Genomic DNA, 72,089 nt, shown 5'->3' with positions numbered 1-72,089 from the left:
GAGTAATTAATTCAGTGAAAGGGACTGTTACCTGCAGATTCTTTACCACTTCTAAGAACTTACCAAACTGTTTGTCTAGCTTGTTCTTTAGCAAACGGTGAGGGAAAGGAAGTTTGATAGGCGGAACTTGTATTTCAACTTTCTCCTCAACCCTTGTGCTAGCTTCCTTCTCCTTGAGCACCTTCCCACTTTCTTCTGTCACACCATCACTGATAGGTACTTCAACCTCTCCTTCAATAGTCATAGGCGACCCATCATACTCATATCCACTCCGCAAAGTGACAACATTTACAGACTCTCTGTGCACATGCTGTGAAGGGAGTTGACCTTGGGGTCTCTCAGCAAGAGTAGTAGCCATTTGTGCCAACTGTTTATCCATGATCTTGTTTTGAGCAGTGAGGGCAACGATTTTGGCATCCTTTTCGCTCAGAGACCTCTGCGATTCCAACATCATATTCCTCATCTCTACAAGCATGGGATCAGGCTGTGTGGGTTGAGGTTGTGGAGGAAACCCAGGCGGTCCACTAGGCTGCGGGTTGTAGTTACTCCGCGGTTGGTATGACTGTTGTGGTGGTGGTTGGTAATGTTGTTGTGGTGGTGGAGGATGTTGAATATGATGGGGGCTTTTGGACATTAGTACTCCTATATGATAGTAGGGGGTTGTTTTTATACCCCTCATTGTAAGAGTTGGAGTACGGATTGTTCTGCTTGTAGGGCTGGAATGCATTGCATTGTTCGATAGAGCTCCGGCATTCCTGTTCATAGTGGCCTTGCATCCCACAACTATTACAGACATTGGAAGATTTAGCACTCATTGCAGCGACACTAGCATGTTGGGTGGATTGGGAAGATGCGATCTGTATATTATCCAGCTTGTGATGTAGGGCGGTTAGCTGAGCAGTAAGTTGTTCAATAGAGTTCATCTCGTGCTTAACACCCCGGTCGGCAAAACCTCTAGGATTCCCATATTGGGTACTATGGATAGCCATCTCCTCAATCACCTCTAAAGCTCTAGGTACCTTCAGTTGCATAAATCTCCCACTAGCAGCAGAATCTAGAATGGTTCTAGACTCATTACCCAGACTATTATAGAACTGCTGAACCAGGAACCAATCATCCAAACCATGATGCGGGCACTCTCTTTGCAAGTCCTTGAATCTCTCCCAAACTTCGAACAAACTCTCATCTGCTTGTTGAGAGATACCTAATATCTGACCCCTCAGACGAGCTGTCTTCTCAGGTGGGAAATATTTAACACAGAACGCAAGGGCCAAGGAATTCCAATTGGTGATTTTCATAGCTGCGCGGTTGAGACTGTTAATCCATAGCTTTGCCTTCCCACTCAATGAAAATGGAAAGAGTATCTCCATAGCCTGCTCCGGTGTTAAATTCTTCTGCTTAATGGTGGCACAATATTGAATGAAAGACTGAATATGGAGATTAGGATCTTCACCCTTTTCCCCACCGAATTGGTGTCTCTCGATTATGTTTATCAGCTGGGGTTCGATCTTGAAATTCTCGACCGCAATAGAAGGCATGATTGCCTTAGGAAGCATAGACAGGCTTGGCTTAGAATAGTCTGTAAGCCTTGGCACAAGTGGGGGTGGCGGTGGTGGTGCTTGGTCACCCATCTCTGAATCTGTATGGAATAGATTGTTAATCAGATAGTCGGATTCAGAGTCAGAGTAGTCTCTCAACTGTTCAACGAATCTACGCCGTCTACGAAAGGTCCGTTCAGGTTCAGGATCGAACGAAGTCAGATCGCTGGTATGGACAGTCCTGGGCATAAACAAGCAAAAACTAGAAAACAGTCGTGAGATCCGATCTCAAGGAACGGGGGTTCCTTGAGAAGTAAAGTAACAAAGAATAATCTAGAAATAACAATAAATAACAGAAAATAAAACCGTTTCCCCGGCAACGACGCCAAAATTTGACAGGCTTAAGTCGTATCACCTAATCAAAAATAACCTAAACCCACTAACTAGGTAGCAAGGGAAGTCAGGATCGAATCCACAAGGAAACAAGCATTCTTTCTACTATCAATTAATTAATCTAGACTATTGGGAACAAGAGTTGGTTGATGATTTGTATACTAAGACTACGAACGAATATTAAACGAGTATGAATCAATATATTAAGGAATCTAGGGTATAGGTTCACCAACAAATAACAATCCAGGAAAATGAACAATCACGATAATCAGCAAGGTAATTAATTAGACTAGCATGCTCTCTCGAATCGATACTAATCATAGACTCAGAATTAACGGGCTCTCGCTACGTATTAACTCTAATTCCACCTATTGACACAAGCCTAAACATCATATGCATCTCTCGAATCTTAATTTGATATTGCATAACTACCACAATTAAACCTGCGCAAATCTAATTGTATAGTGAAATAAACCAATCAATAGGAATTAATTACAATGCCAACAATCACAATTATTCAATATCCCTTCATATTATTCAAGGATCCCCAAACCCTAGAAAATAGACTACTCAAGCATATTAACAACGGATTTTTCATGAAATACCCCCGAATTTTGGCGTAATTCACCAAATGCCCCTCGACTTTCAGAAATTCACCAAATGCCCCTCACAAATGACTTAATACCCAAAATACCCTTATTAATGATGCGCCGTTAGTCCTCCGTTAACCTAATTTTCAAATTCACCAAATACCCCTATTTTAATACTTATTTCACCAAATACCCTTATTCAGAAACTTAATTCACCAAATACCAATAACTTAAAATTACTCATTTTGATGCTCAACGGCTAGTTTTTGTGTTTGAAAATTAGCCGTTGCTTATTGTTTGCTTATAAATACTCTTTTTCTGACGGTTTATTGTAGTTTTCCTATTATTTTGTTAATTTCATATCATTTTTGTCATGAGTTTTCTTTCAAAATCATCATCCACACCCAATGAGTCCACATATGTAAGAGTCCCAAATAAATTTTGTTATCATGGGAGAAAATTTGACATCCGAATATCTGATACAACACTCAATCTGAAGCTCCGGTACAACACTAAAACAGAAAACACTCCTAAAAACACCTCAAAACGTCGCAACTCTTCAAGAAAATAGCTACTTCTTTTGTACCTTATTCTTTATGTGACCAATTAATTATATTTACCACGCAATCGGAAGGTATTCCTTTTTCAATATGGGAAATATCTTTAACATATGCAAACAGATTAAAAATAAAGCTCTTATTAATTTTATTCTAACGCATATGTTCCAGCTACCTCGGCTTCTATTGCTTCCATGCCACATATTTAACGTTAACTCCCTTTTGTCTCCTGTCTCTACTGCCTCCAAACATCTTTCTTCAATCTCCTAACTTTCTCTCAACCTTACAGTCGAGGCATAAAGGTTTTCCCACTTTTCTTTTGAGCTAGGTCCTATTGACATGGTCAGATTTATGGACAAATGTCTATTTTTGGATTTGAGGGAACAAGAAAAAAAAATGAAACTAAGGTATGTTCCAAAGCTCATGAACCAGTGAAAAAACATGAATCTTGGCACAAAGATTTGCCTCCAAACTCAAGATTTTCACATCATGAATCCAAGTTGAAATCGAGGTTGTGATAAAAATGTATGTGTTATTGAACTTGATTTCTTAGTTTCTTTACCATTCGGACAATAAGAAAATTAAGGTGTTAGCTTTAGATTGAATTACTTCAGCTTCACTTACATAAGATCCCTTTGAAAATGGGGTTTTTTGGCCTTTTGCTCAGCTAAAGTGCATTGTCTTTACTGGATGAGGCCTGAACTTATTGGATCATAATTGAAACTTACTGAGTGTTGTATCGGAGCCTCGGATGGAAATTTCCTCCCATAATATTAGAAATTTTTTGGGACTCTTACATATGTGGATTCATGGGTGTGGATGATGATTTTGAAAGAAAACTCATGACAAAAATGATATGAAATTAACAAAACAATAGAAAAACGACAATAAATAGTCAGAAAAGGGGTTTTTATAAGCAAACAATAAGCAACGGCTAATTTTCAAACATAAAAACTAGCCGCTGAGCATCAAAATGGGTAATTTTAAGTTATGTGTATTTGGTGAATTAAGTTTCAGAATAGGGGTATTTTATGAAATAAGTAATAAAATAGGGGTATTTGGTGAATTTAAAAATTAGGCTAACGGAGGACTAACGGCGCGTCATTAGTAAGGGTATTTTGGGTATTAAGTCATTTGTGAGGGGCATTTGGTGAATTTCTGAAAGTCGAGGGGCATTTGGTGAATTACGCCATAATTCGAGGGTATTTCATGAAAAATCCGTATTAACAATAAACAAAGGAATTGTAGACACCTACTTTTGTCCCCATTCCCGAACGGGAAGGTTCGATGATGAGAAAATAAATCTCCACTTGGCAACGCATCTCCTATAAAATAACGAATCTCGATTACCCTTTTCATTTCACCCGAACTTGCTATTTATAGAAACCTGCTAAAAATAGTAACTGCCATAATAGGTAGTTGTTAAAAGTGGCAAGTCATAAAAGATAGAAACCTGTCAGAATTAGGTGTTGCACTCCAACATAAATCCTAAAAGAGATAGAATTTGCAAGAGGAATCCTATTCCAAGTATGATTCAAAAATAAGAGTTACGTATTAATTAAAATCCTAACGAACCTAGAGTTTGTAACGGGCCCAGACACATTCCGTCATAAAGTTAATACGCACTGAAAGACTCGGATACGTCTCAAACACTCCGGATTCTAGGAGTCCAAATCTGACAAAGAACTCGGCCCAAACATCATTTTCAACGCCCAGCCTTGGGCGCTGAAATTGCCTGGATCCCATTTTCAACGCCCAGAGTTGGGTGCCGAAATCTTTAACGCCCAGCCCTAGGCGCTGAAAATACCTGGGACGTGTTCTCTCCTAATTCTTCTTGGATTAGAGTTCTACAATTCTATCTTTCCACGAACTCTTCCCTATAAATACAGCCCCAAATTCGACGTGAAACAACACACAATTCATATTCTGAGTATTGACTCCAACCCTTAAGCCTAAGCCTCACGCTGCGAAATTGATCCCGCGTTCTGTCGCAATCGATCCAAAAATCGAACAGAACGTATCCTGTCCAGTAACTTGAGATTCGTTAAATAAAAGGAGAAATAGCAAAGTCAAAGTGGTTAGTTTTCTGAGAACTGTGACGCACCTCTCAAGGGTGCGTCGTAATGTGTCCCTTTCCATGATTTAATTGCTTTCCTAGCCCTTTTATAAACTGTTAAACTAATTAAATCTGATTGTTCTATCACGCCTAATAAAGATAATATTTTGGGAAATTGGATTATCATGCTAGGTCCCTTAAAACAATCTAAATCAGATAATCGCGATCGATCTAGTATTATATGTTGCATATTGTTAAAATCGACTCAGATTAGTTTAATAGTTAACACACGTCCCTTCAATTATTTATGCTGAGCTAGTAAGGATATCCTGCCTCTGGAGTTATCGAGGAGCGAGTACTCCTCTCGGTAGTTACAGTCCCCCGAACCCTCAATCTCTACCTTGCGGGTGTATGTTGAGAGATCCCCACACCAGGGATCACAACGGAACCTATGGCCGTCGTGGTCAAACATAATTGCACTCCCTTTATGTCACGATAACCGGGTTTTGTCAGTTTTTCTCATTGTCGTTAAAAACTGAATGGCGACTCCTATATTACTAGTCAATTGCGTTTAAACTCACAGGAAACCCAATTACACTTGATTTGACAAAAAGAAACGTCACACCCACGAGGGACGAGGTCACGCATTAGCCTCGTGCTTTTTCGACCCCCTCACAGTGGCGACTCCACTGGGGATAGTGAAGGAAATACTCGTGCTTGTAGGAAATCAAAATAGCCGAAGTGTGAAACGATCCTACCCCGCGTTTATTTTCCCATCAAGTTGGGACGACCTGAAAATCAGCATATTAATGTGAACGGGCAGAACCGCATAACGAATCTTGGCTCCCTTGGGATGTTTCATCTCGGGAGTTGGGACTAAGGATACCCATCGCCAAGTGGGGGGTGCATACGCTTCGAATGTTGTCCACTCGGCACTTTTCTCTAGTAGTACACCCATCCCAAACCCAATCGCTCGCCCACTAGGTCCCTCTCATTGGTGCATGCCCCCTTGGCTTACATCGTGATTGGCCTCCTGGGCGAAATTCGTCTGTTGAAGGCACTACCTCGACCGGGGCATGTGTTGGATCTGCGATAGAAGCGGTACCAAGCCGGCGCCAATACTACCCATAGAAGCCTATCATAATCTACATGACATATTATTATTTCGCCCCATGATGTAATGTTAGTTATGTGTAGCGAATTACGTGATTGTGTGTTACAAATAATGCTAGAAAACCAACGACTTTAAAAATTGCCCAAACATTCATAAACCAATTGGCCAAAGAGTTATACCAAAATACGTGTTCCGCAAACCCGAACGATCGCCACAAAAATAAGAGACGCTCGGGATGGCCCGTAACGAATCCCACAAACGCTGCACAACGCGTAAAGGACGTTATTAGGCAAGCACGTAAAATCAAAGTCGCATAAACAAAAAATATACGTAAACAGAAAACGAGCACCAGCCAGGGACGCATTTTCAACGCCCCTGGCTGGGCGCCAAAATTTCTAACGCCCTTCGCTGAGCGCTGAAGTTGCTGTCTGGCCTTTTGGCCAGGCACAGCAGCCTCGGTGCCCGCGCATAAAAAATACGTAGCAGAAAAAAAAACTTTTCGTAAAAAAATTTGCTGCGAGGGCGTATGAAAAGGCACTCGATTCTAAAAACGACTTATAAAAAATAAATAACTCTTTGTGTCGTCGTTAGGCCTCCTATGACGACAATGCTCGGCACCAAAACCGAGCATGCTAATTTAAATTACTTTGAATGTCACATGGGCAAAGTATTCAAAAAATAATGTTCAAATAAAAAATAAATAAATCCGAGTCTAGACTAGGCTATGCCAAAGTACAATCCAAATCCTAAGTCTTAGTTGTCTTATCCATAGAATCGGTCCTAATACTTGGTGTCGTTCTGCAAGTTAAAAGGTTAAACCATATCGAGTCTCCCTTCCTAACATTTAAATCAATAAGCGCCCATATGTAATTGTCATGCCTTGCTAAGAATCTACGGCCTCAATACTCTCTCTCACCAACAAGAAGAATATATTATAGTATTTGCAAAGTGGAAACAGTCACATTCTGAAAATCATTCCTCCATAGTCGCACAACCCCCAAAGTGAACCTAAGGTGTCAATACCATTGGCAAAAAATTAATGGCCTCAAGGCTTATGATCACATTGGGTCACGACTATCATAGTCCTCTCGAGCCACTCGCCCCTTGAAGTATTCCTAAGTACGGACTAAAAGATTTTCCATGAATGCAACATGATAAACCATGAAAATACCCAAATCGGCATACCATAAGGCTACCATTGGGGTAAAGCAATACACGCTAAGAGGGAAGCCGCACTAATGATTCTAGTCTCGCAAAAATAAAAATTCGATCTCCCCAACTAACTACCTTGCCAACATTAAGCAAAATGGCGCATGACAAATGAACACCCAAGGGTTAAAATCTAACGTGTCAACCAACAAAAGGTATGGTCCAATTAGCCTAAGTCTGAGAGTCGCTTGGTCAAGTGTTATAGGCTTACGCCATGTCATTATTTTGAGTCTAGGCCACCTCCTTGTATTCATACACGGGTTATAATCAGAAAGATTAATGAAAGTTCGAGTCTAAATCACAACTTCCAATTAAATCCCAGAAACTGGAGTCTGAAAAGAAACAAAAAAATTATTTTCGATGTAATTCTTTCGTTAAATTTCAATAAAGTAAAAACAACAGTTTGAATCTACGCTATTTGCACATTTTAAGAAACGACTAAATACGCTTGCAAAGTAAGACAATTTAAAGGTCCACCCTAGGCCTACTAAAGCTAAAGGTCCACCCTAGGTCTACTAAAGTTAAAGGTCCCCTATAGGCCTACCAAACGAGGCTCACTTAGTCTCGCCTCATGACTCAAAGACCACAACCATAAAAAATTTGAAGGATTTATGTTGGGGAGAAATCTCAAGCAAAAAGAGAAAATAGAAAAAAAAAAAAAGAGAAAGAGAAAAGGGAGAGTGAAAAGAGCCATGAAATACTTAAAGAGAAAGAGAAAAGGGAGAGCGAAAAGAGCGAGCCATGAAATACTTAGCCCGTACCTCCCAAAGTGCGAAATTTACCCAAGTAGACGAAGGAAAAGAATTGAGTCAACCAATCCAAATCATGCCACAAAAACTACATAAAGTTCTACGATGTCTACCCCTTCCAATCCTTACGTTCTTAGACACCTTCGCTCTGGGGCCCCTGTTCAGCTCATTTAACCCATCCATGTTCTCATTGCCATAACCCAAGAAACCATTACCTCGACTCTTGTTCCTGAACTTGTTGTCAACTGCAAACCACGTACGATCATTGACACGTGCGTCATACCCATTATTTCCAAAGCCCAAACCTACTCTTGCACCACCATTAGCATAATGACCATATAACTTGTATGGATACATCCTGTTGATATACCCTTGAGCCGTCCCCATGCTACTCATTGGCCTTGGTTGATGTAAACTCTTGACACTAGCTTGAGGCTGCAAATTGTGAGTCCTAGCAGATGTAATCCTCATGCTTGACCAATACCTATACAAATTATCCTATCTCATTCAACCCATCCTTCAAACCGTCTTGAGTCACGAATAAAAAAAGAAGACAAATGAAAAGTACAAAAAAATAATAAATAATAAAAAAAGCAAACTTTGCAAAGCGCCTTTCAAAGTTCGTCTAAAAAGAAAAAGAAGCATTTAGCGCACCAAAAAAGATCCGCCCAGAAATCATTTTCAGCGCCCACAGCTGGGCGCCAAAATCTTTAACGCCCCAGCCTGGGCGCTGATTCTCTCTGCCTGCCAAATTTTGTCCAGAAGTGCTCGTCATTTTATTCGCACATGCACGGAAAAATAACGAACACTTGGAGGGGTACATCACGTATTCAGATATACGTACCACCAAAAAATATACATGTACTCAAAAAAATAAAACAAACAAAACAAAATTTTGGCTTACGGCAAAGCAGCAGATTAAAATAATAATCAACTTCACTTATCTCATCCTATTTCAAACATTACGATTCCACCTCAAAACGTACTTGTTTAAAATCAGCATTCTAAGAAATCATTTTCTGGCTAAGAACTACGCAAGACCTGATTCCAAATTAAATCTATTTAAGGCGAATACGTAGGCAATCCATGATTCGGTCCAACCAATTTGCAAAAATATTAAAGCCTATAGAATAACAAGAATAAAAAATAAAGTCCCTTATTGAAATTTAATTACTTGCAATCCAAGTCGAAAGAAAAATTTAAGTCAAAGGAAGAATCCAAGTCATCAAGATGCCAAAATGAGCACACATCGAAAGAATAATAAGGGCATGTACCCTTGCCAGAAGGAGCACTCACACTCCTAGGCACTTAGCCAAGACTCAAAAGATTGCCTTGCCTCAATTGAATGGGGGCTAGCGCAAGCGTCCATGACCTCTAAAGTACTCGACTTGACCCTCCCTAAAGTGAACTAACTCACTTAAAGACCTTCTTTCACCACTAGACATAGTCGTTCGCTTAAAGACCTTCTTTCACCACTAGACACATCATAATCTCCAACAAGTAGTAAAGGCAGTAAGCTTGCAATAAAGAGGATTGTTCTACGACGTCGCCTCATCGTTCCTTCGAACTTAGGGCACCCGTTCATGGTAATTCAAATGCTTGCGAATTCCCTTTGAAAAAAAATCAGACATTGTCAATAGGACTTGGCACTTAACCAAGGCTCACCCTACCCAGACATATGACACGGGCATCTAAAATCGAAATCTGAAAGCATCATTAATGAGAAGACATAATAACAATTGGGAGCTAAAAATTGAAATGAAAGAGCTAGGGAAAGAACTAAGTATACCTTGACCTTTTGTACAGACATACACCAAGTAAATCTAAGTCAATTCGAAAACGGTTTATATTCCCGCAATTCCGGAAAAGATGGCCCTAAAAAGCCCAAAGCACGTGCCGCACGGGCACAAGTAATATCTTGACGCCTACACCCTGGCTTCCAGCAAATCCTTAGACAGCATTCCAAAAATCGTAACAGTATTTCGATTCACTCATGTAATCCTGTACGAACTCTTCTATAAGTCAACCTACTTAGGACACCTCGGATTGTACACAGTAGGACTCGGACTTCAAATAATTTTCAAAGACTTTTTCGAACATAATAAAGTGTCGTTGGTTTAAGCTAAGTATATCTCGATGTTGCAAGTGAGTCAAAAGATTTCTAAATATGGTTATGGGTAAAGAAAGGCACCTACCTTTTGGCCAAAGTACACTTCAACATGTGACTACCTTGACCATGGCAATGTCGCACAATACGACATTTACAAGAGAAGTAGCAAATCACTACTCGAACTTACCTCGCACTAAACGAGTCTGGTTCAAACTATTCATGATCCATGTCACCATGAATGCATAAAAACGTATGCCAAGCATTATAGCACCAAGCCAATCCCGTAGCTACAATTGGGGGCTTGAGAAAAACGCTCTAAAAATGCTCGAAATGACGATTTTATCGCAAATTCTCGACGCTAATGCTACACACACGTCATAGGGGCAAAATCCTAAGCTTTAATCGTGTAAAACGAACCTTAGAATGGCTACAACCCCTCCCAAATTCTAAGCACTACTTAGAATATATAAAGTCACCCAACTATCAAGGGTAATTGAAAATCGCGAGTCACCAAAACTCCGGTCAAACTACTGCACATAACGCTCGCCCTATAAGCGCCCGTTACACAGTCTACGTCGTTCCAAAGCAAAAACGAAAGTCCTGCCTGGGGCGCACTTTCAACGCTCAGGACCAGGCGCCAGAGATTCCGACGCCCAGCTCTGGGCGCTGAAAATCAGCTCCAGGCAAAGGCTGTCGAGGATAAACAAAAAAGGAACATCTATGAATCCTCGCATCGAACGAAGTAATAAGCCGTGCACACCCACGCAGAAGGTGCTACACTTGTTCGAGGACCTGAACGAGGCGTGAGGGAATACTCCAATGCAAAAAAAAGAGAAAAAAGAAAATAATAATAATAATGATATCCCAACACCTGGAGGAATGTTCTAAGACACGCTGTTAGGCGACACAAGCCTACGTCGCACCATAAGTTCAACCATCCCACGGTACAAGTCTAAAAAAAAAGAGTAAGGCATATTGCACTAATGTAGGCACGACCAAGAGCACGTGTAAAAGAGGAAAAGACTACTTATCGCCCAAATTCAAAATGCAAGCCACACGACTTCTACATTAAGGATTATGTTAGGTTATGATACATATGACAATTCATAAATCATGCGGAAAAACCATAAAGCCAGGAAAGCATATTATTTACACATAATCATTTAGCATAGTTTAGATGCATACTCTTTGTTGCGTGCCTTCCCTAGCTGCGCTCGAACCGAACAAGAACAAGTCTTTAGGACTCCAAGTGTCGCCCCTCCGTAGATAGTCCACAGCACGTCCGGATCCGCCTTAAGCTTGACCAACTAGGATCGCCCTTAAGGTACTTAGAATTTTCGGCTAGTATAGGCAATTGTACGACTGAATTTTGCTCTCAAAAATCACTTTGAATACTTGAATACTCGTGTATAAATTTATGACCCTAGGCATATATTTATAGAACCTTGGAAAGGATTTCGAATCCTGTTAGAATACTAATTAATTAATTAGAATCCTATTAGAACTCTAAATAATTAATTTAATCTTTTAGGATTAGGATTTAATCTATGCACGAATTCTGATAGCTTTAGGATTCGTATAGCACGTACACACGCACCGCAAGAGCATCGCACGCCCATGCGCAAGCCTTGCGGCCCACGCTGTGCGCACGACGCACAGGCCCACTGCCCGCAGCCCATTTGTGCGCGCGCGCCAGCCTTGGCTGGGACTGGCCTTGCGTTGGGCCTGGTCGAGGCATTGGCGTGTTGTTGGATGCGTGTGGCTTGCTGGGCGATGGCCTGGCTTCGTGCTGGGCCCTCGTCCGGCAGGCCTCGTCCGATGCTTATTCGTACGATACGCTTCCGATTAAATTCCCGGTTCCGGAATTCATTTCCGATACGAACAATATTTAACATTTCCGATTCCGGAATCAATTTCCGTTTCGATTAAATATTTAATATTTCGTTTCCGGAATTATTTTCCAATTCCGATAATATTTCCGATTCTGACAATATTTCCGTTTCCGGCAATATTTCCATTTCCGATAATATTTTCCGATACGTACCATGTTTCCGTTTTCGGCAACATCTACGACTTGGATAATATTTATATTTCCGATACGATCCATATTTCCGATTCCGGCAATATCATCGTTTCCGGAGTATTCATTTCTTGCCTGTGACGATCTCAGCTCCCACTGAAACCAAGATCCGTCGATTCCGAATATCCATAGATGCAGTATTTAATGCCATTAAATACTTGATCCGTTTACGTACTATTTGTGTGACCCTAAGGGTTCAGTCAAGAGTAAGCTGTGGATTAATATCATTAATTCCACTTGAACTGAAGCGGCCTCTAGCTAGGCATTCAGCTCACTTGATCTCACTGAATTATTAACTTGTTAATTAATACTGAACCGCATTTATTAGACTTAACATAGAATGCATACTTGGACCAAGGGCATTATTTCCTTCAGTCTCCCACTTGTCCTTAGGGACAAGTGTGCATTTCCTAATTCCTTTGTCGCTCGATGCTTGCTCTTGAACATAAGGTAAGAGTTGTCATCCTTATGATGTCCAGAGGTGTTTCTCGGTTTCAGAGTTCAACTGATCAAATAAACAGATAATCATAGCCTATAATTCATCCGAGCACGGCCATGCATTTCACAGTTTCTAGCTCTCCGAGTGGCCTTGTATAACTTTTAAGCATCTCATCCCGATTTATGGGAGGACAATTCCAATCTTGCGATCTTGAGATTAGACTTCGTTTGATAGGTGATTACCTGAGCGTTGCCTTTATAGCCTCCTTTTACGGTGCGACGGTTGGTCAACGTCAAAGCAACCAGTTCTCAAACAAGTAATCTCAAATCACTCAGGTATTGAGGATTTAGTGCCTAATAATTTTAATGAAATTTACTTATGACAGATTTTCGTCTCTTACAGTAAAGTTTCATAGGTCTTGTCCGATACTTGTCTTCCCAAAGTAAGTATCTATGCAAATGATTATGACATTGCCATGTCCACATAGTTCAAGAAACAGAACTACTAGTCATCTTGCATTCTAATCGTCTAACGTTTTCTATGCGTCCAATTTTATAGAAAACTCCGACTAGGGACCATATTCAACTTTTGACATTCAAGTTCACTTGATAGACATTTCTTAGTCACAGGACTGGTCCTGACAGTCTATCTTGAATATATCGTCAAATTGAAGGGACTCATCATTTAATACTAAACCAAGATTAAATGGAATATGAAAATACATTTCATATATGATAAATGTTCAACCCCATTGTTTTACAACCATGGGCCTCAAACCCATCTTTAAAACATTTCATGGAATTCAAAGCTATGCTTGATTTCCAGTGCTACCATGTGAGTGTTGTTTCTCACTTGTTGCATAGGTTTAGTTATCATGCTTTGCGAATCTTAATATCCTTTTTATCGAATGTTCTTCGAGATATGATGATAAGATCTTTTGGGTGTGTTTAGTTTGTGATCTATTCTTTCTAGCTACAAGAGTGGTTCTACGCATTTTGCAATGAAGAACTATCAAGTCAGCAGACATGTGATCTACCCAAGTTCAATGAAGAACTCATTAACGTAAACAACCATGTTTTATTGCTTCTTAGGCAACAAGTACTTTTACTTCAACTATTTAGGTTTCTAGTGATGCTTTGTTTAGATTTACTTATCCAAGCAGTTCACAGATATGTGGAAGACTCTCCAACTATATCTTAGAACATAGAAATTATTATTTTAATTTCCCACGCAACAACTCATGGTCTTCAATCCATGTTGCCATTTCAAAACACGATGCTCTTTAGCTCGTCCTTGTCAATGGTTAACTCCAAAGGGTCTTGCTTGATCCTTTGCCAGTGTTTATGCGTGTAGCATCAATATTTAGCATATCTTTATTTCCTTGAATCAAGAACTATTCCTATGTACCTTTTCAAGTACCATAAGCATTCTTGATCTCAATCTAGTTGATCTTCACTTAGATTAATATAGATTGGTATATGTTCGTCATGCCTAAAGTCATACGATACGTTTTTGGCGATCCTAATATTATATCATACATGATAAATTCTTTTGCAGAATAATTCCCAATTGAATTCTATTCATGTAACTTTAGCTCATTCAGTTACAGTAGATACTGAATCCAACTAAATTCTTTGACATATAATATAGGTGAAGAATCTCATTAGATTCTTTGATGTTTAACTTAGTAAATGCTTATACATAGTTCAAACATTTATTATTAGATTTATTCATATGGATCGAATATCTCCAATGGAGTCTTTCGTGTTTGATTTAGTAAATGCCATTACTAAACAATATCATAAGATCTTTGTAAATAGATCTTAATACCCAGTATGTACTAAGTTTCGCCTTGGTCCATCATTGATGAATAATTTCAAACCTAAGTCATTAGCATTTGAATGTTATTTCACAATAGAGAGATATGTGTGATACACATAGGACCAAATAAGTTTTACATACTCCCACTAAACTTCTTATATATCTATAAGAATCATGTATATTTTGTGAAACTAAAATGCTTATTAGCTTCACTAAAATACAGTTCCAATTCCCAATTGCTTGCTTAAATCTGTACTTAGATTTCATAAGTTAGCATTCCTTTTCAAGCATTTATTTGGATCCACAAATCCTATGACATGCCATGTACATAGTTTTCTTCCAACATTTGATTGAGGAATACGTTTTGTCATCCAATTGTCATATGTTCCAATATGCAATCATTGCTTGAGTTATAGACTTGAGCATTACGATTATGCATGAGGTTTCAACACAATCCATGCCATGAATTTGCTTGTAACCTTTAGCAACTAATCTAGCTTTGTGTGTGAACACAATTCCATGTTTGATGGTTTTTATCCTTAAAACAAACTTGCAAGCAATAGGTGTGAAACTATTCTTGCAAATCAACAAAATTTCAATTTTGTCATCAAAACATTGGTTATGTTTTATGGCCTTTAACCATCTAAAACATTTGAGTCTATATATGGCCTCTAACCATTTTAGGGAATCTGGGTTTCGTCATAGCTTTCTTACAGGTCACAAACTCATTAATAGTTTGACTGCAAGTTGTAGGTTTCTTCACTATTAATAGAAGAATCTCATAGTTTCATTGACCTGAACTCTATGCCTACTTGGGTATCAAACAATAGAATATCAACAGGCACTTTGAGAGTCCTTTGAATATTCTGTTCTCCTTGAAGAACTTGTAAAGTCTTCTAAGAGATGTCTATTCTTTAAATCCACTTCTAAAGTCCTTAAAGAATACGTGTTCGGATTTTCTAAAGAACTTCGAAAATCCTCCGGAATGTCCGTCTATGTTTGTTGTTCGCCTCGAAGACTTTCGAGCTCTATTTTCTCCCACTTGTCATTTTGGAAACAAATCTCCAAAAGGACATCATTTCGAGCAAACAAACATTATGTTCTCAAAATTCGTGGTAGAAACAATACCCTTGTGTCTCATTTGAATAAATCACAATGAAACATATATCTATACTTGGGGCCTTAGTTTGTCGAATGACAAACACTAAGCTCCCACTGAGTTTTGCAACTCTCTAGATATATTTTATGAAAAGTTATTCTGAAATTATTTTTCAATAGCTTTGACGAATTTGGTTTAGTTTGGTGGTAGTTGAGCATTTTCTTTTAGAAATTATAGGAAAAGTCTTTATGATTCATCATTGATCGAATCAAGTACTAATTGACTTCGATTATTCCAACATAGATATGCCATATCTTATGGAGCTAGATTGTGAAATTACAACACACAATCATTGATGATCATATTTGGTCTCAAGTAATCATCAACATGATCTAACCTAGATCTTTATGATTTCTTGCCAAGTGGATTTTATACTTCTGAATCTTTGAACTAGCCAAACAGATTCAACTTATATCACATTTGAGTAAATAAATTAACCTATATTTGCTCAAATCCATGTGAAATAATAAAGTCATAAAATCTTTCTTTAGCTTTGAACTCTATTGTCTAGGCGTTCTAACAATAGTTCATATTTTTTGTTACTTTCAACAAGTAAGACTAGCTTGTCTTGAATGATCTAGAAATCAATCAACTTTCAAAAGTCCATCAAAATAGAGCTTATGAATGTTAACTTGTTGATATGGTCTAAGCAACAATGCTAAAGGTTACTGGAACTCAAATCAAGAGATTGATTTGAACCTAGTAAAGTTTTATTGTTAAAGAGTTGTTTGTTTTTAATCAAGCATATTGACTCAACCCGTAAATGACCATTTCATTCAAATAAACAAACAAACATTGTTTTTGTTTTTCTTGAATGTGAGTCTTTCTGTGTTTGAAAACAGAAATTTAGGTATGCTGATTATGGAACAAAATAGCCATTAAGTTCCAGCCTTTGAAAGGACTTAAAACAAACTAGATGACCCTACAATTAATGTAGCATTGCCATGCTTCATTTCTCACTTGTAGGTCATTAGTGTAGCCTAGCTTCCATTGTTTGAGTTATTACCGAAGTAGGAACCTCAAGCGGTATATGATACCAAGGAAGTTTGATTGCTAGGTCACTTCTCTTTAAACATAAACTTATAGGTAGAAACGAAATCATAAAATTTCTTTCATTTGTTCTTTGTTTTCCTATTCCTTGTACCCTTTCTTATAGTCTTAAGAATTGTTTTCTTTAGTGTTGACTTTTATACTTTGTTAGACATGTTCAATGTCACTCCGACAAAGTTCTTACCTTTTTATGTTGAATATTAAGTTTCAACTAGATGATCTTACCAGAAGCTTCTAAAGTTCTCTAAGCATCGATCTATTCGAATGTCTAGGGACTAGACTCATTCAGGAATTAAATGGACAAAGATATTAGGTTGTTAACCATTGGTAAAGCTGAGTGTTTAAACTCAATGCTTTATGATCTCAAAACTACATTGTATTTTGAATTCACAAGCACCAATCGGTTTGCCATTCGATTTTGATATTCGAAAATAACCATAAAAGTCTCTATAAGAAACGTACATTTTAAATTGCTCACTTTCTCTCATTTCCGTGAATCGTTCTTGGATTCACTACCAATCGAGGAAATTTACTGTTACCTTTCTAAAAGGATTTATTGCAGTGCAAGATATTTAATTATAAACAATAATTAAAACATACATTGAAGCATGCAAAGTCTAAACATTTATCATGAATAATAACTTGAAAATGAAAGCAATCATGCAATTTAAACAAGTCATTGGCATTTTATTCGAATTATGTGTTCCGGCAGGTGTGAATAAAATGATTCCAAGATCCTAAAATCATTGAAGAATTAAGCACAGTTTGTCGACTTAATTCTAAAACATCTTAGGTAAGCAAAAACCTTTTGCTAATAGTCTAGAAACTACTCTTGGTTGATAGGCACGTCTAAGAACTTATTAGGTAAACCTATCGATTTTGCCACGACATAAAAGGACTCCTTACTTATATCGTTGAGTTTCACCAAAACTAACATGTACTCACAATTATTTGTGTACCTTGCCCCTTTAGGACCAATAAGTAACACCTCGCTGAGCGAAAACTATTACTAGATTGATGTAAAGGATATCCAAGCAAGTGTATATTTTGGCATGGCACCTTTTAACTCAATTTTTTAAGTTTGGAACTTAAGGCTCTTACTATGTTGGTTAGATTTTAAGTGAACTAAAATCCTTAATCATGCAACATAATCAAGCTTTGATCTCATGCATTTTAAGACATATTTAAAAGCAATAAATAACTTAAAACATGCATAAGATAAATGTGATCTAGTATGGCCTGACTTCATCTTGAAGCTTTAACTTCAAAGTCCGTCTTGAAAATCTCCGTGGGAGGCACCATTTTCTTCAAATAGGATAAGCTATAATTAAAACTAATTACAACTATTTGATGGTACGCAGACCATATTTGAATTGAAAAACAACTTTGGTACTTTAGACCAATTACATTCAAATTAATGGTACGCAGACCATATTTTCTATCCTATTTGGGCCATACTAGTCACTTCATAACCTGCAAAACAGTACATATACAATATATACCATTCACCCATTCATTAACATGAATGGCCCACATAGCTGGTTAGTAAAACACATTATGCATCACGTGAACATTTGCAGCAATTAATCAAGGGCACCAATAATCTACCAATTATTCAGTCCTTATTAATTCTAATCAAGTTGTTTTAACCTTAAGGATTTGTAGACCTAATCAAGAGTTTATGACTAAAAAGGGCTCCCACTTAAACCAATAAATTCATATGCTTTACTAATTTTAAACATAAAAATGTATTTCTAGTCTAACCGGAAACATACAAATTTTATTAAAATTTAAAGCTCATATAAATTTATAATTGAATCCAAAAAGTTTAATTTAATTTCAGTCGTATTTAAATTAATTCATGATTTTAATTTTAGTAAAATAATTAGAATAAATAAAATTTATTATAATTACAATATTCAAAATTAAAATCCAAGAAAATAATTTAAATCATTGATTTTAAAATTAATTAGAATTACGTAAAATGAAAATTTCAAATTAAAATTTCAAAACGATCTAATCGCAACGCAACAATCCCACGCATCGCACGCCCATGGGCCACACGCACACAGCCATCGCTGGTCATGTGCGCGCAGCCCATGCGCTGCGTCGCATCGCTGCTGCTCACCATCGCAAGGCATCACGCGAGCTGCTCGTGACTTGCTCTCGCCCTCGCCCATTCGCCCATTGCACACAGCCCACGACACAAGGCAGGGCTGCTGCCTTGTGCTCGTGCACCATGGCCTTGCTCATTGCATTCGTACCGCATGGGCGACGAGCTCCCTTGCTCGTCGTCACATGCCCGCACTATACAACACCCCTTAAGGGTAACACGTAGCGTCCATTGCTTTGTGCGTGCAAGTTATATGAGCGAATCGCATAAAAATTTAAAATTTATATTCAAAATTAATGACAAATTAATAAATAATATTAATTTCATAATTTTAGGGCGAAAAATCGAAAGTTTATTATTTAATTGATTTCCGATTAACATGGATTCAAGTCTAGGTCATAAAAATTTAAAATTTAACATAAATTTACAATTTTTATGGTGGTTTTTAATCATAGGTGTCTAATTAAATTATAACTAATTATGAAAATCAAATTAATTCTAAATTATTCCAATTTTCAACAAATTAATTATAATTACAAATTAGATTGCATAATTAACAAGGCTAGGAATTCAAACTTGTTAAACATATACAGTAGGTCAATAAAAAATTCAAGATTTATCAACAAGAATCGCAAATATTTAATTTATCATCTTAAATTTACGAAATTTTGCATTCGAAAAACTAAAACCTTCGAAAAGTCATAGTTAGGCTTCGAATTTGAGAATTCTGGGTTCGGCCGAAAAATACTTTTTTTGTCAAAATTTTAGAATGCCTTTTACATGCGGAATTGACACAAAAATCACTCGATTTAGATGAGTAACGAAGAAACTGCCGAAAAACTGCGTACGTATAATTAAATAAACGCAATTTGCAATTAATTAACAATTACGAAAATTAATCACCCCTTTTAATTCTTGCAAATTTGTAATATTTAACCATGTTCATGCAATTTAGATTATGAAAATAATAAGAGGCTCGTGATACCACTGTTAGGTTATGATACACATGACAATTCATAAATCATGCGGAAAAACCATAAAGCCAGGAAAGCATATTATTTACACATAATCATTTAGCATAGTTTAGATGCATACTCTTTGTTGCGTGCCTTCCCTAGCTGCGCTCGAACCGAACAAGAACAAGTCTTTAGGACTCCAAGTGTCTCCCCTCCGTAGATAGTCCACAGCACGTCCGAATCCGCCTTAAGCTTGACCAACTAGGATCGCCCTTAAGGTACTTAGAATTTTCGGCTAGTATAGGCAATTGTATGACTGAATTTTGCTCTCAAAAATCACTTTGAATACTTGAATACTCGTGTATAAATTTATGACCCTAGGCATTTATTTATAGAACTTTGGAAAGGATTTCGAATCCTGTTAGAATACTAATTAATTAATTAGAATCCTATTAGAACTCTAAATAATTAATTTAATCTTTTAGGATTAGGATTTAACCTATGCACGAATTCTGATAGCTTTAGGATTCGTATAGCACGTACACACGCACCGCACGAGCATCGCACGCACATGCGCAAGCCTTGCGGCCCACGCTGTGCGCACGGCGCACAGGCCCACTGCCCGCAGCCCATTTGTGCGCGCGCGCCACCCTTGGCTGGGACTGGCCTTGCGCTGGGCCTGGTCGAGGCATTGGCGTGTTGTTGGATGCGTGTGGCTTGCTGGGCGATGGCATGGCTTCGTGCTGGGCCCTCGTCCGGCAGGCCTCGTCCGATGCTTATTCGTACGATACGCTTCCGATTAAATTCCCGGTTCCGGAATTCATTTCCGATACGAACAATATTTAACATTTCCGATTCCGGAATCAATTTCCGTTTCGAACAAATATTTAATATTTCCGTTTCCGGAATTATTTTCCGATTCCGATAATATTTCCGATTCTGACAATATTTCCGTTTCCGGCAATATTTCCGATTCTGGCAATATTTCCATTTCCGATAATATTTTCCGATACGTACCATATTTCCGTTTCCGGCAACATCTACGACTTGGATAATATTTATATTTCCGATACGATCCATATTTCCGATTCCGGCAATATCATCGTTTCCGGAGTATTCATTTCTTGCCTGTGACGATCTCAGCTCCCACTGAAACCAAGATCCGTCGATTCCGAATATCCATAGATGCAGTATTTAATGCCATTAAATACTTGATCCGTTTACGTACTATTTGTGTGACCCTACGGGTTCAGTCAAGAGTAAGCTGTGGATTAATATCATTAATTCCACTTGAACTGAAGCGGCCTCTAGCTAGGCATTCAGCTCACTTGATCTCACTGAATTATTAACTTGTTAATTAATACTGAACCGCATTTATTAGACTTAACATAGAATGCATACTTGGACCAAGGGCATTATTTCCTTCAGATTAAAGGTAGCAAAATATTACCTACCACGGAAGGGATAGCTCGCACCTACATGAGCGGAACCCCAAGGCATCTTTCTCGAAAGAACCTACAAAAATCGTACGCCAAAAGGAAGCATCCCAACATGCATACTTGGGGGCTCCAAGCTACGAAACAACCATAGCAAAATAAAAAATCTCGAAGCAAATGTTTGAACAATCGAAAGGGCACGATGTTTGAGCCCACTTCATGAATGGGCCTGAACCCTATTAAGCTTCTAAGCAAACTATTCAAAATCAGTCATTGCTCAAAAAGAATAAATGATTCAAGCAAACTGATTAATGGATCGCACACAACGGCCATTCTATGAACGCTCGGTCGTACATACATATCATCATTCTAAGTATCGAACATTCACGAATGCGTTCAAAAGAAAAAATATATACAAGAGCGATCAAAATCTTACGCCTCAAGGTATGTTCCTCGGGCCATATAAGACTCGCCCAACTATTGCAATAACTGCACGCCTTAAGAGTGACAGCCCCTTTAAATAATCGCCCAAAAATGACAAACACCGTAGTCCACCAATCGGCTACGGTTTCTCGAGAAATAATTGTTATTCACCAATCAACGGTGATCTCAAATGAACGGTTCGTTCCAAAAATAGAATCTCTAGAAGAAAAGAAAAATAAGAAAACGAACGAACAAGAGGCCAACTGTGTCATCAAGAAACCTCGCCAGAAATCATTTTCAACGCCCAGAGCTGGGCGCCGAAATCTTTAACGCCTAGGCATGGGCGCCGAAAATGATCCCATACCCAAAAAAAGGGCCCATGACTTCTATAGGGCCCTGCTGTATCCGTTCGACTCGAAAATTGCCGATTTCTGAAAGTCGCACCTCACTGCTTTGTTAAGAGTAGCACACCACTACAAAGGTCGCTCGCACTTACGAGAACAATCCCAAACACGATCAAGGACATTACAGAATGCGTATCCCCAAGGAACCTCTTTGACAAGAAATGACCGTCAAGCACGAGTGCTTGGGGGCTCGAAAGAAAACAATATTCCCAGACTACGCTGTACGAAGTCCCGTGTTTGGATGTCTCAAAAAATAAAACCGGTTTACGACCTCAAGACAAAGGTCGCCGTTGATACTTATACATAGTCCCCTAATCAAGGACCCAGGTAGTGGCAAAATTGAGCCGTAAAGACTAGCTCAAAACCATGAAAGATGATGACGACGAGACAATGGTCCGTGTAAGCACGTTGTCAACCCACATTCAGGTTGCAACTAAATCCGAGCATCCCTCAAAAGAAAATAAATTCTTCAAAAAAATAAAAACAAGCTCGCCCACCTTCAGCGGGCGGGGTCTGCGTCACTAACCGCGCAGGTCCTCAGTTTTCGAAAAATAAAATCTTCAAATTCAAAATAGGCTCGCCATCTTTAGCCGGCGGGGTCTACGTCACAAACCGCGTAGGTCCTTATTTTCAAAAAAAGCAAACAAACTTCAAAATAGATTCGTCCACTTCTTTCGGACGGGGCGTCCACCCTTAGCGGACAGGCTCGCCATCTTTAGCCGGCGGGGTCTGCGCCACTAACCGCGCAGGTCCTTAGTCGCTGCAGCGATAACTTTTTCTGGTTTTCCCTTTTTCCAAAAATTAAAAGATTGGTTTTCCGTTTTTCCAAAAAAGAACGATGTGAGTAGTTTTCCTTTTTTCCAAAAATTAAAGGATTGGTTTTCCGTTTTTCCAAAAAAGAACGATGTGAGTAGTTTTCCTTTTTTCCAAAAATTAAAGGATTGGTTTTCCGTTTTTCCAAAAAAGAACGATGTGAGTAGTTTTCCCTTTTTCCAAAAATTAAAGGATTGGTTTTCCGTTTTTCCAAAAAAGAGCGATGTGAGTAGTTTTCCTTTTTTCCAAAAATTAAAGGATTGGTTTTCCGTTTTTCCAAAAAAGAACGATGTGCTGGATTTTCCTTTGTTTTACGTCCTATAAAAACAAGGGGGTTTTCCCGTTTAGCTAACCCTGAAAATGAGAATCTTTAAAAACATTTTACCTCGTGATTGGGCTTGGCCAGGCCCGATTACACTTTATAGCTTTGATTTCGAAAACATCTGTAGCTACTTCCAATGACAAAGTGAGGGAGTTTCTACGCATCTTTAGATACTTCCAATGACAAAGTGAGGGAGTTTCTATACTATCCGTTGACAAATCCCAATGACACGTGAGGGATATGTCGACACTTCAAGTGATGACCCTTAAGTCAAATGTTATCACTCGGGGGCTCGTGAGACCCTCGTAAAATAAGTCACATACACTATGGCATGTGTGACGCACTCCGTCCAGTACTTTGACCATCGTCTCATCCCGAGACTCAGTCAAAGTGGGGGCTAACTGTAGACACCTACTTTTGTCCCCATTCCCGAAAGGGAAGGTTCGATGATGAGAACATAAATCTCCACTTGGCAACGCATCTCCTATAAAATAACGAATCTCGATTACCCTTTTCATTTCACCCGAACCTGCTATTTATAGAAACCTGCTAAAAATAGTAATTGCCATAATAGGTAGTTGTTAAAAGTGGCAAGTCATAAAAGATAGAAACCTGTCAGAATTAGGTGTTGCACTCCAACATAAATCCTAAAAGAGATAGAATTTGCAAGAGCAATCCTATTCCTAGTATAATTCGAAAATAAGAGTTACGTATTAATTAAAATCCTAACGAACCTAGAGTTCGTAACGGGCCCAGACACATTCCGTCATAAAGTTAATACGCACTAAAACACTCCGAATTCTAAGAGTCCAAATCTGACAAAGAACTCGGCCCAAACATCATTTTCAACGCCCAGCCCTGGGCGCTGAAATTTCTTGGATCCCATTTTCAACGCCCAGAGCTGGGCGCCGAAATCTTTAACGCCCAGCCCTGGGCGCTGAAAATACCTGGGACGTGTTCTCTCCTAATTCTTCTTGGATTAGAGCTCTACAATTCTATCTTTCCACGAACTCTTCCCTATAATTACAGCCCCAAATTCGACGTGAAACAACACACAATTCATATTCTGAGTATTGACTCCAACCCCTAAGCCCTAAGCCTCACGCTGCGAAATTGATCCCGCGTTCTGTCGCAATCGATCAAAAAATCGAACAGAACGTATCCTGTCCAGTAACTTGAGATTCGTTAAATAAAAGGAGAAATAGCAAAGTCAAAGTGGTTAGTTTTCTGAGAACCGTGACGCACCTCTCAAGGGTGCGTCGTAATGTGTCCCTTTCCATAATTTAATTGCTTTCCTCGCCCTTTTATAAACTGTTAAACTAATTAAATCTGATTGTTCTATCACGCCTAATAAAGATAATATTTTGGGAAATTGGATTATCATTCTAGGTCCCTTAAAACAATCTAAATCAGATAATCGCGATCGATCTAGTATTATATGTTGCATATTGTTAAAATCGACTCAGATTAGTTTAATAGTTAACACATGTCCCTTCAATTATTTATGCTGAGCTAGTAAGGATATCCTGCCTCTGGAGTTATCGACGAGCGAGTACTCCTCTCGGTAGTTACAGTCCCCCAAATCCTCAATCTCTACCTTGCGGGTGTATGTTGAGAGATCCCCACACTAGGGATCACAAGGGAACCTATGGCCGTCGTGGTCAAACATAATTGCACTCCCTTTATGTCACGATAACCGGGTTAAAAACTGAATGGCGACTCCTATATTACTAGTCAATTGGGTGTAAACTCACAGGAAATCCTATTACACTTGATTTGACAAAAAGAAACGTCACACCCACGAGGGACGAGGTCACGCATTAGCCTCGTGCTTTTTCGACCCCCTCACAGCAATTAGCATGATTGAAAACATGATTATAGCAAAACAAAGAATTGAAATAAAGAACAATACCTTAATTGAAGAACAATGGAAATAGAAAGCTTGAATTTTTATTGAATTTGAAAACTAAGTGTTTGTATAAATCTAGAGAGAAAATTAAGCTAAGGAAAATAAACTAAGGGTTTAATACTAGGAAATAAGATCTCTTTCAAAATAATCCAAGCTAAGTATATATAGTTTGCCTAAATTAATACTAAAAACAGTAAATAAAACTCGCGAAATTCTGCTGTAGGTTGTCGTCGCCCGAATCCGCCCGACGGGCGTAGGGAGAAATTTTGAAACCATCTGCACGCGGCCGGTCGGGCGCCACTCGCCCGTTGGGCGGTTTGAGATTTTCGCTGCTGCTGCTTCTGATGGGCGCCCGGTGGGCACCGGGCGAAGACCCGCCCGTCGGGCGCCTGCTGCCTGCTGCTCCTTTCTGCTTGCTCGCCCGGTGGGCGAGGGGCAATCAACCGGGCGGAGGGCTAAGTGATCCGCCCTTCGTCCGCAACACCGAGTCTAACTTCCGGGGCTCAATCATGAACATCTAGGGCTCCCGTAAGTCGACAATAGTCGTCCCGAATCCCCTCGGGATCGTGTAGCGGCCTAAATCATCATTAAACGGGTCTAAAAAGACCAATTTCTCACTAAGTAGTCCTGAAACTCAAGGCACACTCAAATACACAGATTAGTACTAAAAACAGCTCCTAAGAGCTCATTTAACGCATAAAAGTACTAAGGGACGGGGGTGAAAACACTATATAAAACGCACATACCACAACAGAAGGAAGGATCGTGCTAGATCTAGATGAGACGGCTGAGTCCCATCATGCTTCAGCCATCCATTTCGGAAGTTTGGATCCCATTTTGATAATGGATCCCGTCAAGAATTCTGCGTCCACCCCTCTACCTCGCAAGGAAGATGAAGAAGGATGGACATTAGTGACGAGAAGGAAGAAGATAAAGCAAATGAAGCTAGAAGAGCAACCTCCTCTTCGTCAAAAGCAACACCAAAGAAAAAACAAACCCAAAAGTTCGAGTGTAACGAGAAATAAAGGTCTCGTGAAGAAGAGGAGCACCCCACGCGATAGTTTTCCCCCAAAGGAGGTACGAAAGTATATCACGTTAAATGATTTCTTTCCGCAGAAATACTTTGGTGAAGTTTCTGTCAACACAGTAACCTGTAGTGTGGCGGAAGAAGAAAAGAAGGAGGAGATAAATCAAGTCACTGAAGGGCTAAACCATGAGAAAGACCCTGAAAGAGATGCAAAGATCCTAGAGTTGTTAGGTACAGTCCCTTCTCGAATGGGTTGGCGCCAAGCTTTGTCCTTTCCTGAAGAAATGAGGTTTGCCCTAGCACGTGCCATAGAGAATCCAACACAATATAAATCAAAGGAAAATATTGAGCAAGGGATCTACGAAAATCACCCTGAGCGTTGTGCTGCATGCAGTGCGGCCTTGGCATTCACAGATGAAGACCTTATATTGGGTTCGAAGCCTCACAACAAACCTCTCTTTGTGTGTGGATACATTTGCAAGAAAAAGGTTAATCGCATCCTGGTAGACGGAGGTTCTGCAGTAAACATAATGCCGAAGTCCACCATGACGAAGTTGGGAATCACCGAAAGTGAGTTGACCGAAAGTCGATTGATGATCCAAGGATTCAATCTAGGAGGGCAACGAGCCATCGGTATGATAAGAGTTGATCTGACTATCAGAGAGATGACCGCAACAACAATTTTTCATGTCATTGATTCGAATACTTCATATCGTCTATTGCTAGGCCGACCTTGGATGCACGAGAACGAAGTAGTTGCCTCAACCTTGCATCAATGCTTCAAATACTACAGAAATGGTGAAAGAAAGGTGAATGCGGACGTGAAGCCATTCTCTGAAGCAGAGTCTCATTTTGCCGACGCAAAATTCTATGCCAGCCAAGGAGAGTCTGTTGAAGTGATGCCCACAGAAATCGCATCGACTGGAAAGGTCATGCCAAAGAAGTTGCAATCAACGGTCACAGAAGAGAAGCCTTCAAGGAATGCTCTGGAGCCGACACATGAAACAGTCGATAAGAAGAAAAGCAAAGAGATTCCTTTGCAAAGAGTTGAAGAAAATCCTAAATCAACAGTTCCAGTGCTACGTTACATCCCCATGTCGCGTCGCAAAGAAGGTCAATCTCCGTTTGTAAACTGTGGAGTAGAAACAACTTCAAAGAAGGTCAAAGACACGCCGCAAGAATTTGATAAAAGCATGACACTGCCGGTCCATAAGATCAGTGATCCGATAGTGGCTTCTCCTGCTCTAAATTCTACGGAATCACCAGAAACACCTAGCTCAAGGAAAGATGGCTTCGATCCAGTTGCATACAAGTTGATGGAAAATTCCGGTTATGATTTCTCTAACCCATAACCCATGGGAAAGCTTGTTGAAGATAAGTCATACGGCCTCAATAAAACTTAACATAAACTTCAACAACAAGGTGAACATGTTTGGATGAAAAAGGTTGGTTTGGGATTCACGGAGTCTAAGCCAATTGTCATCTCAGGACGACGGAGGTCAATGCAAGCATCGCAATACATTGGAGTTCAGGAAATTGAAGAAAGTGTGGATGAGAATTTTGAGCCAGTCCAGAAGGAATCAGTTTTTGATAGGATACATCCGTCTTCAGCTAAAGCACGACCCTCTGTCTTTGATAGGCTCGATGGTCTGGTAAACTCTCCAACACCAAGTCGAGTCTTTGATAGATTGGGATATCAGTCCGGGAAAGCACATAACAACCCGAATGCAAAGGATGTCTTCACAAGATTGGGAAAAGTCACTGGAAAACCCACCAACTTTCTGTCACAGAAGCCTAAGAAGGAAGTCTTCAGTCGCCTTGGGAAGAGGGACATTTCACTCAAGCCGCAGTGGAGGCCGAAAAACACTGCATCAAAAACAAAAGATAAATTCGAGCTAGAAAACGATGTCAGAAGCAACGTACCTTCTCGAATGGAACGTTTGGCGGTACTGGAAGTGAAGACAGGGGATTCTCTCCGTGTAAAATGCCACACTATGGTTCTTACCAATCAAAAGAGTCCCTCAAGCCAGAAACGTGATGCCGTCGAAGATATGGCGGCCACCTCCTATCATATCACCGCTTATGAAGATGTAGACTTGGAGGAGGAGATGGAAACAACAGAAGCACCAAAAACTCTTGATGATGGATTTGAAACCACAATTGATGACCTAAAGGAGTTGAATCTCGGTACCTCAGATGACCCGTGCCCAATCTATGTTAGCGCTCTGCTCACTCAGGAAGAAGAGAAGGGATACTTCGAACTACTCACCAAGTACAGAGATGTGTTCGCCTGGAGTTACAGGGAAATACCGGGTCTTGACCCCAAAGTAGTGGTCCATCGTTTAGCAGTAAGGAAAGGAGTCTCAGCAAAGAAACAGCCTCAAAGACGCTTCCGACCTGAATTAATTCCAGAAATTGAAGCTGAAGTAAACAAACTCATCGACGCTGGCTTCATTCGTGAAGTAAAGTATCCTACTTGGATTGCAAACATTGTCCCTGTGAGGAAGAAAAATGGCCAGTTGCGTGTTTGTGTAGATTTCAGAAATCTGAATGAAGCGTGTCCTAAGGATGATTTCCCTTTGCCTGTCACCGAGATAATGATTGATGCAACAACCGGACATGAAGCATTATCCTTCATGGATTGTACGGCGGGATATAATCAGATCCTCATGGCTCCCGAAGATCAAGAAGCGACGGCGTTCCGTACTCCAAAGGGTATATTTTGCTATAAGGTAATGTCGTTTGGTTTGAAAAATGCAGGCGCAACTTATCAAAGAGCAATGCAAAGGATCTTCGAAGACATAATGCATAAGACCGTTGAATGTTATGTTGTTGACCTTGTCGTCAAATCGAAGAAGAGGAACGATCATTTGCATCATCTTCGTGAGGTATTCGAGAAGTTGCGTAGGTATCAATTGAAGATGAATCCCTTGAAGTGCGCATTCGGTGTAAGTTCCGGAAAGTTCCTAGGATTTGTTGTGAGACATAGAGGAATTGAAATCGACCAGTCAAAGATTACATCAATCCAGAATATGCCCGAGCCGAAGAATCTCAAGGAATTGCGCGGATTACAAGGAAGACTCGCATATATTCGACGCTTTATTTTGAATCTTGCGGGACAGTGTCATCCTTTTAGCCATCTTATGAAGAAGGGGGCTCCATTTGAATGGGGCGATTCATGTCGCAAGGATTTCGAAAGAATCAAACAGTACCTCTCAACCCCACCTGTCTTGGGGGCACCACTTCAAGGGAAGCCGCTTATACTCTACATCTCTGCTCATGAAAGGTCGTTGGGGGCATTGTGTGCTCAAGAAAATGAGGAAGGAAAGGAAACTGCTCTTTACTACCTCAGTCGTACGTTGGTTGGCGCGGAATTGAATTACTCGCCCATCGAGAAAGTGTATTTAGCCTTGATCTTTGCAATCCAGAAGTTGAAGCATTACATGCAAGCACATACGGTCAAGGTGATCTCCAAATCTGACCCCGTAAAGTACATCTTATCAAGGCCAGTGTTATCCGGGCGACTTGCTAAATGGGCTATGCTCATGAGTCAACATGACGTTGTGTATGTGCCTCAAAAGGCGATTAAGGGACAAGCTCTGGCTGATTTCCTAGCTGCACATCCGATTCCATCACATTGGGAGCTTCCTGATGATCTACCTGGAGAAGAAGTATTCTACATTGATGTCCTACCTGCATGGGAAATGTACTTCGATGGAGCGGCTCGACATGATGGTGCTAGAGCAGGGGTCATCCTTGTATCACCGGAGAAACATGTCTTCACGTATTCATTTACGCTCACTAACTTATGCTCGAACAATGTCGCTGAATATCAAGCTCTCGTTCAAGGGCTTCAAATGGCAAAAGAAATGAAAGTTCAGGACCTTGATGTATACGGTGATTCCAAGCTGGTGATCCATCAACTCCTCGACGATTATGATGTCAAGAAAGATGATTTGATTCCTTATCACAAGCATGCTTCACAATTGCTGGCAGAATTTGAGAGCGTCCTGTTGTAACATGTTCCAAGGAGTGCCAACAAGACAGCGGATGCACTTGCAAATCTCGCAGCCACATTGGCACTGGGGGCAGAAGAAAACATGTCGGTCCCGGTCTGTAATCGATGGGTGATAAATCCTAAAGATGAAGATAAAGATGAAGCTGAAGAGTTCTCAGGTGCTGTCACTGTGTATGAGATAGACATAGAAGATTGGCGTCGACCACTCATTGATTTCTTGGTGCACGAGAAGTTGCCAAGCGATTTGAAACACAAGATGGAAATTCGACGACGTGCTCCGCGCTTCATTTACTACAAAGAAACACTTTACAAGCGTTCATTTCTTGGAACCTGGTTGAGATGTCTGAGAGATGAAGAAGCAGCAAAGCAATGGAGGAAGGTCATTCTGGAGTTTGCGGAGCTCATCAATCTGGTCCTAAGCTTCACGATCGTGTCAAAAGGATGGGGTACTACTGGCCAACCATGGTTCAAGATTGCATGGAGCTTGCGAAGAAATGTGAAGCTTGTCAATTCCACGCGAACTTCATTCATTAACCTCCGGAACCGCTACATCCGACAGTAGCATCTTGGCCGTTTGAAGCATGGGGTCTCGATGTTGTTGGTCCAATCACACCGAAATCATCAGGTGGTCATGCATACATCCTCGCCGCTACGGATTACTTCCCAAAATGGGCCGAAGCAATACCTCTTCGAGAAGTCAAGAAAGAGAATGTGGTCGATTTTATTCGAAATCACATCATACATCGATACGGCGTGCCACGTTACATAATCACAGACAACGGAACACCATTTGTCAACAAATTGATGACAAGCCTTTGTGAGAAGTACAAGTTTGCGCAAAACAAGTCTTCAATGTATAATGCACCTTCAAACGGACTAGCTGAATCTTTCAACAAGACATTGTGCAAGTTGCTTAGTAAGATTGTTGGGAAACACCAGCGAGATTGGCATGAAAGAATGGGCGAAGCTCTGTGGGCGTATCGTACCACGTACAGGATACCAACTCAAGCAACACCTTATGCACTTGTGTATGGTGTGGAGGCTATATTGCCGTTGGAGATTCAAATCCCGTCACTTTGCATGGCTATCCAGGAAAATCTAACTGGAGAAGAAAATGCTAGGATTCGTCTGGCAGAGTTAGAAGCACTTGACGAAAAGAGGCTCGAGGCGCAACAAAAGTTGGAATGCTACCATGCTCGTCTGATAAGGGCGTTCAACAAGAAGGTGCGAGTACGGTCTTTCAAAGTTGGAGACACTGTCCTTGCTATCAAGAGGCCGATCATTGTTTCTCGCAAGACGGGAAGTAAATTTGCATCAAAATGAGATGGTCCTTATGTTGTCCAGGAAGTCTACACAAATGGATCTTACAAGATCGTTGATGCAGAAGGACTGCGCATAGGCCCTATCAACGGCAAATTCTTGAAACGCTACTACCCTTGAAGTTGTGCAACATTGTAACCTCCTAAGCACGAGGCTAAACTGCAACTTTTTGTTTAAAAAAAAAAATTTGCTGTTAAGGAACTACGTTGGCTTGATCTTGTGGAGTGAATTTATTCATTTCATAAGTACGTAGGCACTTGAAGAAATCACTAGCTTTGAGTCCAGCCACACCAAAAAAAAATCTCATTTCTGTAATACTCCTGGACCGCAAGAGTATAAACTGTGTACGGCTAAATAAATAAATAAAATCTTTTTGGTTTCATATAAGTTAAGTAAATTATTTTACTAAACATGGAATCAATAACAAAATTTTGATAAAAATGGATGATCTTTATTTATTTTATTTTTATCAAGTACATCAAAGCAGTCTCTAAAAAAAAGAGAAACAAGTGCAATAAAAAAAAGATGAGGAACTACAACTCAAACTTGAAAGCTTGCAAATCATCACGAGCAACCCCAAATTGTTTCTCAGCTTCCGCTAGCTTTGCCTCCACCTCTTTTGCAACAACAGTACTTTCCTTAAGTGCAAGGAGTGACTTTTCTCGCTCATTCTTCTGTGCAAGGAACTCTTGGAACTGCTCTTCTGAGTTTGTAATAAGAGGCAAAAGTATATCCTCTTTTTCTGCTAACTCATCGAGCTTTTTCCTGTATTCGGCTCGTTCTTGCTGAAGTTGATCTATCTCCATGTGAAGAGATTTCATCTGCTCCTCCTTTTTCTGCCCAATAATTGCAGCTTCCTTCAAGCTCGACTCTATCTCCGAAGATTGTTGTTCCAAATCGTTGAGGGTGGTATTTCCTTTTTTCCCTAGTTGAACGTTGTGAAGCTGAGTACCGCACCCGATGTAGCCTTTGATAAAAGTTTCGGTGGCGGAAATGTCAATCTTCTTCTCTCGTATATAGGAGAAAATATGTTCGAACTCTTGAGCTAGTTCGTGAACTTTGGCTAAGGGAGAATTCAACAACTTGTCCTTTACTGAACTGATCATGAAACTTGCAGCTTGTCGGTCTGCCATAGCGATCATGTCTTGAGCATTAAAAGAAGGAGACTCGCTCGAAATAATAGGAACACTTGTGGTTAGCGCCGGAGATTTGGGGTCAATGATAGCATCATCCATTAACTCTTGTTGAGGAGATAAAGCAAACGTATTCCCACATGCAAGAAGCTCTTCTGCTATGTTTGCATCACTTTGAAAGGTCTAAAAAAACAAAAAAAAATACATGTTAGTGAATCCTCGACAACACAAAAGTACAAGTCACTCTAGTTCAAATACAATCCATACGACTCTACATAGGGTTTCGTATCAAGAAATGGTGCACTTAAAGTCGTCGAAGGGAAAGAGAATACGAAAAGGCACTACAAAATACTATCAACAATGTATCGGCATCACGCAATTTTACTACTGCAGACCTATTGCTATTTTCGTACCTTATTAATATATATATATATATATATATATATATATATATATATATATATATATATATATATATATATATATATATATATATATATATATATATATATATATATATATATATATATATATATATATATATAGGGGAGGGATCTTGTGAAAATAGGTCCTTATGTGAGTATACCATTATATATGAGAATGAATCTAATCCGTAGGATTAGATTCAATCTAATGGCTAGGATTAAAGGATGAGAAAACCATCCACCCTCCCAATTAAAATCACGTTTCTTTCATTAATCCCCACTCACTTTCTCTCTCTAAAACCTCCCTCTTCAATTTCTCTATCTCACAACTCGCGACTCGCCATTTTCTCTCTCGATATTTTCTCTCTCCTCTCGACAAAACCGCCATCAAATCTCCAACAACAGTCGATCAATCTCCTTCTTCGTCGGTGTAAGGTAAAATTCGACATCAATTGTTCTATATTTCTTCTCTCCTTCTACAATTTTCCCTAATTTTAACCTAATTTGTTCAATTGAAGATGACTAGAGCAGAAAAACAATTCGAATGACAAAGGTAAGCAAAATACACAAAATTTTAACATAATTCGAACTACTTTCTTTGTTTTTATACATTAATTGAAGTTATCTTTGTTAAATTTTGATTTTCAGCCAAAAAAAAAATACTAAAAAACCAGCAAAATATCTAGAAGAACCATGAGAGTAAGTATTCAATGCTTTAATTTTAGCGAAGTTTTTGTAATTATTTTCGGAATTTTTCGGAATTTATTTTTGTAATTATTTGGTCTGCGAATTTGTGGATGTTTCTAGCGATTTTGCGAATTTTTATGTTCCTTATATTTGATCATTGTTGCAATTGTGGATGTTCCGATATGAATTTTTAGTATTTTTTGATAAGAATTTAATTTCTGATTTTTTGAATTAATTTGAGAATTTTAAGATTTTTTTCGATATTATGATGCTCTAAAACTAGTAGTTATATGCTATGAATTTTTATGTTCACTGTAATTGCATATGTTCTGAACTATATTTGCATATGTTCTGAACTATATTTACATATGTTCTGAACAATAAGTGCATGTGTTCTGAACTATAATTTTACACATTCATTGAATAGGTTAGTAACAAGTGGGTTCGTAACTTATCTTATTGTGAGCTTTGAGTGTAACTGTTGTTCAGAGATTTCACTTTTGTTCCTCTCCATTTGTTACATTGAATTTGTAGACACAAAAGGCTCCCTTGGGGCTGTAGTTGTGTAGTTTAGCTTTAGGTTTCTGTAAGTCCTACATTGATTTATAACAGTGCATTGATTGCCTCAGGGACACATATAGAGTAAAATGCAATAAGAGAAGTTCTTTCATGACCTGCATCTAATATTCAGTATACTAGAAGGCGCTTCAAGAGCTCAGTTTAGGAATGTGTCATATAGTTGAATTGAAAATGTAGTTGTTGGCCTGTTTCTCTGTTTTGAAAGTGTTTTTTATAAGCTTTGAACGAAAAGTTCCAGCTTTGAACAACTAACTCATTTTTCGGAACAAGAGATATTATGGCCGAGTATTTTTACTACTCTATGTTAGGAAATGCTTGTCATAATATGTTGATTTTAGAGGTTGCCATGGGACAAGAATAAGCCCGGTTAGGGCGGTTTCCAGTTAACCTCTAACCCAAGGTAGTTCAAGTCTGGAAATTAATGGACAAACTCATAATCAGTTGGTTCATGCCATAGGTTGGTTCTGGACTCAGTAGATATTAAAGTTTTAGAGTCTAGTCCTAATCTTGCTTATGTACTAAAGTATCATTACATATGTTCTAATTATTATTGTATATGTTCTAATTACAATAGCATATGTTCTAATTATTATTGAATATGTTCTAGTTATTATTGCAAATGTTCTTATCATTATTGCATATGTTTTAAAGGTTTATACGAAGTATATGGTATGGACTTTCATCTATATATGTTTCTTTGCATAGTTAGATGCCCACACTTGTCGGGATTTATAGATTTTCAAAGTATGCTTCTAAGCCTAATAAGGGAAATTGGAAAAGGCTTATGCTACATTATGATGTTGTTGGACATTGATTATAACTAGCTGATAAGTTGGCTATTCTCTACTTTTTAGTGTATTAGGACAAGTATTTTTTATAAGAATTTAATTTCTGAATTTTTGAATTAATTTGAGAATTGAGAATTTACTCTTTTTTTTTTTTCTTCTTCTTCTTCTTCTTCTTCTTCTTCTTCTTCTTCTTCTTCTAATTTTCGATATTTTATGATGTTCTAAGAGTAATAGTTATATGTTCTGAAGTCTTAAACAGAGGAAATGAGAATAAATGCACAAAACAACGAAGAAAATTGTCCTTCCATCACTTATAAAGGACATCATGCGCAATATTTGGTAAAATTTTATACTCTCAATACTTTAGAACATGAAGGTTAAGAATGTAGAACATGAAAGTTTACTGTTTAGAACAAAATTGTTTAATGATTAGAACATAAGTAATATTGGTAGATATAGATGTTATTTGACTACACTTACCATTTACTAGAGTAGGGGAGGTTTGAGCTGGAGTGACTGGACTACACTTAATATTATATTGCATAATGGCTTTAGAACATGAAGGTTAAATTAAGAAAATGAAAGTTCACGGTTTAGAACAAATATATTTAGTGGCTCATAGTGTCAATCTTTTGGATATTGGCAATGGTTAATACTACCTGTGGCTCATGTTTGGGTAGAGTGGAAGGATAACTTTTTTAGTCCATTGCCTTTCTTAAAGAAGTGTACACTGCTTTGTAGAACATATAGCTTAACTGCTTAGAACATGTAGCTTAACTGATTAGAACATATAGGAATAATGTATAGAACATATAGCTTCACTTGTTAGAACATATAATTTCAATTGTTAGAACATATATAGCTTCTGTTTTTATAACATTAAGTTTCACCTTATAGAACATTATTTTTTACTACGTATCACTAGTTTATAAAGTGATAAAACACTATTGTCGGAGTCCATTTGTTGTCCAATTATCGAAAAAACACTCTTAGCTGACATCCTTTCAAATATTGGGCAATATTTCATCATCTCAATTCTTTAGAATATGAAGGCTCACTTTTAAAAACATTAAGTTTTACCTTTTAGAACATAATTTTATATTGTTCTCTACATGTAGAGAAGCTATTATTTATGGATATTTTATGTTCTAAAATTCATAACAATATGTTCGAAAACTAGAAAATTATGTTCCAATGTTCTCTTCTTGTATCTAATATATTCTTGAATGTGCTTTGGGTCTGATTTTTAGCTTGTTTCTATCACAATTCAGGTCATGTTAGCTATGCTGTGTTTTCATGTGCAAAATCATGGGCTAATATAGTTGCATAGATTGGTGTTGTTCTTAAGTGGTTGTATAGCTGCTGGTTCATGCTATTTATTTTAATGTTTTGGGTCAGTCTGGGGTGGTATGATTCCTTTTATTGACTATATATTGGGCAACTGTTCTGCTATGTTTGGCTACTGCTAGCAGTTTTGTGTGTGTGGTGTTGTTGCAAGTAACGGTCGTCAATGCTTGATATTTTGGGACAATGCCTATTAGCTCAACTGGTAGAGCTTTGTGCGATTGCACAATGATGTAGGTTCGAATCCTACATAGGCAACTCTTTGTATTCCGTTTATGATATTAATTATTTCTTCTATTTGATGATTCTTTACTTTTGAATCACTTATATTTAGTTTTGGATTTGTTCTACTTACTTTAGAACATATGTATAAATTTTTAGAACATTAGCCTTGGTTTTTAGAACATAATATCTAACACTTGAACTGAAGGCAGTTGTTTGTAGAGAAACTAGCCAGGGGGCAGGGAAGCATGAATGAGATGGCCAAGATGTATGACCAACATAATTCTTCATTGGTGGAGTCTGATAAGAAAGCACATGTCTTGCATAATTGAGTTTATTGTCATCTAAACTATAGTTTTTTCTTTCTATGATATCAAATTTCAGAAGTGTATTAAAATTTTCTTTTTATGGTTGTTTGTTTATAACAAAGGTAAGTAATTCTTAGTCCATGTTCTAAAAAGTTGAACTTTTGTTCTAAATATTGTCACGTATGTTCTAAACTTTAAATTATAATGTTTAGATGTAAATATAGAATGATTTCACTTTTTAATTTCTAAATTTAACTAAGTTATGATGTTTCTACCATATAGGAGTAATTTGTTCTTAAACCTAATTTGAGCTTAACGAGTCCAACATGTAGTTAATCGAGCTTTGCTTAATTATTTGACGAATATATTTTTCGTAGGTTTATTATTGACATAACTAATGAGTTTTGACCGTGAATATTCTCACTTTAAAAATATTTTAAAGTCTTTCGCCCATGTTCTGAGAAATTGAACTTTTGTTCTAAATAGTGTGACATATGTTCTAAACGTTAAACATAACCTTTAGATATAAATAAAGAGTATTTTCACTTTTTATTTCTAAAGTCAACTTGTTTACGATGTTTCTACCACGAGTAAATTAATTTGAGCTTATTCAGCTAATCGAGCTTAAAAAGTCAAACATGTAGTTAATTGAAAGTCAAAGGCTCACTAGCTTACTTAATGAGTCAAAAATATTTTAATGTCCTTCTTAGTCCATGTTCTAAAAACTTGCACATTTGTTCTACATAATGTAGCATATGTTCTGAACTTTAAAGCATTATAAATAAGTATTACTCTCACTTATTTTTAATTTCTAAAGTTAACTCATTTTTAGGACATACGCTTATGTTTTTTGATCATGAGATTATAACGTTTTAGAAAAATAAATATTGTATGATGTCTTTCATGTTATGAAAAGATGTACATCATGTTCTAACTTATGATACGTCATGTTCTAATTTGGGTAGCTATTGTTTTGAAGAAGATTATATCAGAAAATACGAATAGGAGTAATATGAGGAGTGATGTGTAAGAATTAAAGGAAGATCGGACACAAGATGAAATATAGATGATCCCCCAAACCCAAAAGTTGTATGATAACTTTCAATTGTATCTATAATAATCTTAATAAACAAAAGAAACACTCGTAATAGAGTTGTATTTAATACATTCGATTGCGACCGAGCATCAATTGGACGATCTACCAGCAACAAGGGAAGAAAACTTAAGAAGCTTAGGATCAACCTGAAAACAATTCATCTCATTTTCATCCAATATTAACATAACTTGAATATTCTCATGCATAGGGCTTAATAACATCAAGATAACCAAATTCCTGAATGAAGAACTCATCCTACCTCCACCATATCCGCTCCAAATTGGCAGTCCTAACTCGAAATCGGGATCTAAACCAAACCAAGTCTGTTCGAACTACTACATTGTATATGTTTATGTTTGGATATGTCTTTATGTCATCTAATTCCTGCTTGTATTTCCGGAATATTTCAGTCCCTTTTTTCACCTTGTAACTTGCTTAAGAACTCGACATTCTTAAACTCTGATAACATTCTCCCCAACTTCTTCCACCAGTTCCGACAGTTCGGGTGCTAATTTAGTTGTTGCCTCATTGTCGTTCCTGCAGCTAACCTCATGATCATACTGAGCTATACCTTGTAAAACCAGGTTTCTGAAATCTGTTGGTGATAGTTGTGGAATCAAGCGAGGCCCCATGTTTACAGCATAGGTTACCACCAAGGGACCTGCATGATTTTAGTTATCACAATGAGCAATGTAATAAACTAATCCTTCTTCTAAGTAGAATATAAATCCAAAATAGGGAGGTACTAGTTTAGAAATGCGTTACAAGATCAATAGCACCAAGAACAGTTCCCTCATATATAACATCAATAGCACCTAAGGTCAAAAAGAGAAAACTCTAATAGTCTAATCTTTTTTACTTATGATCTAGTTCCTTGTGTTCTAAAAAAAGCCATTATGTTCTAAAAAAGTTATGCCATTTTTAACCTCTAATATTTGCAAGAAATTTTCATCAATTATCCAGTAAATTAAATTCTATATAGAGAACAATATAAGTATCTTGGGCATTGCAATCACAAAAGCTAGCTTGAGGGTGGGAAAGTCTACACGTCTATATAAGACCCCCATCAAACACACGCTTCTCTCCAAGTAAGATTGACGGGGGACTCAAATCTCATATGTTGCTTCCACTATAATCTACCATCGAAGGGCAATCATGAGTAGACCTTCTGTTGGACCTTGTTGGCCTCAACCAAGCATGACGACTGGAGGAGGTGTTGTCTAGCTACTAAACCAACTGATATAGGTCTTCCCATACAACCAAACCCAAAAACTAGCTCAAAGATGGGAGAGTCAATAGCACGCACACACACACACCCACGCACACACACACGCGCGCGCACACACACAAACACACACACACAATCTCGACATGGAAGTTAGAAGTATACACCTTACAATTGGAATGTAACGAAGGACCACTGCGAAGCTGAGATTTAGGTTTTTCGAACTGAATAGAAATATAGGTAGGACTTATAAATGCAGTCGGGCGTACGCATATTGAGTTTGTGTGTTCGCTAGCTCATTTCTACAACACAATCACTAATTCTTGTTATTTCAACACGAAATTCATTCTCTCGTTCCTCCAGGACTTAATATAGAAATTACTTCACGAGTAACAACTACATTTGAATTAGAACAACTTGCATATCGTTCATTATTCACAACAAAATCTAGAAAAGAATAAGAAAAAACAATTCAGAACATATATAATGTTTCTATAGAACATTGGGTTAAAAATGCAGAACATGTAAAGCAATGATTCAGAACAGCAGAAACAGTGTCACAGGAAAATAGAGACAACTATACAGAACACTAGAAGCAACTATTAAAAAACATGAGTATTACTCAGTTTTAAACGATTATGCATAAGATGTAATGCAATAATTCTGAACATCAAAAACAATTTACAACTCGCATATTGTTCATTATTCACAACAAAATCGAGAAATAATAAATAAATAAAACAATTCAGAACATGTATAATGTGTACATAGAACATTGGGTTACAAATGCAGAACATTTAAAGCGATTATTCAGAACGTTAAACATCAGACACATTAATAAGAAAACTCACTCGATTCCGTCAATGATGAGGACGAACTATGATGAACTTCCGATGACATTGCTCACAGAGAAAGAGTACTGATCTGTAAATCAAAAAGCATGAAACACACACATGATTAAATACGAATTTGAACACATAAATTAAGAAAACGAATAGTCATGAACCATTCGATAATAAAAAAATCTAAAACAAAAACAAATCCAAAACAAAAGTCAAAAATCAAAAATCAAAAATCAAAATAGAAAACAAATCAGAATATCAAAAACAAAACAAATCAATTATGAAATCAACAATCCAGTAATCAAAAACAACTCGCGAAATTGAAAATAAAAACGCAGGTCACAAATTCAACAAATCATGAATAAGCAATTCGGTAATCAACAATTAGATAATTGCAATTTGATAATAATGAAATCAAAATCGACAACCAAACCTAGGTCAGAAATCGAAAAATTATCAAGCAAAATACACAAATCAGAATTGCAAAATTGAACAAAAATTGATAAAATACCTTGGAATAAGCAATTTGATGAATGTATTCGAGAATATAATTGAATTCTGAAGCAAATTGTAGATGAATTTGACCTTGATTAAGGTCCAATAGTGGCGGCAAAAGAAAAGAGAGAGGAGAGAAAACAAGGAGATTGAGAAAACATAAGTTAGAGAGAGAAAGAAATAAACGTGAAAAGTGAATGATATGGGGCTGGGTATATCTTGAACAAATTTACAAAAATGCCATTAGTAATCCCTTGATTTTTGGCTGTTAGATTAGCAACGATCCAAAGGTCAAGATTTATTCTCACATAGGAGAGTGTTCTCACATAAAGGAGGTGTTCTCACATGAGCCTTCCTCTCTCTCTCTCTCTCTCTCTCTCTCTCTCTCTCTATATATATATATATATATATATATAATGGTTTTGAACGTGTTGCGGTACGTCCACCAGTAGAGGTTGTCTAAAACGATACTGGGTATACCATAACAATGGTATACTAGGGACAAGAAGGTAATTGTAAGTGGAGTAAAGGTGGGTGGCCCACCCTTAATCACCACTTCAGATATTTTGCAACTTCTCTCTCTAAAATTCTGTTCCAAAATTTGAAATTCAAAATTTTTTTTGACTTTTCAATTTATCTTTAATTTGTATTTTATAATTTACTGATTATTAATTTAATGTTATGTAAAAAATCAGGTGGTGGTTTCATTATTACTGTTTCTTTCCAAAATACGGTTCTTTCGTCTTCTTCCTCCTTGCGTTCTCTCCCGCTCAATTGATCTCCCTCCAAATTCTCCGTCAAGAACTGGCCAAATTCTCAGTCTCTCGTTAGAAGGTTAGCCACTTCGTGACCGGTTTCCAATTCATACAGTCCAAAAAGGATGTTTGCCAGGGCGATTATATTTGGTGATATTTGTTAACTAAGGAACTTCTGAATTACTTTCCAGGTGAAGTCAATTTATTTCTGTATGAATTGTTCTTTAGTTCTTGTTTTGGTAATTTTTTTTGTTTTCACAGTTTTTTGGGGCTGATTTGATTTTTAGGGTTTCACCATTTTGTTTGACAATTGTGTTGCTGATGAATTGAAAGTGAATTTTTTTCACAATTATGTTCTAATTACTTGAAGTAGCTGTTGTTAATGGAAATTTAAGTGTATATTTAATTTAGTGATGAAGTAGCTATTTTTATGGAATTTTCATATTTGGGGTTAATTAGTGGTTAATTTGTGGTTATTATGCGAATTCTATACTTTGATGTTTGTTGTTGAATTACTTTCCAAGTCGAATTAAGTAATTTGATAAGCCTTCGTTTAGGTAAAGTTAAACTGATATGAAGGGGTGCCTGATTAATGTTTAATTCGTGTGATGGCATGCTTTTAAAACTACCTTTGTTTGTTTGATTGTTGTTTGGTACTTGATCTGGTACCAAATGGAAAATATTACATATGTTGATACATTTAGGTAAAGGATATATGATATGGTATTTTCTTTGGAACCAAACCTAAATTATCAATGTGTTTGGTACTGTTATATCGAAGGTATGCATGGTATAATGATTGGTAAAATTGTATTTGTAGGATGGTTATCAAGGGACAAAGTGGTAGCAGCAGCAAACGTAGGGTGAGTGTCACTGCTCTTTTTATGAGTGTATCGTATTTGGTGATAATTGATAGTATGTATATTGTTATACGTTTATTAACAAGATATGTATTTCAATATTGTTTTTAAGGAAAAACGCGTGGAAGTTGCTCGGAATAGTAAGCTAAAGGGCAAAGACCCTGTCGTCGATGAAGAAATGGAAGAAGATGAGGAAGGGCGATCACTGTCTGGGGATGACAGTGAAGAATCTGTTTTTGACGGGGATGCATATGAAGATGTTGAAGATGATGAATATGAGGATGAGATATATGAGGACGAAGAATTCGAGGATGAATTATGCCAGAGAACAGTGAAACGTGCGCCAAAGAAAAGGCAATCTGCTAAAAGCAGGAGGGTTATTTCATACGATGAAGTAGAGGAGGAAGAAGATATAGAAGACGAAGACGGTGAATATATGGATGGTGGGTATGAAGATGAAGGAGAGGATGTTGTTGTTCGCGTTCAGAAAAGAGGGAAGAGTTGGAAGGAGGTCGGGCAGAATGCTTTGAAGAAGAAGGCACATCTGCAGATGATGCGGAAGAGGCGTAGAGAGGATTATGATGATGTTGACGAGGGAAGGAGACCTGTGAAGAAGACGATACTTCCTGCGATGAAGAAGATGGGTAGGAAGTTTGATGAAACAGGGGTAGCAAAAGGAAAGCCCCCTGCAAAACAGAAGGCAATCAGAGGGAATAACAGGAGGATGTTTGTGCGGGTATATAATTTTGAAATTTATTCATTGTTTTTAAGGATTTTTATGGTATAATAATGTTTTTTCTACGTAGTTGATGGTAATGTTTTTTTCATGTTTAGGTACCGATTCCCAAACATCCTATGTCTAGGGGTGAGTATGCGAAGTTTCACGGCGTGGTAGTTGCTACTCAGCGGGCTAATTGTGGCCGGAAGGTACTATTGATCCTTTATTTAAAGATGAATTGTGTATTTTGATTAGGTTTTTACTTAAACTATTATGTGTAGCAACCAAGCGTTATCTGTCGCACGGATGCATTTTCTAAGATTATTGCTGCTTTTGATGAGTCAAGGAGAAGTTGCGTTAGGAAAATGGGTTTCGGGGGGATGTTGGATTTGAAAATATCCAAGCTACCTAGGCAGTTGTGCTACTGGATGATGTCCCGGTTGGATGGGGGTAACAGTTACCTTGTTGGAGGGGACGGCCATGTGTTGCCGATAACTGCTTCCCATTGGGAATATGTATTCGGATTCCAGAACAGCGGTCTTCCGGTGCCAGTGAAGGAGTCTGATCTTCCTCCAGGCACCCTTAAAGCGATGGCCCTCAAGTATGGTGAAAAGAATACATCAACCTCAAAGAGCACAATAATCATAGCGAAATCTGTAAAGGAATTGGCAGGGCCGGTTGACAGTGAAGGAAAGATAAAGCCCCTGGCTAATCAGCGTGATAGGGCCTCGTTCATGGAAAATTTCATGATTGTGTTGCTGGGGCAGATTTTATGTCCTTCTACCGATGGGGGTAACATGTCTTTAAAATTGCTAGGTGCAGTTTCCGTGGCAAAGAATGCATCACTGTACAATTGGTGTGAGTTTTGTCACACATGGCTTTTAGACTACGGAGACGCCTGTCAGCGGAAGATAGACCATCAGGGGTATGCCGCTGGGACTGGTGGTTGTGTGTTGTTTTTGCTGGTGCGTCTATCTTACTGAAATATTTAATGTATTAAATTATATAAAAGGTTAATACTGTTATTGTTGTAGTGTTAGTATCCTGTCTTCTATTACAGTGCCTTATCTGAAAGTGGATTTGTTTTACAGATTTTCTACCTAGACCATTTATGCAGGCATCCTGTGAGATGGGATGAGTTTCCCAGGATCAAAGTCTGGACACAGGAGGAAGTGGATGAGGCCAAGAATCGGGATAGGAAAGCGAGTGAAGATTATGGAAGGATTACGGTGGGTAACTGGTTGTTAGTTGGTCGTATTTGTCATATTAAATTTTGTATTATCTAATCTGACTGAAATCTATTCCTTTTATAATCTTTCCAGACTGTTGATGTTGTGTACGGGGATCTGAAGGAAATAATGCCCTTGGTCCAAGTATGCATTCTATGTTAAGTCTAATAAATGCGGTTCAGTATTAATTAACAAGTTAATAATTCAGTGAGATCAAGTGAGCTGAATGCCTAGCTAGAGGCCGCTTTAGTTCAAGTGGAATTAATGATATTAATCCGCAGCTTACTCTTGACTGAACCCGTAGGGTCACACAAATAGTACGTAAACGGATCAAGTATTTAATAGCATTAAATACTCTATCTATGAATATTCGGAACCGACGGATCTTGGTTTCAGTGGGAGCTAAGATCGTCACAGGCAAGAAATGAATACTCCGGAAACGATGATATTGCCGGAAACGGAAATATGGATCGTATCGGAAATATAAATATTATCCAAGTCGTAGATGTTGCCGGAAACGAAAACATGGTACGTATCGGAAAATATTATCGGAAATGGAAATATTGCCAGAATCAGAAATATTGCCGGAAACGGAAATATTGTCAGAATCGGAAATATTACCGGAATCGGAAAATAATTCCGGAAACGGAAATATTAAATATTTGTTCGAAACGGAAATTAATTCCGGAATCGGAAATATTAAATATTGTTCGTATCGGAAATGAATTCCGGAATCGGAAAATTTAATCGGAAGCGCATCGTACGAATAAGCATCGGACGAGGCCTGCCGGACGAGGCCCAGCACGAAGCCAGGCCATCGACCAGCAAGCCAAGCGCGCCGCACAAACAGCAAGGCCAGGCCCAGCAGGCTGCGCGCAGCGCGCAGCGCGCACAGCGCGCACAGCACGCGCAGCGCACAGCGCGCACAGCGCGCGCAGCGCGCAGCGCGCGCGGGCGCTGAGTGGGCTGCTGCTCGCGCGCACGCATGAGGCCCATCGTGGCTGTCGTGCGTGTGTGTGCAAGTGTTTGTGTTCGTGCACGTTTCCTAAAACATGCAGAGTTCGGTTAATGATTAAATTCCTAATTCTATTTGATAAATTAATTAAATTAGAGTTCTTGTAGGATTCTAGGTTTGATTAATTTGTATCTGAATAGGATTTCGATTCCCTTTCCATACCGCTATAAATATGAGGCTAGGGCTCACAATTTATAACACAAGTTTCAAAGTATTCAAAGTGAGTTTTTGAGAGAAAAATTCAGTCACACATTTGCCTATAAAGTGCCGAAAATAATAGTACCTTAAGGGCGATTCTAGTTGGTCAATCTTAAGGCGGATCCGGACGTGCTGTGGACTATCTACGGAGGGACGACACTTGGAGTCCTAAAGACTTGTTCTTGTTCGGTTCGGGCGCAGCTAGGGAAGGCACGCAACAAAGAGTATGCATCTATTCTATGCTAAATGATTATGTGTAAATAATATGTTTTCCTGGGTTTATGGTTTTTCCGCATGATTTATGAATTGTCATATGTATCATAACCTAACAGTGGTATCAGAGCCCCTTATTATTTTCATAATCTAAATTGCATGAACATGGTTAAATATTACAAATTTGCAAGAATTAAAAGGGGTGATTAATTTTCGTAATTGTTAATTAATTGCAAATTGCGTTTATTTAATTATACGTACGCAGTTTTTCGGCAGTTTCTTCGTTACTCATCCGAATTGAGTGATTTTTGTGTCAATTCCGCATGTAAAAGGCATTCTAAAATTTTGACAAAAATGGTATTTTTCTGCCGAACCCAGAATTCTCAAATTCGAAGCCTAACTATGACTTTTCGAAGGTTTTAGTTTTTCGAATGCAAAATTTCGTAAATTTAAGATGTTAAATTAAATATTTGCGATTCTTGTTGATAAATCTTGAATTTTTGATTGACCTACTGCATATGTTTAACAAGTTTGAATGCCTAGTCTTGTTAATTATGCAATCTAATTATTAATTATGATTAATTTGTTGAAAATTAGAATAATTTAGAATTAATTTGATTTTCATAATTAATTGTAATTTAATTAGAAACCTATGATTAAAAACCACCATAAAAATTGTAAATTTACGATAAATTTTAAATTTTTATGACCTAGACTTGAATCCATAACAATTGGAAATCAATTGGATAATAAATTTTCGATTTTTCGCCCTAAAATTATGAAATTAATATTATTTATTAATTTGTCATTAATTTTAAATATAAATTTTAAATTTTTATGCGATTCGTTCATATAACTTGCACGCACGAAGCAATGGACGCTTCGTGTTACCCTTAAGGGGTGTTGTATAATGCGGGCATGCGACGACGAGCAAGGGAGCTCGTCGCCCGTGCGGCACGAATGCAATGAGCAAGGGCGTAGTGCACGAGCACAAGGCAGCAGCCCTGCCTTGTGTCGTGTGCCACGACCAATGGACGAATGGGCATGGGCGGAGGGCGAGCCAAGGCAGTCGCGTGTGGGCAGCAAGCGAGCTGCGCCACAACGCGCGCTGCCTCGCACAAGAGCGCGCAGCCTCGCGCGCAGCGAGCGCAAGCTCGCGTGCCACGAGCGCTGCGCCTAGCATTGCTCGCGCGCACAGCGAGCGATGTCGCCCGCCCAGCGAGCGATGTCGCGCGCCCAGCGAGCGATGTCGCGCGCCCAGCGAGCGATGGCTCGCGCGCCCAGCGAGCGATGTCGCAGCGAGCACCAATGCGTGCGGAGGCTTGCGATAGGGATGCAGCAGCTATGCGACGAGCGCATGGGCTGCGCGCGCATGGCCAGCGATGGCTGTGTGCGTGCGGCCCATGGGCGTGCAACGCGTAGGGTGTTTGCGTTACGATTAGATCGTTTTGAATGTTTAATTTGAAAATTTCAGTTCACGTAATTTTAATTAATTTTTAATTTGAATTATTTTCTTGGATTTTAATTTTGAATATTATATTTATAATAAATGTTATTTATTCTAATTATTTTACTAAAATTAAAATCATGAATTAATTTAAATACGACTGAAATTAAATTAAATTTTTGGATTCAATTATAAATTGATATGAGCTTTAAATTTTAATTAAATTTGTATGTTTCCGGTTGGACTAGAAATACATTTTTATGTTTAAAATTGGTAAAGCATATGAATTTATTGGTTTAAGTGGGAGCGCTTTTTAGTCATAAACTCTTGATTAGGTCTACAAATCCTTAAGGTTAAAACAACTTGATTAGAATTAATAAGGACTGAATAATTGGTAGATTATTGGTGCCCTTGATTAATTGCTGCAAATGTTTACGTGATGCATAATGTGTTTTACTAACCAGCTATGTGGGCCATTCATGATAATGAATGGGTGAATGGTATATATTGTATATGTACTGTTTTGCAGGTTATGAAGTGACTAGTATGGCCCAAATAGGATAGAAAATATGGTCTGCGTACCATTAATTTGAATGTAATTGGTCTGAAGTACCAAAGTTATTTTTCAATTCAAATATGGTCTGCGTACCATCAAATAGTTGTAATTAGTTATAGCTTATCCTATTTGAAGAAAATGGTGCCTCCCACGGAGATTTTCAAGACGGACTTTGAAGTCAAAGCTTCAAGATGAAGTCGGGCCATACTAGATCACAAATATCTTATGCATGTTTTAAGTTATTTATTGCTTTTAAATATGTCTTAAAATGCATGAGATCAAAAGCTTGATTATGTTGCATGATTAAGGATTTTAGTTCACTTAAAATCTAACCAACATAGTAAGAGCCTTAAGTTCCAAACTTAAAAATTGAGTTATAAGGTGCCATGCCAAAATATACACTTGCTTGGATATCCTTTACATCAATCTAGTAATAGTTTTCGCTCAGCGAGGTGTTACTTATTGGTCCTAAAGGGGCAAGGTACACAAATAATTGTGAGTACATGTTAGTTTTGGTGAAACTCAACGATATAAGTAAGGAGTCCTTTTATGTCGTGGCAAAATCGATAGGTTTACCTAATAAGTTCTTAGACGTACCTATCAACCAAGAATAGTTTCTAGACTATTAGCAAAAGGCTTTTGCTTACCTAAGATGTTTTAGGATTAAGTCGACAAACTGTGCTTAGTTCTTCAATGATTTTAGGATCTTGGAATCATTTTATTCACACCTGCCGGAACAATAAAATCGAATAAAATGCTAATAACTTGTTTGAATTGCATGGTTGCTTTAATTTCAAGTTATTATTCATGATAAATGTTTAGACTTTGCATGCTTCAATGTATGTTTTAATTATTGTTTATAATTAAATATCTTGCACTGCAATAAATCCTTTTAGAAAGGTAACAGTAAATTTCCTCGATTGGTAGTGAATCCAAGAACGATTCACGGAAATGAGAGAAAGTGAGCAATTTAAAATGTACGTTTCTTTTAGCGACTTTTATGGTTGTTTTCGAATATCAAAATCGAATGGCAAACCAATTGGTGCTTGTGAATTCAAAATACAATGTAGTTTTGAGATCATAAAGCATTGAGTTTAATACGCTCAGCTTTACCAATGGTTAACAACCTAATATCTTTGTCCATTTAATTCTCGAATGAGTCTAGTCCCTAGACATTCGAATAGATCGATGCTTAGAGAACTTTAGAAGCTGCTGGTAAGATCATCTAGTTGAAACAAAATATTCAACATAAATTAAAATGGTAAAGAACCTTGTTGGTGACATTGGACATGTCTAACAAAGTATAAAAGTCAACACTAAAGAATTCAATTCTTAAGACTATAAGAAAGGGTACAAGAAATAGGAAAACGAGGAACAAATGAAAGGAATTTACGATTCCGTTTCTACCTATAAGTTTATGATTAAAGAGAAGTGACCTAGCAATCAAACTTCCTTGGTATCATATACCGCTTGAGGTTCTTACTTCGGTAATAACTCAAAAAAAAAAAAAAATGGAAGCTAGGCTACACTAATGGCCTACAAGTGGGAAATGAAGCATGGTAATGCTACATTAGTTGTAGGGTCATCTAGTTTGTTTTAAAGGCTGGAACTAAATGGCTATTTTGTTCCATAACCAGCATACCTAAATTTCTGCTTCAAACACAGAAAGACTCACATTCAGAAGAACAAAAACAATGCTTGTTTGTTTGTTTATTTGAATGAAATGGTCATTTACGGAATGAGTCAATATGCTTGATTAAAACAAACAACTCTTTAACAATAAAAACTTTACTAGGTTCAAATCAAACCCTTGATTTGAGTTCCACTAATCTTTGGCATTGTTGCTTAGACCATATCAACAAGTTAACATTCACAAGCTCTATTTTAAATGGACTTTTGAAAGTTGGTTGATTTCTAGATCAACTTAAGACAAGCTAGTCTTACTTGTTGAAAGTAACAAAGAATATGAACTATTGTTAGAACGCCTAGACGATAGAGTTCAAAGCTAAAGAAAGGTTTTATGACTTTATTATTTCACATGGATTTGAGTGAATATAGGTTTATTTACTCAAATGTGATATAAGTTGAATCTGTTTGGCTAGTTCAAAGATTCAGAAGTATAAAATCCACTTGGCAAGAAATCATAAAGATCTAGGTTAGATCATGTTGATGATTACTTGAGACCAAATATGATCATCAATGATTGTGTGGTGTAATTTCACAATCTAGGTCCATAAGATATGGCATATCTTAGTTGGAATAATCGAAGTCAATTAGTACTTGATTCGATTAATGATGAATCATAAAGACTTTTCCTATAATTTCTAAAACAAAATGCTCAACTACCACCAAACTAAACCAAAATTCGTCAAAGCTATTGAAAAGTAAATTCAGAATAACTTTTCATAAAATATATCTAGAGAGTTGTAAAACTCAGTGGGAGCTTAGTGTTTGTCATTCGACAAACTAAGGCCCAAGTATAGATATATGTTTCATTGTGATTTATTCAAATGAGACACAAGGGTATTGTTTCTACCACGAATTTTTGAGAACATAATGTTTGTTTGCTCGAAATAATGTCCTTTTGGAGATTCGTTTCCAAAATGACAAGTGGGAGAAAATAGACCTCGAAAGTTTTCGAGGCGAACAACAAACATAAACGGACATTCCGGAGGCTTTTCGAAGTGCTTCAGAAAATCCGAACTTATTCTTTAAAACTTTAGAAGTGGCTTTAAAGAATAGACATCTCTTAGAAGACTTTACAAGTGCTTCAAGGAGAACAGAATATTCAAAGGACTTTAAGTGGCTATTGATATTCTAATGTTTGATGTTCTATACCCAAGTAGGCATAGAATTCAAGGCACTGAAACTATGAGATTCTTCTATTAGATAGTAAAGAAACATGGAGTTCAGGTCACTGAAACTATGCAATTCTTCCATTAGATAGTGAAGAAACCTACAACTTGCAGTCAAACTATTATCATGTAGATTAATGAGTTTGTGACTTGTAAGAAAGCTATGACGAAACCTAGATTCCCTAAAATGGTTAGAGGCCATATATAGACTCAAATGTTTTAAATGGTTAGAGGCCATAAAACATACTCAATGTTTTGATGACAAAATTGAAATTTTGTTGATTTGCAAGAATAGTTTCACACCTATTGGTTGCAAGTTTGTTTTAAGGATAAAAACCATCAAACATGGAATTGTGTTCACACACAAAGCTAGATTAGTTGCTAAAGGTTACAAGCAAATTCATGGCATGGATTGTGTTGAAACCTCATGCAAAATCGTAATGCTTAAGTCTATAATTCAAGCAATGATTGCATATTGGTACATATGGCAATTGGATGACAAAACGTATTCCTCAATCAAATGATGGAATACAATATGTACATGGTATGTCATAGAGTTTGTGGATCCAAATAAATGCTTGAAAAGGAAAGCTAGCTTATAAAATCTAAGTACAGATTTAAGCAAGCAATTGGGAATTGGAACTGTATTTTAGTGAAACTAATAAGTATTTTAGTTTCATAAAATATACATGATTCTTATAGATATATAAGAAGTTTAGTGGGAGTACTTAAAACTTAATTGGTCCTATGTGTATCATACACATATCTCTCTATTGTGAAATAACATTCAAATGCTAATGACTTAGATTTGAAATTATTCATCAATAATGGACCATGGCGAAACTTAGTACATACTGGGTATTAAGATCTATTTACAAAGATCTTATGATATTATTTTGGATTAAGTAATGGCATTTACTAAATCAAACACGAAAGTCTCCATTGGAGATATTCGACCCATGTGAATAAATCTAAGTAAAGAATGTTTGAACTATGTATAAGCATTTACTAAGTTAACATCAAAGAATCTAATGAGATTCTTCACCTATATTATATGTCAAAGAATTTAGCTGGATTCAGTATCTACTGAAATTGAATGAGCTAAAGTTACATGAATAGAATTCAATTGGGAATTATTCTACAAAAGAATTTATCATGTATGATATAATATGAGGATCGCCAAAAACGTATCGTATGACTTTAGGCATGACGAACATATACCAATCTCTATTTGATCTAAGTGAAGACCAATTAGATTGAGATCAAGAAAAACTTATGGTACCTGAAAAGGTACATAGGATTACTTCTTGATTCAAGGAAATAAAGATATGCTAAATATTGATGCTACACGCATAAACACTGGCAAAGGATCAAGCAAGACCCTTTGGAGTTAACCATTGATAAGGACGAGCTATAGAGCATCGTGTTTTGAAATGGCAACATGGATTGGAGACCATGAGTTGTTGCGTGGGAAATTAAAATATTAATTTCTATGTTCTAAGATATAGTTGGAGAGTCTTCCACATATCTATGAACTGCTTGGATAGGTAAATCCAAACAAAGCATCACTAGCAACCTATACAGTTGAAGTAAAAGTAATTATTGCCTAAGAAGCAATAAAACAGGGTTGTTTAAAGTTCTTCACTGAACTTGGGTAGATCACCTATCTGCTGGCTTGATGGTTCTTCATTGAAAAATGCGTGGAACCACTCTTGAAGCAAGAAAAACGTCTGCTAACTTAATGGTTCTTCATTGCAAAATGCGTAAAACCACTAATGTAGTAAGAAAGACTAGATCACATAATAAACAAACTCGAAAAGATCTTATCATCATATCTCAAAGAACATTCGATGAAAAGGATGTTAAGATTGGCAAAGCATGATAACTAAACCTATGCAACAAGTGAGAAGCAACACTCACGTTGTAGCACTGGAAATCAAGCATAGCTTTGAATTCCATGAATTGTTTTAGAAAATGGGTTTGAGGCCCATGGTTGTAAAACATTGGGGTTGAACATTTATCATATATGAAATGTATTTTCATATTCCATTTAATCTTGGTTTAGTATTAAATGATGAGTCCCTTCAAATTTGACGAAATATTCAAGATAGACTGTCAGGACCAGTCCTGTGACTAAGAAATGTCTATCAAGTGAACTTGAATGTCAAAGGTTGAAAATGGTCCCTAGTCGGAGTTTTCTATAAAATTGGACGCATAGAAAACGTTAGACGACTAGAATGCAAGATGACTAGTAGTTCTATTTCTTGAACTATGTGGACATGGCAATGTCATAATCATTTGCATAGATACTTACTTTGGGAAGACTAGTATCGGACAAGACCTATGAAACTTTACTGTAAGAGATGAAAGTCTGTCATAAGTAAATTTCATTAAATTATTAGACACTAAATCCTCAATACCTGAGTGATTTGAGATTACTTGTTTGAGAACTGGTTGCTTTGACGTTGACCAACCGTCGCACCGTAAAAGGAGGCTATAAAGGCAACGCTCAGGTAATCACCTATCAAACGAAGTCTAATCTCAAGATCGCAAGATTGGGATTGTCCTCCCATAAATCGGGATGAGATGCTTAAAAGTTGTACAAGGCCACTCGGAGAGCTAGAAACTGTGAAATGCATGGCCGTGCTCGGATGAATCATAGGCTATGATTATCTGTTTATTTGATCAGTTGAACTCTGAAACCGAGGAACACCTCTGGACATAATAAGGATGACAACTCTTACCTTATGTTCAAGAGCAAGCATCGAGCGACAAAGGAATTAGGAAATGCACACTTGTCCCTAAGGACAAGTGGGAGACTGAAGGAAATAATGCCCTTGGTCCAAGTATGCATTCTATGTTAAGTCTAATAAATGCGGTTCAGTATTAATTAACAAGTTAATAATTCAGTGAGATCAAGTGAGCTGAATGCCTAGCTAGAGGCCGCTTTAGTTCAAGTGGAATTAATGATATTAATCCGCAGCTTACTCTTGACTGAACCCGTAGGGTCACACAAATAGTACGTAAACGGATCAAGTATTTAATAGCATTAAATACTCTATCTATGAATATTCGGAACCGACGGATCTTGGTTTCAGTGGGAGCTAAGATCGTCACAGGCAAGAAATGAATACTCCGGAAACGATGATATTGCCGGAAACGGAAATATGGATCGTATCGGAAATATAAATATTATCCAAGTCGTAGATGTTGCCGGAAACGGAAACATGGTACGTATCGGAAAATATTATCGGAAATGGAAATATTGCCAGAATCAGAAATATTGCCGGAAACGGAAATATTGTCAGAATCGGAAATATTACCGGAATCGGAAAATAATTCCGGAAACGGAAATATTAAATATTTGTTCGAAACGGAAATTAATTCCGGAATCGGAAATATTAAATATTGTTCGTATCGGAAATGAATTCCGGAATCGGAAAATTTAATCGGAAGCGCATCGTACGAATAAGCATCGGACGAGGCCTGCCGGACGAGGCCCAGCACGAAGCCAGGCCATCGACCAGCAAGCCAAGCGCGCCGCACAAACAGCAAGGCCAGGCCCAGCAGGCTGCGCGCAGCGCGCAGCGCGCACAGCGCGCACAGCACGCGCAGCGCACAGCGCGCACAGCGCGCGCAGCGCGCACGCATGAGGCCCATCGTGGCTGTCGTGCGTGTGTGTGCAAGTGTTTGTGTTCGTGCACGTTTCCTAAAACATGCAGAGTTCGGTTAATGATTAAATTCCTAATTCTATTTGATAAATTAATTAAATTAGAGTTCTTGTAGGATTCTAGGTTTGATTAATTTGTATCTGAATAGGATTTCGATTCCCTTTCCATACCGCTATAAATATGAGGCTAGGGCTCACAATTTATAACACAAGTTTCAAAGTATTCAAAGTGAGTTTTTGAGAGAAAAATTCAGTCACACATTTGCCTATAAAGTGCCGAAAATAATAGTACCTTAAGGGCGATTCTAGTTGGTCAATCTTAAGGCGGATCCGGACGTGCTGTGGACTATCTACGGAGGGACGACACTTGGAGTCCTAAAGACTTGTTCTTGTTCGGTTCGGGCGCAGCTAGGGAAGGCACGCAACAAAGAGTATGCATCTATTCTATGCTAAATGATTATGTGTAAATAATATGTTTTCCTGGGTTTATGGTTTTTCCGCATGATTTATGAATTGTCATATGTATCATAACCTAACAGGATCCTCATCCCCTTTACGGCAGGGAGGGTAGACGGTCTCCCGCAGTAGAGGTTGCTGAGATGGTAGCACAGATGACTTCTTCAGAATGGAGACGCACCCTAACTCAGGAGGTCACAGAGATGGTATGGGAAGTTAAACGATTTCCTCAATTTTATGTTGATGTTAGTGATTAATAGCCAAAAATGTTTTAGGGTTTCAAATAGTACTCATAAATGTCTTTAGGTGTACCATATGAATGATATTGATGTTGTTTGGTACTCTTTGTAGTGGGATAATTTTCAAATACTGAGTGTTAGTGATAAACAGGCATATATGTTTAACTAGTAAAAAATAGTACTCACCAAGGTCTGGAGGAGTCATTTCTGTGTGCATGAATTACTTTACATATTTTTCTGTTTAGGTTATGGGGTAGCTTGCTCCATTATTGCAAGATCGCCGGGGCGTATCCCGTGAAAGAGGAATGAGGTCATATCATGCTACCGATCATTTGACGATAGATGTTGATGGTGTGGCTATGCCGTTGGACCAGTCTGTGAATAAGGTGCTTACAGAGTTGGATGCCGATGACGATTCTGATGTGGAGTTGCAACCGTCTGATGGGGGACGTGTATTTGTGGGCCCTCATGTGAGTGTGCCAGTTATGAATCCCCTAGACCCGGTCAGCCACGGTGATGTACCTTTGGTCCACACTGCTGATGATGTTGGTGTAGTAGCAACTGACCCAGAAACAAGCAAGCACCCGGTCGACCAGACACAACAGCACGTACAGGTTCAAGCTGGTGACGGGCCACTTCCAGATGGAATGTCATCGGAGAAGGTGGGACAACTGGGTGTAGTTGAAGACAAAGAGGATGGTGAAGACAATGGTGAGGAGAATGTTGAGGAGCCGAAAGAGCAGGATGGTGGCGTCAAGGATGGGGGGCCGAATAATAGGGATGATGACGATGATGAGGGACCGGCTAATGGTCCTGTGCAAGGAACGGTTGCAGCATCGCCCTTGGAGAACATCGCTCAAGAGAACCCCCCCTGAAGATAAGAACAGTGAAGAGAACACCAGTCAAGATAACCCCACTGAAGGGAACACCACTGATGAGAATCTCCAAACTGATGACCAAGAAGGACCACGGGAGAAATTGATCCTAAGGATTCCGAGAACAAACCCAAAAACACGCTATCGGCAGACGCGAGTACGAATGACAAAACTTGAGAGTGACGTAGTAGCTTATGTGGAGTCATACAATCCTAAAGGGAAAGAGCAGTACGTTCTACAACTTTTACTCATGTAACACTTAAGTACGTTGTATACACTAATGTACGTTGTACATTTATGTAATGATAATCACTTGTATCATATCTGTATTTTATGTTTGCAGGGGGGCCATGCTTATCGAGTGTGATGGTAATGATGCAAATCGGATGATGTGCTACTCGGTTGTGCGTCCTAGGGAGTACGTGCATTCCCAGTACGTTCGGGCCGTTGCAAACATATACAACAGGGAATGGGCTCTGGAATACCCAACGAATTCTCGCAGAATCATGCTGGACTCCTCATTTGCGGTATGTTCTCCTAATATTATGTTCTCATAATATTCACCATTAATGAAATCAATACAGTAAGCGTACGAGGTTGCTTAGTTATTTTGTTACTGTGCTTTACAGTATCAGAAATTAAAGACGAGGGAAACATATGCTGGTCTGCTGAAGAAGTGGTCCACCCCTCTCCAGAAGATTGTGTCAGCTGATATATCTGTGGTAAGTCTAATTAGTCTTTTTACTCCATGTTTATATGTCTGATTATATGCCAACAACATGTGTCTGACTATTTTCGGACTAATAACTGAGTGATGAGGCCGTATTTTAAGGATTTGGAAATAAATTCCTACATGCCTTTTACGTTGAATGATTGCTCTCTATTTGGTCAGTTCGGGATCTGTCTTCTTTTTGAGGAACGTCCTTGTACAATTTGTTATTTTAGTTTTTGGTGTATTAATTGTCCGCGACACACAGGTATGCGATTTGTAAGAATTTGTAATTATCATGTCCAGGTCTATGTTCCAGTTGTGGACAACGGACATTGGTGGTGTGTTGCTTTTGCACTGAAAGACCAGAAGATATGGTTCATTGACATCATGTATACTAATCCTGCTTCCGAGCATTCTGGGGATGTTAAAAAATTGGTATCTTAACCTGGTTTGGTGGGAGTTTAAGAACATTGACTTCACTCAGTTTATTGTACTAACATAATACGGTCTCCTCATTCCAGATAGCAGCTGTGGAGTACGTTCTACATTGGAGGGACACGCAGTATAATGCAGCTCTTGTTTGGAAGTTGAAGCAAATGCATACTTGGCCCTTGGACTCCATTAGCTTCCCTGACTACAACGACAAGTACTGTTTATGCTACCTTTTCATCGTCGAGTAACCACCTTAAGTCTTACTGATATGTTTTGTTTGGCTTTGTAGTCATGCGTGTGGAATAGTAATGCTTATGGCTATCCAGGAAAGTGCAAGGGCATTTACAAAGACGATGCATGTGGTAAGTCCTCTACTGTTGTAACTGTAAGTGCCATACCCCCACATTATAAACTTACAGTTGTCTTTTCAAACTTGTTTTGGGACAGGGGGACATCAATGTAGCTCGGAGGGCACTGTTTTTGTCTCACTTGAATTCAGATTTCAACTCCTGCCGCCCGCTTCTTCCCCAAATCGTTGCAACCCACTGCCCAGTTCGTTGATGTTTGGTCGTGCTTCTTCTGCTAACGTTTAGGGTTTTTAACAGAGAAAACAATTGCACACTTATCTGGTCAAATTTTGAAATGTGATTAACGCGTGAACTTAATCATAGTTGTTGTCTTTTGATACTCACATTATTTCTAGGAGATGGGATTCATTGCTTGCAGGTATGTTTTGCAAGTTTTGTGGTATGCTTAATTTGTATCGTGCATTAAAGATTTACAATACGAGGTTGGTACGTGTTGTGATACCTAATAGGTTGTTTGGTACCGTTATTAGAAAAGTTTGGGTACAATCTACGAGTTTGGTACAGCCTGAGCTTTGTTCCGGCTTTGCATGGTACCAAGCATAAATTTAGTACCAAACAAGATCAGATATGTACCGCACGAACATTAGTAATTGTTGCTACAAAAGTTGGATGATTAAGAGTTAGACAAAACAGTACGCAAACACGGTGACCTCAGTAATCAAAATTTGCAGTGTTTATGAATTTAGTGAATAACTACTTTTCATTTCAGCAGTGTTTATTGTTATAAAGGATAAAAAGGTTATATCAAGTCCTGAGTCAGGTCCGACCCGTTCGACAGGCTGGTTAATTCGGTATCAAGTTCGGTAGTTGGGTTTTTATTGTGGTTAATTCTCATTAATTTGAATTTGAAAGTTGAAAAATGTGATCTTGTGTATTGTTTGTAGAGTAATCTGGAATCAACACATAAACATATGTTTAAACAAACCAAATCACACTTTTACATTCACACTAACCAAATCAAAGGAAATATTATGCTGAAGGAGGATGTCAAACACACAGGATAATTAAAAAAATAACTAAAGCAATACATTTGTGAAATATGAAACAATCACACAGCAAACACTATGGCATTGAAATAATAGTATGCAAATGGCCAGACTTCCAGGACATTACATGCCACCACACTGAATCCTCCAACTGTAGTTTGTATTCCCCACACTTGTGTCGAAATTATTGAAATCAATGTCACTCGGTACATTAAGTAGTGGTTCCCTAGGGTTCAAGGTATTTGACCCTTCCCTCCACAGGTCACAGACGCACTTATATTTAAACCTTGTGTAAGTGCCATTTGTTTCTTTGTACTCTAGGGTTTCATAGTATCGAAAATTAAGGGTACGTACTCTTTCGGTGAATTTCCAATCAAAGTCGGGGCGGTAGTATTGATTGATCAATTCCATGGCCCACTTCTTGCATGCGAACACTGAATTAGCCCTAGTTGGCTTGTCCATCTTAGACCATATGACACCCATTATATTAGCATCTCCGGAAACAATTTCGACGCTCTTGGACTTCGCACATCCGTGTTGGTCTGGTTCAACCACCGCATAGCCATACTTTTCCGCGAGGTCGATCTCGAATTGTTGTATGAGGTCGTGTTTGCGAGCAGTTTTGTGTTGTTCCGTATAATCGAAACGGTAACGGTGGTTAGGACAGACTCTGGGGTAATAATTTGGCAGAATTTCCATTTTCTCGAATGAAATGCTTTGTGAAGACAATGAAGTTTATGGAAATGCTTTGTGAAGACATTGAAGTTTATGGAAATAACCCTCACACGAAGTGTTCTTTATAGAGCGCCTGTTTTAACCGTCACGTAACTGCCACCTTATCCATTTAATATAAAAAAACACCCATATTTCGTTATGCTAACCTTACACTATTCCTTTAATTTGAAAAAATTATACCGTTGGTACCTCTGTCGCAATATAAACAGTACCAAACATACCGTTGGTACCTCTGTCGCAATATAAACAGTACCAAACATGTGTTGTTCATTGGTTTGGTACTACTTTACTCAATGGTACCATATGCCTACGGAATAAGGGTGATCGTAGACCATTCGACGAAATTATAACATGACCTTTGAAACTGTTAGTGTTATTTGTCGTTCGTTATTGAAAACCTAATTACCATTATACAAATTTTAAAAAAATACTTCATTTTAGCAATCATAGTTATTAAACCAAATCACACCGTTACATTACAATAACATAATCTAAAGGAGGATGACAAACACACCAAATCACACTTCACACTAGGGCATTTAAATAAAATTAACCAAAACATAAGATGAAAAGAAAACAATCACACACCTAAAACTATGACATTGAAATAACAGAACGAAAATGGGTAGAGAATTCCAATTCCAAGACATTACATGGAACCACACTGAATCCTCCAATTGTAGTTTGCATTGTTCCCACTTTGATCGAAATTATTGAAATCAATGTCACTTGGTACATTGAGCAGCGTTTCCCTAGGGTAGAAGAGATTTGATGCTTCCTTCCACAGGTCACAGACGCACTTATATTTAATCCTTGTGTAAGTGCCATTTGTTTCTTTGTACTCTAGGATCTCATAGTATCGAAAATTAACGGTACGTACTCTTTCGGAGAATCTGCAGTCGAAGTTGGGGCGGTAGTATTGATTGATCAGTTCCATGGCCCACTTCTTGCATGCGAACACTGAATTAGCCCTAGTTGGCTTGTCCATCTTAGACCATATGATACCCATTACATTCTCATCTCCTGCAACAATATCGACGCTCGTGGGCTGTTCATCACCGTGTTGGTCTGGTGCAACCACCGCATGGCCGTACTTTTCCGCGAGGTCGATCTCGAATTCTTGTATGAGATCTGGTTTGCGAGCAGTTTTGTGTTGTGCGACATGATCATAACGGTAATGGTGGTTAGGGAAGACGTTGGGGTATGCATTTGGTGGAAATTCCATTTTGCAAATGAAATGCTTTGTTGTGAAGAGATGTGAAGAGAGAATGAAGTTTTTGAATATCTCCCTCATACTAAGTGTTATTTATAGAGGATTTGATGTAACGGTCACAAAACTGCCACCTCTTCGGTTTTATATTATTTAGATAATCAACCGTCACAATATAGATAATCAACCGTCACAATATACTCACACTTACTGACGCCAACATTTACACTTAAGAAACCTTATATCTTCTTCAAACTTTATATCTTCTTCAAACTGCTGACCTTTGTTGTCAGTTATGATATTCAATTCGCGCGATTTTCAACCTAATACGCTTTAATATTTCATTTCAGCTTTATTAAAGACCCCCAAAGAAATTACCAGACAGCGTCCCTTCGTTACACTAAATGTTGACGAAAAGATAGGATTGTCGAGTATTAAGTAGCCCGTATGAAAATTATTCGTAGTCGAGTACAAAGGCGTTTATCGAAAATTACAATAAAATTACCCACAAATGGTAATTACACAATATGGTTCATTAAATAGTTGCAAACACTTAACATACTTGCAATCACTTATCATAAGACACACTTACACACATCTGCAAAGCCTAATTTCATAAACAGAAAGACGCACTAACATTACACAGTTGTACACAATGACATCAATTTTTAAAATAACATTTACAACTTACACTGCGTCACACTAACTTACTATTAATATGTACTACTTATAATGCTTCACACCTTACTTTAGCAAACATACGGAATTGCGTTAACGAAGGGAATAATCAGTCTCACGGAGCAAGCGTAGGGGACTTGATACGCTCAATTCCTATATTAAGATCAATCACCCTTTGTTCTGCGTCGTCATATTGCTCAATGATTTCTTTCATATGTTCACAATGATCCCCATGACCACCGATACGCAGCGCCTGGTGTAGCGATGTAAAGAAATGACGTTGCATGGATTTGAGTCGATGTATATGTTCTTTGCAATTTCGTATCCCATTCTCCATTACCTTGTTCATTTCATCAACGCCTTGCTCCACATCGTCATACCTCTGTAGCAAATCTTTGAAAAGGGTCTCAGCCCGATTATTCCCTTCCCACCTCATTCTTATCATTGTTGATTTTATGCAGTCACGTTGAGTTATTTTCGCTTCCTTGATTTGTTGCACCTTTGCATTAATTTCTTCCATGGCACGTTCTTCCGCCGTGGGTCTATGAGGGACGCCAGACCATCTTGAGTTTGCGGGAGATGCCATTTTATTATCGTATTTCTCCAATACATGCACTCTATAAACGTGAATGTGTTCTCCTATTTATAGAAGACGATCCCTGGGTCCGTCCTTATCCAAATAATGTGGAAATGAATAACTACCTTTATTATTATAATGAAACCGCCTTTCTATACGTAACTACCCATCGGGGGTATGGTGCGCAATTCCCGCCTACAAAACTTAAAAACTACCACGCCAAGTTTGTCATTGTCTTATCCCCATGAAGTACCATTCCCAAGGTTATGCAGTCTCAACCTCCTGAATACAGAGTCCCAAACAATCCACACTCTCAACGATTGTTTATTAACTAAACCTTTTGTATAACACATATATGTTTCATGTATTTATGGTCCAGGTGTGATACGGAGTATTTATAAGTGTGTATATAAATAAGTTTGTATTGTTTTGTTTGAGTACATACCGGTTTAAAAAGTATACGGGAATATATCATCGTATACCAAACCTAGGTAATTGGTAGTTTGGGGTTCCAAACGTAAAGATTTGAAGTTCATTTACTAACTTACGTAAAAACGTTGGGAAATGTGAGTCACATTAATTACTTTCAACCACTGTAAGTAATGGCTATCAACTACCTGTTCTAGTATAACTTCATTTAATCTTCTCCCTTTAAACAAACTTATAGCCATAAGTGTTTTCCCCCTCACTCAAAAGCCAATTTCTCATTACTACCTTTTAGCATGAAGAAACTGAAGTCGATTTCGAGTAGGGTTGCGCAAAACCAGGTCTCTGGGACTTGCCAAAATTACCTTTCACATCCAAATTGCGTTCTTTATTTCAATCCACCAAAATCAACAAACGTCCTTGAGTTGGACTACAACAACACCTCGTACTACGTCGACATGGAAGACTTAGAAATGCTTTTTCCGTTAGATGAAGCAATTAAGACGGACTTGAATTTTCAAGTTAATGCTGTCATGGACAAATTGCCGTACACCCATGAAAAGTTCCCTTGTGCCATCATGGCAACAACTGAAGGGAATGCTGCTGCAGCTCACCGTCCTTTAATCAGAGACCAACCGCACATGCATTTGGGCTTCTGGAGGTTTCTCGACTGGTGCTCCAACCAACTGAGGGAACAACTTGACTGGAAGTTGTACCCAACGGAGCTTCTTGCAGTCGTTGACCCCGTCCCAGACATAGATGTCCAGGATCTACCAATTTATAACATCCCCGCCTTCGACGCACACATTTTCATTGCATCCTACTCAGACACTATTCACATTATGAGGGCGGAGGATTTTTTCTACAGCCTAAATGTCAGAGTTAGCCGGCGATTTTTTTGGGGCATGTCACGTGCCTACACAGACATTTCTGTTGAGGGACAAAAGAAATTCGAGGGGGTACCAAATACGATCCCACGCGGTTTGATTGTGTCAATATGGAACGCTAAGTCCATGACAAGGCCATCATTCAAGGCGACATTCTTGGAACTGTTTGCAACCCACCACCCGGCTCTGTTGATTGTCACTGAAGCCAGGATAAGCGACGAACACTGTCAGGAACTGATAACTACCCTACCAGGAAAGTACGAGAGTGCAGTGTTCGATAACATAGATCAGTGTGGAGGGGTGGTTCTTATGTGGCGCGTTAACGATCTATTCGTATCTTACAAAGAAGATGATTCCACGGCAGAAAGCGGGTTGTTTAACTTCACATTTGAGGTAAAAAGCGTACAACACCCCTCTTTCTACATACTCTACTTAGATTAAATGCCCTTTGAAACGACATTGATGACCTTTACATGAAATTTGACCTTAATCTGAGAGTTTAGTACCGTAATAAGGTCGAAAAGGGTTCCATTCCCGTGCATGTAGTTGTACCTTTCTACTACTTTTCTTAATAACTTTTACGAATGTGGTACCAAACACAAACTACACTAGTATCATCTTTGCAATCCACCTTCATATTTCTGGACACTTTTACATTGTGCGATGGCCTCTCCAAATTAATGTTGTGGGTAGGTAGCTAAGTAAGTACAAGAGTATATAAGTTCAAATGAGGACGCACCCAATTATATTCAATACGTTTCCTAATTCGACGTCTACTATGTAACGCATACTTACAATTTTGTGTACAGCCGGTGGTTTACGTGTCAAGAAAGAAAAAAGTAGCCCGTACGTCGGAGTTGGGTCTATGAAGATGGCAAGGATTGAGGGTGAGTCAACTACAACAATTATAAACAACTAGGGTTCTTATTATATTGGTTTGTATTCGTAGTTGGCTATATTCTTATAATCAGTGTTGTGTAAGCTGAAGAATTAAATTCCTTAAGTGTTGTATTATGATATATAATGTTAGAATTTGTATTAAATTGAACAAGGTTTAGTTATTATTAATGCTAGACTATCATGACAAATGTAATGTTAATAACATATTAATTGTGAACTCATATAAATTCACATAAAGTACGAATTGGCTATTTGGTACTACCGTGTTTACCAAATACCAATTACATAGTCCAAATTGGCTATTTGGTACTACCTTGTGAACCAAATACCGATTACATAGTCCAAATACCGTCCTAGGGCCTTACTGAAAACGACAAAGAAATACAAGCTTTTGGGAGAATTTTGCAAACCTCATAGGGCTAAAGTAATAACACTTTCAGAATAAAAAACATAAACTTACCGAGGACACACCGATTACGTAATGTTTGTGTATCCCAAACCGCATCATTTGGTACCCATATTAGCGAAGTGTAGGTACCAATTAGCATCAAATTTCTTCACTTGCGTCGCTGTTAGAACTATCGTACTCATCAGCTGAGTCAGGGTGAAAGTACACCATGTCCTCGTCGTGATAATATATCTTAGAACTTCTCGAAGCGTAGGCCAGTTCCATCTGCTGATCGTAATGAGCAGGGTAGTTATGCGTAGAGTAAAAAGGGTTTTCAAGGAGTAAATCCAACTCACTCATCGTCTCCAACCCATTCAGATCTATCATTTCGTTCTTGAAATGGAGGTAGTTGTCTTCATCGTAAGAGAGGTAGTAAAAAAGATCCTCGTTTCCGAAATTCATCCACTCGAACGTGGTCTCCCTTTCTTTGAAACCCATGTATTTCCGACCAAGCACTAGTAGGCCGAATGGACCCGACTCTGTCTCATGTACCTGTAACCTGTAATTGACCTCATCCAACCACCCTTTCAAGGGCTTGAACATCTCAAAGAATTTGACAAGGTAGCGGTAGAAAAGATCATTTTCCATGCACTTAAGGATGATTTTTTTAAGTTTGTTCAGGTTAAAACTAAAAGCCATCTTATACGAATCTAGTAAGTAATATAAAAAACAATACGCCTCTTTCCTGAAGCGTCTTGCACTAACTATCTTGAGAGGTGTGAGGTACGACCATTTAGGGTTGAAGTCTATTCCACCTATGGCTTCATCCCCGTTCCTGGACACAGCTGCCAGAAGGTGGGGGAAGACAAGGCTGTCAGCCCTTTTACGTACCGTGTGGATCCCGACGACGTCCTTTACGTCGCGTTGGCCGGAATCAGCCATGACCTTTAACACTTCGTCACTATCCATTACCTTGGCCTTTCCCTTCTCCCTGGCTGTATACCTCCTAGTCCTTGGTGTTTCTTCCTGTTCAGCTGCCTTGCCTTTTCCATGACTGCAAATATATTTACACAAATGTACCATACCAAGCGATTTAGTACACACTCCGTATTAGTAAAGTACGATCGACATTAATAAACTAAAATAAATAGATGTCAATGGTGTAATATAAACATAAACACAACAAAAAAGCCGTATTTATCACATATTTGTCTTTAACAGAACAAGGTCATACATTAGCAGAAGTTACCTTTTATTTTCTTTCCGAGTAGGACCACCCGCCATGACTGGAAGTAGTTTCTTGTTAAATCTCTATAGAAAGTTGGATGCAAAATGAAATAAAACCTAGGAATGCCTCATTTTAATTATAGAAGTACAGGATAAGGAATGCAACAATGAATGATTACCTTTGCTGGTGGTTGGGGTTTAAGTCCAAGTACAACTTTAGTAAAGGGTAGTTGGCGTAACTAGAGTATATTAATGAAAAGACATAAAATAAACTTACTTGTGTAATGTACTATTCACAAAAAATACGAGGAAAAAATACAAGGTCAAAGTATCTGAATTTGTATTGTTTATGTATTATAAAAATTTTAGGGGAAATGCAATAACTACAACGTACTTTAACACCAACGTCCGTAATTAAAGTTACCAGTTGCCCTATTTATCACTAACGACTGACTGACTTGAGGTCCTCCCCTACAATCAAACCCGAAGTCCCCCTATACTGTTAATCAAAGGAAGCCTAATGCCAAAATCACCAACCCAAAACGTTTTAAAACAATGTGTAAGCAATGAAACGTCCCCAACCAGGAACCTCCTATATCATCCTCGCGAAGCAATGTACTTCTCCCCGGCTGCGGGTATGCGATATGAGTTGGATATAAATCGGACCTTTTACTTTCAGACCTATGACGAGATCATAGGGGAAGAGGAGTGGAACCCCGTTGATAGGGACACTATCGTACGGGCAATATTTTCAAAAACATCGGACAGAGAAGAATTTCCCGGTAGGTTCATGGTAACGGAGAACAACCGTGTACTACCATTCCACCTCCCCACTCCCGAAGACTCGGGTGGTCGTATTCCAGCTGGTTTGTTAGCTTACATAGAGTGGGAAGCTAGGAGTAGGGCCGAGTTTGAGGCGTTTGAGGTAATCCCTTATAATTACTTACCTTTCATTGATCCCATTCCAGTACTACATATTGACCAAACACCGGTATACACTGTACCAATAAAAAAAACCCCTATATTTTTTGGTTCTTACACCGATGGACTTCATGTCATGAAAAACTCTAACTACATTCACTCAATTGACGTTGATGTCTTCTACCGTGAAGGGAACCTGTATAAAAAGGGTTACCACCATATTCACCTGGGATCAACAGAACAATACGTCGGTCATACAACACCGACACTACTGGCAAAGGGAATGTTAGTGGTCATTTGGAATGCTAGAGGTGTAACCAGGCCTTCGTTCAAGGAACACTTCTATCGCATATTTTCCCAACTTACACCGTCCATTATCATCGTGACCGAGTCAAGAATAAATGAACCTCAACTACTGCTTATCGCACAAACACTGCCTGGGACGTACCAACACGACTTATTCGGTCCCGAAGGACGAGCCGGGGGTGTTGTTATGTTCTGGTCTGTCAACCAAGTCCAGCCATCGATTACGTACCGGCATGATCCCGTTTGTCAAATGGGGGGAGCAAAACCTAAACACCTTGCGTCGTTACAATTTCATGTAAGTGTCTTCCGTTTTACATAGACATATAGTATGACATAAGGTTCCGAACGACGGTTTGGTACAAAAACAATAACTACATGGTGTACCAAACCATTCAGTTTCGGCCATGCATTTTCGATCCATATAAAACTGATTTGACTGAGAAAAACATGTATTTTGGGGTATTACAATACCAAACGAGGGCATACAAAACACCAAATGTTGGATAGTGTACAAATGGGGGTTACAATGGAGGAATGTATGTTTGTGGTTCAATGTAGCTCAATAATGTTTGATAAAACATATAACAATTTGTTCCTTTTATTCGTACGTAGGCTGTGATCCCGGGAACGACTTCCCGAGCAAAACGACGTCTATTGATGTGCTAAGCGTTGCAGACGGACAGATCCAATGAAAGGTAATATTAGATTTCCCTAATCAATATTAGATTTCCCTAATCCATAATAACTAAAAACAGTCCCCCAATTAACGCGAACAAAACTTACGGGAATACGACACACTGATGTAATTTACATACGAAAGATATTTTTTTTTTGGTTCTACTACAGGAGTTCCCACCGCTTTCGGCGAGGTAATCTCCCGTGGGAGTTTGCATGGGTACCTCGATGGGCAGCATCCCTCCCAGTTGAGATTTTTTCCATTCCCAAGGCTCGAACCCGAGACCTTGGTTAAGGAGCAAGAGGCCCTTAACCACTCATGCCAACCTCAATTGGTATTGATATTGATGAGATTGTCCAACTCTTAAAATACGCTTTTTATTGATTATTACGATCTTTTACAAAGGAAACGTCGATTTACTTTGGGAGGAGAAAATACACAAAAACTATAAGACAAACGACGAATAATTTATACAACATCCAAATGCTTGATTCAATCTTGTCGAGGCGGTGGAGGACGCGGTCCAGCCCAACATCAACAAGACGCGATGGCAGCATGTTTTCCTCTGTTATTAAATTGTGATCTTCAACCCACCGGAACCACCCACAAAATCGACATTTAAAATATAATTTGTGTGGATTTGTGGTTGTCTGTGAAATCCTTAGTTAAGTTATGCAAGTGATGCATGTTGGACAACTGATCGTCTCGCACCAGAGCATCTTCCGGCCATCTACGCATCCCACGTTTGCCGGCGGTGACCTTAGGGAATTAGAACTATGAGACATTAGCCGGCGTTATTTGATTTTAAATTATTTAACATGAGGTAGGATGTGGCCAACTTCTTGTGGCTTATATAGCTGTGGTGGTCAAAGTCAAAGATTCTTTGACAAGCTTCCAAAACTTTTGAAATTTTACTGAAGGAGGCGGGAAAATTCCCGCTCAATGTTTCAAAATAATTTTGGAATTCTCCTATTACTACGTTGTTTGGGATAGGCCATTTCGTACGTTTGGGAACTAAATTTAAAATTAGTTCTTAATGTAAAGTATTTGTTATTGGTTAATTAATCGTATTGGTTAATTAATCGTATCGGTTAATTAATCGCATTGGTAAATTATTCGTATTGGTTAAGGGACTGAATGTGTACCCGGTCGAGAAGTCGCCCAAATATCATTTGGGTGTAGGGTTGAAAATCTAACCAATGACAGAATAAACCCTTAGTGGTGTTAAGAACCCGATAGTTGATTTCAAAAATCCATTCAATCCGATTACCTTAGATTTACCTAATCCATTCAGTTAGGAGGTAATTATCATTTTATAACCACATATGTATATAATTATGTAGTAATAGTCTTACTAAGTGTATTGTATGGTCGTATGCGTACAGATCGTGGTCATCATGAAATCGTAAAATTTCAATTTCCGTATTTGCATAAATTATTAACACTTGATATTTTGAATATAAATATCAGGATAACATCATCGAACATCATAACATACGTAAATTAAGACAACCATGTAATCTTACATTGTTATATTGTTACGTAAACACATCTTATTCTAAGACGTGAGAATTTTTCAATTTTAAACACATATTGTAAGACATAAACACATTATATTGTAAGACGTACACAATCTATTAATGAGGTACTAATACTAATAAAAGTTCACAAATGTAATCATTACATTTTTTTTACTAATATTGGGTTTGGAGTCATTTCAAATATGAGTTAACAATGTTCGGACATCCTAGTGTCGATTAGGTCACGGCAAATTAAAGACCTATAATATCCGACTTTTAACACATTCAAGTACCCTACACCCTTTACCTTCAAACATATCACTAACTTGTACATAACCCTAAATTCCGATTCTTAGTAGTCTACTGTTCCATACCGACAATATGAGTGTGCCAAACTACTTACGATAACGAATCCACATTTTCCTAAATTTCAATTCTTAGTGGTCTACTGTTACATACCGACAATATTAGTGTCCTACAAGTCATAGTAACTAACCCTAAAATCCGATTCTTAGTAGTCTGTTGTTCCATACCGACAATGTTAGTGTCCCAAACTACTTATGATAACGAAACCACATTTGGCTAAAATCCAATTCTTAGTGGTCTACTGTTACATATACCGACAAAAATAGTGCCCTATACAAGTCATAGTAACGACAACACATAACCCTAAAATCCGATTCTTAGTAGTCTGTTGTTCCTTACCGACAATATTAGTGTCCCAAACTACTGAATCAAACGAAAACATCACCAAAGTCGGATAACTTGTGTTCAACATTCAACTATTGATTTCACTCAACAATAAGAACAATTATGCAGATAACGTTAAATTGCAGTAGTTTGCATTTACTGAAAAAAGTACTCTGGAGCGGTACCAAGTAATAAGATCAGTAAACCTGGTGGTACCAAACGACGTAATAACTTTTAAACCCACCTAGGTTGTTAGGAATTTATTTCACTACGTTTTTTCACCGACAACTTTAGTGTAGTATTCACTTCCCTTTATAGTTGACAACCTCCTTCCAGTGGGGACTCCTCAAACCAACCCACTTGTTTCTCCTTCTAGCTGTTCAAACCCTAATTGTTTCCAAATTCTCCACCGGCAAACCTGCCAAAAATGGACAAAGGCAAATCTATCCTTGTTTGTGATAGCAGCCGAACACTACTCTGCCACCCAAAAGCCATAATGTACTTCGACCAGCCAAAATCTTCAAACGGGCCTGAATTGAACTACAACACCACTTACTACTCCATCGACGTCGAAGACGCAGAAAATGGTCTCCGTGTGCCGCACGCAATCAAAACTGACCTGAATATCCAGCTTTATTGTGCCGTTAGTAAGTTGCCTTACCACCCTGTTATGTTCCCTTGTTCTGTGATGGTCACCTCTGCAGGTAAAATCCTGCCTGCACACCACCCTTTAATTACGGACCACCCTAATATGCATCTTGGGTTTTGGGCTTACTTAGATTGGTGTTCCAACCGGCTTGCTGCACAAGGGTCGTGGTTGTTGTACCCGAACAACCTCCTCGCTGTGGTAGACCCTAGACCAGCTGTAGTTGTGGACGACCTCCCTGTGTACAATTTCCCTGATTCAAGGAGCCACGTTTTCATTGCATCCAACGCTCATGCTATTCATGTTATGAGTGTGGAACATACGTTTACTGGGGTGGAAATTACTGTTGTTCCAAGGTATTTTCAGACCAAACGACGGGCTTACAATGAGGTGTGTTTAGAGGGAAAGACTATGGTTGGGACGGCGGTTTCCGCCTTCATACCACGAGGTACGGTGGTCGTTGCATGGAACGCCCTATCCATGAGCAGACCCTCATTCAGAGCCACCTTCTTTGAGATGTTTGCAAGGCACCATCCATCACTCATGGTGGTTACTGAAGCCCGAATAAGTAACAACGACTGCAGGGAGCTAATTAGCAACTTACCAGGAGAATATCAATCCAAATGGTTTGAGAATCAATGCGGAGGGGTTGTCCTTATGTGGCGGGGAAACGACTTGTTACCAAATTACAATGAATCTGATTTGGGTTCGGCCAACCTCCTGTTTACTGTCTTATTTGAGGTACTTCATTTAATTTCTTATTTCGGTTCCCAACGCTTTGTTTTACATCGTCTGGTACTTCCATTAGGGTACCAAACAGGTATGCTTACTGCATTGGGTTGACTCCATAGTACCAAACAGGTGTACATAGTACTGCATTACAATGCATACCGATATTTTATGGGTGAGTATGGTACCATTATGGGTGAGTATGGTACCGCTACCGCTGTTATTATGTCTCATACGAACTATGTAATGTAGAAAATTAGAAAACATTTTAGTTGATTGTAATGGTTTATTTGATTTATGCAGTCGGTGAAGCTCCAGAAGCAACCACTTGCGCGTAAACTGGAACTGTAAGCGCCGGAGTCTGGAGTTATTATACACAATTTTCCCCATCAGTGTGTGTGTTGTACTTATTATGTAGGGTTATACACAATTTTCCCCATCAGTGTGTGTGTAGTACTTATGACGTAGGTTGTTTTGTACCTATAGTATAAGAACTTAGTTAGGTACTAGCTTAACTACGGCGTAGTATTTATCGGCATAGTATTCATCACCATGACGTATTTAGTTATTAGGTTTGGCTAGATTTTTCTATCCTACTTCTATGGCGTAATAGTAACAGGTAAGTTATTTGTTGTTGTTCAGACATTGCCTACCTTTATCTCGTCGGAAATGTAATAGGTGTATTTTATAGTTTCAACCTAGGCGGCGCTGCCTTCCATGTAATATTTTGCGGATGATGCTTTTCGTATTAGTAGTCTTATTCTTATTCTTCATACGTATTATTCGTCTTTATTTTTTAAAACAAAGTAACCGCAAAAACACTAACACAAAACCGCAAAAACACTAACACAAATACTGTTAAAAATAGCAAACACGAAGTAGGGTACCAAATTACCGAATTATACATGGTTTAGTACATAGCAAACTCGAAGTAATTCAGAGTTCTGTGTCAATTATGAAAATTCAGTTTACGAAAGTATCTAAAGTAACCTTATTTAAGTTACGACATCCTGTAAACCCCAAATTGGGTTACAAATTGAATCATATGGTTACAGAGGAATGCACATATGGTAACACGCCATAATTCAGACTTATTGGATGGAAGTCAATCAACTTCAAATAACGTACCACAAAGGTAGATTTATTGGGTGGATTTCACCATGGAAATCAATTCTAATTCTTCGTAAGGTCATGACAACCGAGCAGGTCTTGAGTGAATACTAGATTACCACTGGCGCC

At 38.4% G+C, this 72,089-nt stretch overlaps 2 protein-coding genes and 1 non-coding gene across 4 annotated transcripts; all 3 read left to right on the top strand.

The window, feature by feature from the left end:
* The first annotated feature begins 1,119 nt into the window (after positions 1–1,119).
* LOC130464487 (small nucleolar RNA R71) lies at positions 1,120–1,226 on the top strand. The gene has a single exon (XR_008924896.1). It is a non-coding gene; the product is annotated as a small nucleolar RNA R71 (small nucleolar RNA).
* Positions 1,227–38,871: 37,645 nt separating this feature from the next.
* LOC110782866 (uncharacterized) lies at positions 38,872–55,642 on the top strand. Its single transcript, XM_056830888.1, has 12 exons — positions 38,872–38,880; positions 41,446–41,584; positions 41,697–41,715; positions 42,326–42,368; positions 42,478–43,101; positions 43,200–43,292; positions 44,175–44,312; positions 44,406–44,443; positions 54,829–54,928; positions 55,074–55,112; positions 55,219–55,431; positions 55,520–55,642. Exons 1-12 carry the CDS (start codon positions 38,872–38,874, stop codon positions 55,640–55,642), a joined length of 1,578 nt encoding a protein of 525 aa, XP_056686866.1.
* Positions 55,643–55,667: 25 nt separating this feature from the next.
* LOC110781645 (uncharacterized) lies at positions 55,668–57,680 on the top strand. Of its 2 annotated transcripts, XM_056833751.1 has the most exons (7): positions 55,668–56,064; positions 56,180–56,363; positions 56,466–56,558; positions 56,852–56,983; positions 57,070–57,194; positions 57,270–57,342; positions 57,428–57,680. In XM_056833751.1, the coding sequence occupies exons 1-7, from the start codon at positions 55,670–55,672 to the stop codon at positions 57,539–57,541; spliced, it is 1,116 nt and encodes a 371-aa protein (XP_056689729.1). In that variant the 5' UTR covers positions 55,668–55,669; the 3' UTR covers positions 57,542–57,680. The 2 variants fall into 2 exon arrangements, with proteins under 2 accessions (XP_056689729.1, XP_056689730.1); XM_056833752.1 differs by lacking the exon at positions 56,852–56,983.
* Positions 57,681–72,089: the final 14,409 nt, after the last annotated feature.

This window comes from Spinacia oleracea, chromosome 6 (genome assembly GCF_020520425.1).
Source record: "Spinacia oleracea cultivar Varoflay chromosome 6, BTI_SOV_V1, whole genome shotgun sequence".
NCBI classification, from domain to species: Eukaryota; Viridiplantae; Streptophyta; class Magnoliopsida; order Caryophyllales; family Amaranthaceae; genus Spinacia; species Spinacia oleracea.
The sequence above is the reverse complement of the archived record's forward strand: the minus strand, read 5'-3'. Positions and strand labels throughout refer to the sequence as shown.

Excerpts from the sequence above, each read along its gene's own strand:
- LOC110782866 (XM_056830888.1), top strand. Across the intron at positions 43,293-44,174 it reads GGGCTAATTGTGGCCGGAAG|ATTTTCTACCTAGACCATTT; the intron begins GTACTATTGATC and ends TTTGTTTTACAG. Across the intron at positions 55,113-55,218 it reads TGAGTGTTAGTGATAAACAG|CTTGCTCCATTATTGCAAGA; the intron begins GCATATATGTTT and ends GTTATGGGGTAG.
- LOC110781645 (XM_056833751.1), top strand. The coding sequence starts at position 55,670 with ATGGTGAGGAGAATGTTGAGGAGCCGAAAGAGCAGGATGGTGGCGTCA. Across the intron at positions 56,364-56,465 it reads TGCTGGACTCCTCATTTGCG|TATCAGAAATTAAAGACGAG; the intron begins GTATGTTCTCCT and ends TGTGCTTTACAG. Across the intron at positions 56,559-56,851 it reads TGTCAGCTGATATATCTGTG|GTCTATGTTCCAGTTGTGGA; the intron begins GTAAGTCTAATT and ends TATCATGTCCAG.